Below are 72,089 nucleotides of genomic sequence, written 5' to 3' on the forward strand. Positions count from 1 at the left end.
TCACTCTTCTCAATGATTAATCTGTTGTATTACACAACCTTGGAGTATTTAGCTTTATCAATGACATGTCCTTGAAAAATGTTTTAGAGATCCTACCAGTCTTTGAAAACATCCTTGTGCCTTGTTTCAGTTCCAGTTTTATGTATATTTTCTGCCTTGCACCCGATTATTCCTTCATCTGATGGATGGCCTTGGGAATCTAATTCTGGTATTGATGGTTTTGGCTGATTGTCTCCCCTTGTAGCTGCTTTCTTCATTATTGTGTAAATTTAGATCATGAGCTCATGTTTAGCTAAACAGCTGACCTTGTAAGAGGCTTAGGTGTGAACGCTCGTAAGTTTCAGCAGAAAGTCGGCAAAGATTTATTTGTGTCCCTCCAATGAGTGGCCCGCAAGGACCCCGTATTCTACAAGTGTTGGTCCAATCCTCCCTCTAGAGGCAGGGGACTCAGACAGGGCTGCTTTGCGGCCCCCGATCTGGGGCAGGGGCAGTGGGCGGCCTGTGACCCGGGCAGGAGCCCCTCCACGTGTGTCCCAGGGACCCATCTGCCTGCGAACTTCGGTCACCTGGCAGGAAGCTACGATGCCCAGAACTATGCTTAGCTGTGCAGCGCGGTGTACTGTGCGGACACGTTCCACACACACTTCAAGTAAGAGGGCGGCCTGAGTGGAAAGGTGAGAGTTTGGGCAGCTGTGCAGACAAAGAAGGCGCCCTTTGGCCTCGGCCTAAAAACCTGTGACACTCCACTGGGCCTGCCGGTCTCTGAGGGCCCTGCCCTGGGCCCCCTGCTCCCCTGCCCTTTGTTCAGTCACAGCAGAGATGGCCACACCCACTCCCTAAGTGAGGGCAGTGTTCCAAACTCCCTCAGCCCCGCCCCCTCTCCGCAGGTTACCATGGACTACAGAGGCTGCATTCTGAGGCCAGGGCGTTCCGAGAATGCCAAGGGCAGACATGATGACCTTAAATGATTTCCTCTTGTGTCACTGTTGGTAAACTTTAGGAGCTAGGAAATGGTCCACTTTACAGAAATGTTCAAATTTACTGGCATTTCATATATTCTCTGCTCTATCATTGTCCTAACTCTTTCTGTATATTCTTTACTTATGTTTTGGTTTTCCTTAATCAAAGTGTGTCTTTTAAATCTTTTCAAAGAAAATTCTTTGGACTTACTAAATCACCTCAATTTTATCCGTTTTCTGTTGTATTAAGTTCTGCTCATATCTTTATTTATCTTTTCTCTATGTTCTCAGGGTTTATTGTTTTCATCTTCTGATGTCAATTAAAACACTTGGTTATTCATTTTAATAAATCTTTTTACTTACAAAGATTTGAACTTTTGAAGATTCCAGCTTACTTGTACGTGTCTAAGGGTCAGGTCCTCTCCATTGTTGCTGGCCTAAGGCTTAGTTCACCATAGAGCAATGTATATATTGACCTATTTTCCCTTCGACTTTCTGTGATTCCCTACATCTCACCTTTCTTTGCAGACAAGCCATTTGAAATACTGTTAACTTTTTTCACAGCCAATAAGTCTTTGAAATAATGTGTATTTTTTGAGAAATCTTCTTATATAATTAGGCAGAAATTCTGGCCTGCCATAGTTTTCAAAACAGCATAATTTCACTCTTCTCAATGATTAATCTGTTGTATTACACAACCTTGGAGTATTTAGCTTTATCAATGATATGTCCTTGAAAAATGTTTTAGAGATCCTACCAGTCTTTGAAAACATCCTTGTGCCTTGTTTCAGTTCCAGTTTTATGTATATTTTCTGCCTTGCACCCGATTATTCCTTCATCTAATGGATGGCCTTGGGAATCTAATTCTGGTATTGATGGTTTTGGCTGATTGTCTCCCCTTGTAGCTGCTTTCTTCATTATTGTGTAAATTTAGATCATGAGCTCATGCTTAGCTAAACAGGTGACCTTGTAAGAGGCTTAGGTGTGAACGCTCGTAAGTTTCAGCAGAAAGTCGGCAAAGATTTATTTGTGTCCCTCCAATGAGTGGCCCGCAAGGACCCCGTTTTCTACAAGTGTTGGTCCAATACTCCCTCTAGAGGCAGGGGACTCAGACAGGGCTGCTTTGCGGCCCCCGATCTGGGGCAGGGGCAGTGGGCGGCCTGTGGCCCGGGCAGGAGCCTCTCCACGTGTGTCCCAGAGACCCATCTGCCTGCGAACTTCGGTCACCTGGCAGGAAGCTACGATGCCCAGACCTATGCTTAGCTGTGCAGCGCGGTATACTGCACGGACACGTTCCACACACACTTCAAGTAAGAGGGCGGCCTGAGTGGAAAGGTGAGAGTTTGGGCAGCTGTGCAGACAAAGAAGGCGACCTTTGGCCTGGGCCTAAAAGCTTGTGACACTCCACTGGGCCTGCCGGTCTCTGAGGGCCCTGCCCTGGGCCCCCTGCTCCCCTGCCCTTTATTCAGTCACAACAGAGATGGCTACACCCACTCCCTCAGTGAGGGCAGTGTTCCAACCTCCCTCAGCCCCGCCCCCTCTCCGCAGGTTACCATGGACAACAGAGGCTGCATTCTGAGGCCAGGGCGTTCCGAGAATGCCAAGGGCAGACATGATGACCTTAAATGATTTCCTCTTGTGTCAGTGTTGGTAAACTTTAGGAGCTAGGAAATGGTCCACTTTACAGAAATGTTCAAATTTACTGGCATTTCATATATTCTCTGCTCTATCATTGTCCTGACTCTTTCTGTATATTCTTTACTTATGTTTTGGTTTTCCTTAATCAAAGTGTGTCTTTTAAATCTTTTCAAAGAAAATTCTTTGGAGTTACTAAATCACCTGAATTTTATACGTTTTCTGTTGTATTAAGTTCTGCTCATATCTTTATTTATCTTTTCTCTATGTTCTCAGGGTTTATTGTTTTCATCTTCTGATGTCAATTAAAACACTTGGTTATTCATTTTAATAAATCTTTTTACTTACAAAGATTTGAACTTTTGAAGATTCCAGCTTACTTGTACGTGTCTAAGGGTCAGGTCCTCTCCATTGTTGCTGGCCTAAGGCTTAGTTCACCATAGAGCAATGTATATATTGACCTATTTTCCCCTCGACTTTCTGTGATTCCCTACATCTCACCTTTCTTGGCAGACAAGCCATTTGAAATACCCTTAACTTATTTCACAGCCAAGAAGTCTTTGAAATAATGTGTATTTTTTAGAGAAATCTTCTTATATAATTAGGCAGAAAATCTGACCTGCCATAGTTTTCAAAACAGCATAATTTCACTCTTCTCAATGATTAATCTGTTGTATTACACAACCTTGGAGTATTTAGCTTTATCAATGACATGTCCTTGAAAAATGTTTTAGAGATCCTACCAGTCTTTGAAAACATCCTTGTGCCTTGTTTCAGTTCCAGTATTATGTATATTTTCTGCCTTGCACCCGATTATTCCTACATCTGATGGATGGCCTTGGGAATCTAATTCTGGTATTGATGGTTTTGGCTGATTGTCTCCCCTTGTAGCTGCTTTCTTCAATATTGTGTAAATTTAGATCATGAGCTCATGTTTAGCTAAACAGCTGACCTTGTAAGAGGCTTAGGTGTGAACGCTCGTAAGTTTCAGCAGAAAGTCGGCAAAGATTTATTTGTGTCCCTCCAATGAGTGGCCCGCAAGGACCCCGTTTTCTACAAGTGTTGGTCCAATACTCCCTCTAGAGGCAGGGGACTCAGACAGGGCTGCTTTGCGGCCCGCGATCTGGGGCAGGGGCAGTGGGCGGCCTGTGGCCCGGGCAGGAGCCTCTCCACGTGTGTCCCAGAGACCCATCTGCCTGCGAACTTCGGTCACCTGGCAGGAAGCTACGATGCCCAGACCTATGCTTAGCTGTGCAGCGCGGTATACTGCACGGACACGTTCCACACACACTTCAAGTAAGAGGGCGGCCTGAGTGGAAAGGTGAGAGTTTGGGCAGCTGTGCAGACAAAGAAGGCGACCTTTGGCCTGGGCCTAAAAGCTTGTGACACTCCACTGGGCCTGCTGGTCTCTGAGGGCCCTGCCCTGGGCCCCCTGCTCCCCTGCCCTTTATTCAGTCACAACAGAGATGGCTACACCCACTCCCTCAGTGAGGGCAGTGTTCCAACCTCCCTCAGCCCCGCCCCCTCTCCGCAGGTTACCATGGACAACAGAGGCTGCATTCTGAGGCCAGGGCATTCCGAGAATGCCAAGGGCAGACATGATGACCTTAAATGATTTCCTCTTGTGTCAGTGTTGGTAAACTTTAGGAGCTAGGAAATCGTCCACTTTACAGAAATGTTCAAATTTACTGGCATTTCATATATTCTCTGCTCTAACATTGTCCTGACTCTTTCTGTATATTCTTTACTTATGTTTTGGTTTTCCTTAATCAAAGTGTGTCTTTTAAATCTTTTCAAAGAAAATTCTTTGGACTTACTAAATCACCTGAATTTTATACGTTTTCTGTTGTATTAAGTTCTGCTCATATCTTTATTTATCTTTTCTCTATGTTCTCAGGGTTTATTGTTTTCATCTTCTGATGTCAATTAAAACACTTGGTTATTCATTTTAATAAATCTTTGTACTTATAAAGATTTGAACTTTTGAAGATTCCAGCTTACTTGTACGTGTCTAAGGGTCAGGTCCTCTCCATTGTTGCTGGCCTAAGGCTTAGTTCACCATACAGCAATGTATATATTGACCTATTTTCCCCTCGACTTTCTGTGATTCCCTACATCTCACCTTTCTTTGCAGACAAGCCATTTGAAATACCCTTTACTTATTTCACAGCCAATAAGTCTTTGAAATAATGTGTATTTTTTAGAGACATCTTCTTATATAATTAGGCAGAAAATCTGACCTGCCATAGTTTTCAAAACAGCATAATTTCACTCTTCTCAATGATTAATCTGTTGTATTACACAACCTTGGAGTATTTAGCTTTATCAATGACATGTCCTTGAAAAATGTTTTAGAGATCCTACCAGTCTTTGAAAACATCCTTGTGCCTTGTTTCAGTTCCAGTTTTATGTATATTTTCTGCCTTGCACCCGATTATTCCTTCATCTGATGGATGGCCTTGGGAATCTAATTCTGGTATTGATGGTTTTGGCTGATTGTCTCCCCTTGTAGCTGCTTTCTTCAATATTGTGTAAATTTAGATCATGAGCTCATGTTTAGCTAAGCAGCTGACCTTGTAAGAGGCTTAGGTGTGAACGCTCGTAAGTTTCAGCAGAAAGTCGGCAAAGATTTATTTGTGACCCTCCAATGAGTGGCCCGCAAGGACCACGTTGTCTACAAGTGTTGGTCCAATACTCCCTCTAGAGGCAGGGGACTCAGACAGGGCTGCTTTGCGGCCCCCGATCTGGGGCAGGGGCAGTGGGCGGCCTGTGACCCGGGCAGGAGCCCCTCCGCGTGTGTCCCAGGGACCCATCTGCCTGCGAACTTCGGTCACCTGGCAGGAAGCTACGATGCCCAGACCTATGCTTAGCTGTGCAGCGCGGTATACTGCACGGACACGTTCCACACACACTTCAAGTAAGAGGGCGGCCTGAGTGGAAAGGTGAGAGTTTGGGCAGCTGTGCAGACAAAGAAGGCGACCTTTGGCCTGGGCCTAAAAGCTTGTGACACTCCACTGGGCCTGCCGGTCTCTGAGGGCCCTGCCCTGGGCCCCCTGCTCCCCTGCCCTTTGTTCAGTCACAGCAGAGATGGCCACACACACTCCCTCAGTGAGGGCAGTGTTCCAACCTCCCTCAGCCCCGCCCCCTCTCCGCAGGTTACCATGGACAACAGAGGCTGCATTCTGAGGCCAGGGCATTCCGAGAATGCCAAGGGCAGACATGATGACCTTAAATGATTTCCTCTTGTGTCAGTGTTGGTAAACTTTAGGAGCTAGGAAATCGTCCACTTGACAGAAATGTTCAAATTTACTGGCATTTCATATATTCTCTGCTCTAACATTGTCCTGACTCTTTCTGTATATTCTTTACTTATGTTTTGGTTTTCCTTAATCAAAGTGTGTCTTTTAAATCTTTTCAAAGAAGATTCTTTGGACTTACTAAATCACCTGAATTTTATACGTTTTCTGTTGTATTAAGTTCTGCTCATATCTTTATTTATCTTTTCTCTATGTTCTCAGGGTTTATTGTTTTCATCTTCTGATGTCAATTAAAACACTTGGTTATTCATTTTAATAAATCTTTGTACTTATAAAGATTTGAACTTTTGAAGATTCCAGCTTACTTGTACGTGTCTAAGGGTCAGGTCCTCTCCATTGTTGCTGGCCTAAGGCTCAGTTCACCATACAGCAATGTATATATTGACCTATTTTCCCCTCGACTTTCTGTGATTCCCTACATCTCACCTTTCTTTGCAGACAAGCCATTTGAAATACCCTTAACTTATTTCACAGCCAATAAGTCTTTGAAATAATGTGTATTTTTTAGAGACATCTTCTTATATATTTAGGCAGAAAATCTGACCTGCCATAGTTTTCAAAACAGCATAATTTCACTCTTCTCAATGATTAATCTGTTGTATTACACAACCTTGGAGTATTTAGCTTTATCAATGACATGTCCTTGAAAAATGTTTTAGAGATCCTACCAGTCTTTGAAAACATCCTTGTGCCTTGTTTCAGTTCCAGTTTTATGTATATTTTCTGCCTTGCACCCGATTATTCCTTCATCTGATGGATGGCCTTGGGAATCTAATTCTGGTATTGATGGTTTTGGCTGATTGTCTCCCCTTGTAGCTGCTTTCTTCATTATTGTGTAAATTTAGATCATGAGCTCATGTTTAGCTAAACAGCTGACCTTATAAGAGGCTTAGGTGTGAACGCTCGTAAGTTTCAGCAGAAAGTCGGCAAAGATTTATTTGTGTCCCTCCAATGAGTGGCCCGCAAGGACCCCGTATTCTACAAGTGTTGGTCCAATCCTCCCTCTAGAGGCAGGGGACTCAGACAGGGCTGCTTTGCGGCCCCCGATCTGGGGCAGGGGCAGTGGGCGGCCTGTGACCCGGGCAGGAGCCCCTCCACGTGTGTCCCAGGGACCCATCTGCCTGCGAACTTCGGTCACCTGGCAGGAAGCTACGATGCCCAGAACTATGCTTAGCTGTGCAGCGCGGTGTACTGTGCGGACACGTTCCACACACACTTCAAGTAAGAGGGCGGCCTGAGTGGAAAGGTGAGAGTTTGGGCAGCTGTGCAGACAAAGAAGGCGCCCTTTGGCCTCGGCCTAAAAACCTGTGACACTCCACTGGGCCTGCCGGGCTCTGAGGGCCCTGCCCTGGGCCCCCTGCTCCCCTGCCCTTTGTTCAGTCACAGCAGAGATGGCCACACCCACTCCCTAAGTGAGGGCAGTGTTCCAAACTCCCTCAGCCCCGCCCCCTCTCCGCAGGTTACCATGGACTACAGAGGCTGCATTCTGAGGCCAGGGCGTTCCGAGAATGCCAAGGGCAGACATGATGACCTTAAATGATTTCCTCTTGTGTCACTGTTGGTAAACTTTAGGAGCTAGGAAATGGTCCACTTTACAGAAATGTTCAAATTTACTGGCATTTCATATATTCTCTGCTCTATCATTGTCCTAACTCTTTCTGTATATTCTTTACTTATGTTTTGGTTTTCCTTAATCAAAGTGTGTCTTTTAAATCTTTTCAAAGAAAATTCTTTGGACTTACTAAATCACCTCAATTTTATCCGTTTTCTGTTGTATTAAGTTCTGCTCATATCTTTATTTATCTTTTCTCTATGTTCTCAGGGTTTATTGTTTTCATCTTCTGATGTCAATTAAAACACTTGGTTATTCATTTTAATAAATCTTTTTACTTACAAAGATTTGAACTTTTGAAGATTCCAGCTTACTTGTACGTGTCTAAGGGTCAGGTCCTCTCCATTGTTGCTGGCCTAAGGCTTAGTTCACCATAGAGCAATGTATATATTGACCTATTTTCCCTTCGACTTTCTGTGATTCCCTACATCTCACCTTTCTTTGCAGACAAGCCATTTGAAATACTGTTAACTTTTTTCACAGCCAATAAGTCTTTGAAATAATGTGTATTTTTTGAGAAATCTTCTTATATAATTAGGCAGAAATTCTGGCCTGCCATAGTTTTCAAAACAGCATAATTTCACTCTTCTCAATGATTAATCTGTTGTATTACACAACCTTGGAGTATTTAGCTTTATCAATGACATGTCCTTGAAAAATGTTTTAGAGATCCTACCAGTCTTTGAAAACATCCTTGTGCCTTGTTTCAGTTCCAGTTTTATGTATATTTTCTGCCTTGCACCCGATTATTCCTTCATCTAATGGATGGCCTTGGGAATCTAATTCTGGTATTGATGGTTTTGGCTGATTGTCTCCCCTTGTAGCTGCTTTCTTCATTATTGTGTAAATTTAGATCATGAGCTCATGCTTAGCTAAACAGGTGACCTTGTAAGAGGCTTAGGTGTGAACGCTCGTAAGTTTCAGAAGAAAGTCGGCAAAGATTTATTTGTGTCCCTCCAATGAGTGGCCCGCAAGGACCCCGTTTTCTACAAGTGTTGGTCCAATACTCCCTCTAGAGGCAGGGGACTCAGACAGGGCTGCTTTGCGGCCCCCGATCTGGGGCAGGGGCAGTGGGCGGCCTGTGGCCCGGGCAGGAGCCTCTCCACGTGTGTCCCAGAGACCCATCTGCCTGCGAACTTCGGTCACCTGGCAGGAAGCTACGATGCCCAGACCTATGCTTAGCTGTGCAGCGCGGTATACTGCACGGACACGTTCCACACACACTTCAAGTAAGAGGGCGGCCTGAGTGGAAAGGTGAGAGTTTGGGCAGCTGTGCAGACAAAGAAGGCGACCTTTGGCCTGGGCCTAAAAGCTTGTGACACTCCACTGGGCCTGCCGGTCTCTGAGGGCCCTGCCCTGGGCCCCCTGCTCCCCTGCCCTTTATTCAGTCACAACAGAGATGGCTACACCCACTCCCTCAGTGAGGGCAGTGTTCCAACCTCCCTCAGCCCCGCCCCCTCTCCGCAGGTTACCATGGACAACAGAGGCTGCATTCTGAGGCCAGGGCGTTCCGAGAATGCCAAGGGCAGACATGATGACCTTAAATGATTTCCTCTTGTGTCAGTGTTGGTAAACTTTAGGAGCTAGGAAATGGTCCACTTTACAGAAATGTTCAAATTTACTGGCATTTCATATATTCTCTGCTCTATCATTGTCCTGACTCTTTCTGTATATTCTTTACTTATGTTTTGGTTTTCCTTAATCAAAGTGTGTCTTTTAAATCTTTTCAAAGAAAATTCTTTGGAGTTACTAAATCACCTGAATTTTATACGTTTTCTGTTGTATTAAGTTCTGCTCATATCTTTATTTATCTTTTCTCTATGTTCTCAGGGTTTATTGTTTTCATCTTCTGATGTCAATTAAAACACTTGGTTATTCATTTTAATAAATCTTTTTACTTACAAAGATTTGAACTTTTGAAGATTCCAGCTTACTTGTACGTGTCTAAGGGTCAGGTCCTCTCCATTGTTGCTGGCCTAAGGCTTAGTTCACCATAGAGCAATGTATATATTGACCTATTTTCCCCTCGACTTTCTGTGATTCCCTACATCTCACCTTTCTTGGCAGACAAGCCATTTGAAATACCCTTAACTTATTTCACAGCCAAGAAGTCTTTGAAATAATGTGTATTTTTTAGAGAAATCTTCTTATATAATTAGGCAGAAAATCTGACCTGCCATAGTTTTCAAAACAGCATAATTTCACTCTTCTCAATGATTAATCTGTTGTATTACACAACCTTGGAGTATTTAGCTTTATCAATGACATGTCCTTGAAAAATGTTTTAGAGATCCTACCAGTCTTTGAAAACATCCTTGTGCCTTGTTTCAGTTCCAGTATTATGTATATTTTCTGCCTTGCACCCGATTATTCCTACATCTGATGGATGGCCTTGGGAATCTAATTCTGGTATTGATGGTTTTGGCTGATTGTCTCCCCTTGTAGCTGCTTTCTTCAATATTGTGTAAATTTAGATCATGAGCTCATGTTTAGCTAAACAGCTGACCTTGTAAGAGGCTTAGGTGTGAACGCTCGTAAGTTTCAGCAGAAAGTCGGCAAAGATTTATTTGTGTCCCTCCAATGAGTGGCCCGCAAGGACCCCGTTTTCTACAAGTGTTGGTCCAATACTCCCTCTAGAGGCAGGGGACTCAGACAGGGCTGCTTTGCGGCCCGCGATCTGGGGCAGGGGCAGTGGGCGGCCTGTGGCCCGGGCAGGAGCCTCTCCACGTGTGTCCCAGAGACCCATCTGCCTGCGAACTTCGGTCACCTGGCAGGAAGCTACGATGCCCAGACCTATGCTTAGCTGTGCAGCGCGGTATACTGCACGGACACGTTCCACACACACTTCAAGTAAGAGGGCGGCCTGAGTGGAAAGGTGAGAGTTTGGGCAGCTGTGCAGACAAAGAAGGCGACCTTTGGCCTGGGCCTAAAAGCTTGTGACACTCCACTGGGCCTGCTGGTCTCTGAGGGCCCTGCCCTGGGCCCCCTGCTCCCCTGCCCTTTATTCAGTCACAACAGAGATGGCTACACCCACTCCCTCAGTGAGGGCAGTGTTCCAACCTCCCTCAGCCCCGCCCCCTCTCCGCAGGTTACCATGGACAACAGAGGCTGCATTCTGAGGCCAGGGCATTCCGAGAATGCCAAGGGCAGACATGATGACCTTAAATGATTTCCTCTTGTGTCAGTGTTGGTAAACTTTAGGAGCTAGGAAATCGTCCACTTTACAGAAATGTTCAAATTTACTGGCATTTCATATATTCTCTGCTCTAACATTGTCCTGACTCTTTCTGTATATTCTTTACTTATGTTTTGGTTTTCCTTAATCAAAGTGTGTCTTTTAAATCTTTTCAAAGAAAATTCTTTGGACTTACTAAATCACCTGAATTTTATACGTTTTCTGTTGTATTAAGTTCTGCTCATATCTTTATTTATCTTTTCTCTATGTTCTCAGGGTTTATTGTTTTCATCTTCTGATGTCAATTAAAACACTTGGTTATTCATTTTAATAAATCTTTGTACTTATAAAGATTTGAACTTTTGAAGATTCCAGCTTACTTGTACGTGTCTAAGGGTCAGGTCCTCTCCATTGTTGCTGGCCTAAGGCTTAGTTCACCATACAGCAATGTATATATTGACCTATTTTCCCCTCGACTTTCTGTGATTCCCTACATCTCACCTTTCTTTGCAGACAAGCCATTTGAAATACCCTTTACTTATTTCACAGCCAATAAGTCTTTGAAATAATGTGTATTTTTTAGAGACATCTTCTTATATAATTAGGCAGAAAATCTGACCTGCCATAGTTTTCAAAACAGCATAATTTCACTCTTCTCAATGATTAATCTGTTGTATTACACAACCTTGGAGTATTTAGCTTTATCAATGACATGTCCTTGAAAAATGTTTTAGAGATCCTACCAGTCTTTGAAAACATCCTTGTGCCTTGTTTCAGTTCCAGTTTTATGTATATTTTCTGCCTTGCACCCGATTATTCCTTCATCTGATGGATGGCCTTGGGAATCTAATTCTGGTATTGATGGTTTTGGCTGATTGTCTCCCCTTGTAGCTGCTTTCTTCAATATTGTGTAAATTTAGATCATGAGCTCATGTTTAGCTAAGCAGCTGACCTTGTAAGAGGCTTAGGTGTGAACGCTCGTAAGTTTCAGCAGAAAGTCGGCAAAGATTTATTTGTGACCCTCCAATGAGTGGCCCGCAAGGACCACGTTGTCTACAAGTGTTGGTCCAATACTCCCTCTAGAGGCAGGGGACTCAGACAGGGCTGCTTTGCGGCCCCCGATCTGGGGCAGGGGCAGTGGGCGGCCTGTGACCCGGGCAGGAGCCCCTCCGCGTGTGTCCCAGGGACCCATCTGCCTGCGAACTTCGGTCACCTGGCAGGAAGCTACGATGCCCAGACCTATGCTTAGCTGTGCAGCGCGGTATACTGCACGGACACGTTCCACACACACTTCAAGTAAGAGGGCGGCCTGAGTGGAAAGGTGAGAGTTTGGGCAGCTGTGCAGACAAAGAAGGCGACCTTTGGCCTGGGCCTAAAAGCTTGTGACACTCCACTGGGCCTGCCGGTCTCTGAGGGCCCTGCCCTGGGCCCCCTGCTCCCCTGCCCTTTGTTCAGTCACAGCAGAGATGGCCACACACACTCCCTCAGTGAGGGCAGTGTTCCAACCTCCCTCAGCCCCGCCCCCTCTCCGCAGGTTACCATGCACAACAGAGGCTGCATTCTGAGGCCAGGGCATTCCGAGAATGCCAAGGGCAGACATGATGACCTTAAATGATTTCCTCTTGTGTCAGTGTTGGTAAACTTTAGGAGCTAGGAAATCGTCCACTTGACAGAAATGTTCAAATTTACTGGCATTTCATATATTCTCTGCTCTAACATTGTCCTGACTCTTTCTGTATATTCTTTACTTATGTTTTGGTTTTCCTTAATCAAAGTGTGTCTTTTAAATCTTTTCAAAGAAGATTCTTTGGACTTACTAAATCACCTGAATTTTATACGTTTTCTGTTGTATTAAGTTCTGCTCATATCTTTATTTATCTTTTCTCTATGTTCTCAGGGTTTATTGTTTTCATCTTCTGATGTCAATTAAAACACTTGGTTATTCATTTTAATAAATCTTTGTACTTATAAAGATTTGAACTTTTGAAGATTCCAGCTTACTTGTACGTGTCTAAGGGTCAGGTCCTCTCCATTGTTGCTGGCCTAAGGCTCAGTTCACCATACAGCAATGTATATATTGACCTATTTTCCCCTCGACTTTCTGTGATTCCCTACATCTCACCTTTCTTTGCAGACAAGCCATTTGAAATACCCTTAACTTATTTCACAGCCAATAAGTCTTTGAAATAATGTGTATTTTTTAGAGACATCTTCTTATATATTTAGGCAGAAAATCTGACCTGCCATAGTTTTCAAAACAGCATAATTTCACTCTTCTCAATGATTAATCTGTTGTATTACACAACCTTGGAGTATTTAGCTTTATCAATGACATGTCCTTGAAAAATGTTTTAGAGATCCTACCAGTCTTTGAAAACATCCTTGTGCCTTGTTTCAGTTCCAGTTTTATGTATATTTTCTGCCTTGCACCCGATTATTCCTTCATCTGATGGATGGCCTTGGGAATCTAATTCTGGTATTGATGGTTTTGGCTGATTGTCTCCCCTTGTAGCTGCTTTCTTCATTATTGTGTAAATTTAGATCATGAGCTCATGTTTAGCTAAACAGCTGACCTTATAAGAGGCTTAGGTGTGAACGCTCGTAAGTTTCAGCAGAAAGTCGGCAAAGATTTATTTGTGTCCCTCCAATGAGTGGCCCGCAAGGACCCCGTATTCTACAAGTGTTGGTCCAATCCTCCCTCTAGAGGCAGGGGACTCAGACAGGGCTGCTTTGCGGCCCCCGATCTGGGGCAGGGGCAGTGGGCGGCCTGTGACCCGGGCAGGAGCCCCTCCACGTGTGTCCCAGGGACCCATCTGCCTGCGAACTTCGGTCACCTGGCAGGAAGCTACGATGCCCAGAACTATGCTTAGCTGTGCAGCGCGGTGTACTGTGCGGACACGTTCCACACACACTTCAAGTAAGAGGGCGGCCTGAGTGGAAAGGTGAGAGTTTGGGCAGCTGTGCAGACAAAGAAGGCGCCCTTTGGCCTCGGCCTAAAAACCTGTGACACTCCACTGGGCCTGTCGGGCTCTGAGGGCCCTGCCCTGGGCCCCCTGCTCCCCTGCCCTTTGTTCAGTCACAGCAGAGATGGCCACACCCACTCCCTAAGTGAGGGCAGTGTTCCAAACTCCCTCAGCCCCGCCCCCTCTCCGCAGGTTACCATGGACTACAGAGGCTGCATTCTGAGGCCAGGGCGTTCCGAGAATGCCAAGGGCAGACATGATGACCTTAAATGATTTCCTCTTGTGTCACTGTTGGTAAACTTTAGGAGCTAGGAAATGGTCCACTTTACAGAAATGTTCAAATTTACTGGCATTTCATATATTCTCTGCTCTATCATTGTCCTAACTCTTTCTGTATATTCTTTACTTATGTTTTGGTTTTCCTTAATCAAAGTGTGTCTTTTAAATCTTTTCAAAGAAAATTCTTTGGACTTACTAAATCACCTCAATTTTATCCGTTTTCTGTTGTATTAAGTTCTGCTCATATCTTTATTTATCTTTTCTCTATGTTCTCAGGGTTTATTGTTTTCATCTTCTGATGTCAATTAAAACACTTGGTTATTCATTTTAATAAATCTTTTTACTTACAAAGATTTGAACTTTTGAAGATTCCAGCTTACTTGTACGTGTCTAAGGGTCAGGTCCTCTCCATTGTTGCTGGCCTAAGGCTTAGTTCACCATAGAGCAATGTATATATTGACCTATTTTCCCTTCGACTTTCTGTGATTCCCTACATCTCACCTTTCTTTGCAGACAAGCCATTTGAAATACTGTTAACTTTTTTCACAGCCAATAAGTCTTTGAAATAATGTGTATTTTTTGAGAAATCTTCTTATATAATTAGGCAGAAATTCTGGCCTGCCATAGTTTTCAAAACAGCATAATTTCACTCTTCTCAATGATTAATCTGTTGTATTACACAACCTTGGAGTATTTAGCTTTATCAATGACATGTCCTTGAAAAATGTTTTAGAGATCCTACCAGTCTTTGAAAACATCCTTGTGCCTTGTTTCAGTTCCAGTTTTATGTATATTTTCTGCCTTGCACCCGATTATTCCTTCATCTAATGGATGGCCTTGGGAATCTAATTCTGGTATTGATGGTTTTGGCTGATTGTCTCCCCTTGTAGCTGCTTTCTTCATTATTGTGTAAATTTAGATCATGAGCTCATGCTTAGCTAAACAGGTGACCTTGTAAGAGGCTTAGGTGTGAACGCTCGTAAGTTTCAGAAGAAAGTCGGCAAAGATTTATTTGTGTCCCTCCAATGAGTGGCCCGCAAGGACCCCGTTTTCTACAAGTGTTGGTCCAATACTCCCTCTAGAGGCAGGGGACTCAGACAGGGCTGCTTTGCGGCCCCCGATCTGGGGCAGGGGCAGTGGGCGGCCTGTGGCCCGGGCAGGAGCCTCTCCACGTGTGTCCCAGAGACCCATCTGCCTGCGAACTTCGGTCACCTGGCAGGAAGCTACGATGCCCAGACCTATGCTTAGCTGTGCAGCGCGGTATACTGCACGGACACGTTCCACACACACTTCAAGTAAGAGGGCGGCCTGAGTGGAAAGGTGAGAGTTTGGGCAGCTGTGCAGACAAAGAAGGCGACCTTTGGCCTGGGCCTAAAAGCTTGTGACACTCCACTGGGCCTGCCGGTCTCTGAGGGCCCTGCCCTGGGCCCCCTGCTCCCCTGCCCTTTATTCAGTCACAACAGAGATGGCTACACCCACTCCCTCAGTGAGGGCAGTGTTCCAACCTCCCTCAGCCCCGCCCCCTCTCCGCAGTTTACCATGGACAACAGAGGCTGCATTCTGAGGCCAGGGCGTTCCGAGAATGCCAAGGGCAGACATGATGACCTTAAATGATTTCCTCTTGTGTCAGTGTTGGTAAACTTTAGGAGCTAGGAAATGGTCCACTTTACAGAAATGTTCAAATTTACTGGCATTTCATATATTCTCTGCTCTATCATTGTCCTGACTCTTTCTGTATATTCTTTACTTATGTTTTGGTTTTCCTTAATCAAAGTGTGTCTTTTAAATCTTTTCAAAGAAAATTCTTTGGAGTTACTAAATCACCTGAATTTTATACGTTTTCTGTTGTATTAAGTTCTGCTCATATCTTTATTTATCTTTTCTCTATGTTCTCAGGGTTTATTGTTTTCATCTTCTGATGTCAATTAAAACACTTGGTTATTCATTTTAATAAATCTTTTTACTTACAAAGATTTGAACTTTTGAAGATTCCAGCTTACTTGTACGTGTCTAAGGGTCAGGTCCTCTCCATTGTTGCTGGCCTAAGGCTTAGTTCACCATACAGCAATGTATATATTGACCTATTTTCCCCTCGACTTTCTGTGATTCCCTACATCTCACCTTTCTTGGCAGACAAGCCATTTGAAATACCCTTAACTTATTTCACAGCCAAGAAGTCTTTGAAATAATGTGTATTTTTTAGAGAAATCTTCTTATATAATTAGGCAGAAAATCTGACCTGCCATAGTTTTCAAAACAGCATAATTTCACTCTTCTCAATGATTAATCTGTTGTATTACACAACCTTGGAGTATTTAGCTTTATCAATGACATGTCCTTGAAAAATGTTTTAGAGATCCTACCAGTCTTTGAAAACATCCTTGTGCCTTGTTTCAGTTCCAGTATTATGTATATTTTCTGCCTTGCACCCGATTATTCCTACATCTGATGGATGGCCTTGGGAATCTAATTCTGGTATTGATGGTTTTGGCTGATTGTCTCCCCTTGTAGCTGCTTTCTTCAATATTGTGTAAATTTAGATCATGAGCTCATGTTTAGCTAAACAGCTGACCTTGTAAGAGGCTTAGGTGTGAACGCTCGTAAGTTTCAGCAGAAAGTCGGCAAAGATTTATTTGTGTCCCTCCAATGAGTGGCCCGCAAGGACCCCGTTTTCTACAAGTGTTGGTCCAATACTCCCTCTAGAGGCAGGGGACTCAGACAGGGCTGCTTTGCGGCCCGCGATCTGGGGCAGGGGCAGTGGGCGGCCTGTGGCCCGGGCAGGAGCCTCTCCACGTGTGTCCCAGAGACCCATCTGCCTGCGAACTTCGGTCACCTGGCAGGAAGCTACGATGCCCAGACCTATGCTTAGCTGTGCAGCGCGGTATACTGCACGGACACGTTCCACACACACTTCAAGTAAGAGGGCGGCCTGAGTGGAAAGGTGAGAGTTTGGGCAGCTGTGCAGACAAAGAAGGCGACCTTTGGCCTGGGCCTAAAAGCTTGTGACACTCCACTGGGCCTGCTGGTCTCTGAGGGCCCTGCCCTGGGCCCCCTGCTCCCCTGCCCTTTATTCAGTCACAACAGAGATGGCTACACCCACTCCCTCAGTGAGGGCAGTGTTCCAACCTCCCTCAGCCCCGCCCCCTCTCCGCAGGTTACCATGGACAACAGAGGCTGCATTCTGAGGCCAGGGCATTCCGAGAATGCCAAGGGCAGACATGATGACCTTAAATGATTTCCTCTTGTGTCAGTGTTGGTAAACTTTAGGAGCTAGGAAATCGTCCACTTTACAGAAATGTTCAAATTTACTGGCATTTCATATATTCTCTGCTCTAACATTGTCCTGACTCTTTCTGTATATTCTTTACTTATGTTTTGGTTTTCCTTAATCAAAGTGTGTCTTTTAAATCTTTTCAAAGAAAATTCTTTGGACTTACTAAATCACCTGAATTTTATACGTTTTCTGTTGTATTAAGTTCTGCTCATATCTTTATTTATCTTTTCTCTATGTTCTCAGGGTTTATTGTTTTCATCTTCTGATGTCAATTAAAACACTTGGTTATTCATTTTAATAAATCTTTGTACTTATAAAGATTTGAACTTTTGAAGATTCCAGCTTACTTGTACGTGTCTAAGGGTCAGGTCCTCTCCATTGTTGCTGGCCTAAGGCTTAGTTCACCATACAGCAATGTATATATTGACCTATTTTCCCCTCGACTTTCTGTGATTCCCTACATCTCACCTTTCTTTGCAGACAAGCCATTTGAAATACCCTTTACTTATTTCACAGCCAATAAGTCTTTGAAATAATGTGTATTTTTTAGAGACATCTTCTTATATAATTAGGCAGAAAATCTGACCTGCCATAGTTTTCAAAACAGCATAATTTCACTCTTCTCAATGATTAATCTGTTGTATTACACAACCTTGGAGTATTTAGCTTTATCAATGACATGTCCTTGAAAAATGTTTTAGAGATCCTACCAGTCTTTGAAAACATCCTTGTGCCTTGTTTCAGTTCCAGTTTTATGTATATTTTCTGCCTTGCACCCGATTATTCCTTCATCTGATGGATGGCCTTGGGAATCTAATTCTGGTATTGATGGTTTTGGCTGATTGTCTCCCCTTGTAGCTGCTTTCTTCAATATTGTGTAAATTTAGATCATGAGCTCATGTTTAGCTAAGCAGCTGACCTTGTAAGAGGCTTAGGTGTGAACGCTCGTAAGTTTCAGCAGAAAGTCGGCAAAGATTTATTTGTGACCCTCCAATGAGTGGCCCGCAAGGACCACGTTATCTACAAGTGTTGGTCCAATACTCCCTCTAGAGGCAGGGGACTCAGACAGGGCTGCTTTGCGGCCCCCGATCTGGGGCAGGGGCATTGGGCGGCATGTGACCCGGGCAGGAGCCCCTCCGCGTGTGTCCCAGGGACCCATCTGCCTGCGAACTTCGGTCACCTGGCAGGAAGCTACGATGCCCAGAACTATGCTTAGCTGTGCAGCGCGGTGTACTGCGCAGACACGTTCCACACACACTTCAAGTAAGAGGGCGGCCTGAGTGGAAAGGTGAGAGTTTGGGCAGCTGTGCAGACAAAGAAGGCGCCCTTTGGCCTGGGCCTAAAAACCTGTGACACTCCACTGGGCCTGCCTGGCTCTGAGGGCCCTGCCCTGGGCCCCCTGCTCCCCTGCCCTTTGTTCAGTCACAGCAGAGATGGCCACACCCACTCCCTAAGTGAGGGCAGTGTTCCAACCTCCCTCAGCCCCGCCCCCTCTCCGCAGGTTAACATGGACTACAGAGGCTGCATTCTGAGGCCAGGGCATTCCGAGAATGCCAAGGGCAGACATGATGACCTTAAATGATTTCCTCTTGTGTCAGTGTTGGTAAACTTTAGGAGCTAGGAAATGGTCCACTTTACAGAAATGTTCAAATTTACTGGCATTTCATATATTGTCTGCTCTAACATTGTCCTGACTCTTTCTGTATATTCTTTACTTATGTTTTGGTTTTCCTTAATCAAAGTGTGTCTTTTAAATCTTTTCAAAGCAGATTATTTGGACTTACTAAATCACCTGAATTTTATACGTTTTCTGTTGTATTAAGTTCTGCTCATATCTTTATTTTTCTTTTCTCTATGTTCTCAGGGTTTATTGTTTTCATCTTCTGATGTCAATTAAAACACTTGGTTATTCATTTTAATAAATCTTTTTACTTACAAAGATTTGAACTTTTGAAGATTCCAGCTTACTTGTACGTGTCTAAGGGTCAGGTCCTCTCCATTGTTGCTGGCCTAAGGCTTAGTTCACCATACAGCAATGTATATATTGACCTATTTTCCCCTCGACTTTCTGTGATTCCCTACATCTCACCTTTCTTTGCAGACAAGCCATTTGAAATACCCTTAACTTATTTCACAGCCAAGAAGTCTTTGAAATAATGTGTATTTTTTAGAGAAATCTTCTTATATAATTAGGCAGAAAAACTGACCTGCCATAGTTTTCAAAACAGCATAATTTCACTCTTCTCAATGATTAATCTGTTGTATTACACAACCTTGGAGTATTTAGCTTTATCAATGACATGTCCTTGAAAAATGTTTTAGAGATCCTACCAGTCTTTGAAAACATCCTTGTGCCTTGTTTCAGTTCCAGTTTTATGTATATTTTCTGCCTTGCACCCGATTATTCCTACATCTGATGGATGGCCTTGGGAATCTAATTCTGGTATTGATGGTTTTGGCTGATTGTCTCCCCTTGTACCTGCTTTCTTCAATATTGTGTAAATTTAGATCATGAGCTCATGTTTAGCTAAACAGCTGACCTTGTAAGGGGCTTAGGTGTGAATGCTCGTAAGTTTCAGCAGAGAGTCGGCAAAGATTTATTTGTGTCCCTCCAATGAGTGGCCCGCAAGGACCCCGTTTTCTACAAGTGTTGGTCCAATACTCCCTCTAGAGGCAGGGTACTCAGACAGGGCTGCTTTGCGGCCCCCGATCTGGGGCAGGGGCAGTGGGCGGCCTGTGACCCGGGCAGGAGGCCCTCCGCGTGTGTCCCAGGGACCCATCTGCCTGCGAACTTCGGACACCTGGCAGGAAGCTACGATGCCCAGAACTATGCTTAGCTGTGCAGCGCAGTGTATTGTGCGGACACGTTCCACACATACTTCAAGTAAGAGGGCGGCCTGAGTGGAAAGGTGAGAGTTTGGGCAGCTGTGCAGACAAAGAAGGCGCCCTTTGGCCTCGGCCTAAAAACCTGTGACACTCCACTGGGCCTGCCGGGCTCTGAGGGCCCTGCCCTGGGCCCCCTGCTCCCCTGCCCTTTGTTCAGTCACAGCAGAGATGGCCACACCCACTCCCTCAGTGAGGGCAGTGTTCCAACCTCCCTCAGCCCCGCCCCCTCTCTGCAGGTTACCATGGACTACAGAGGCTGCATTCTGAGGCCAGGGCGTTCCGAGAATGCCAAGGGCAGACATGATGACCTTAAATGATTTCCTCTTGTGTCAGTGTTGGTAAATTTTAGGAGCTAGGAAATGGTCCACTTTACAGAAATGTTCAAATTTACTGGCATTTCATATATTCTCTGCTCTATCATTGTCCTAACTCTTTCTGTATATTCTTTACTTATGTTTTGGTTTTCCTTAATCAAAGTGTGTCTTTTAAATCTTTTCAAAGAAGATTCTTTGGAGTTACTAAATCACCTGAATTTTATAGGTTTTCTGTTGTATTAAGTTCTGCTCATATCTTTATTTATCTTTTCTCTATGTTCTCAGGGTTTATTGTTTTCATCTTCTGATGTCAATTAAAACACTTGGTTATTCATTTTAATAAATCTTTGTACTTATAAAGATTTGAACTTTTGAAGATTCCAGCTTACTTGTACGTGTCTAAGGGTCAGGTCCTCTCCATTGTTGCTGGCCTAAGGCTTAGTTCACCATACAGCAATGTATATATTGACCTATTTTCCCCTCGACTTTCTGTGATTCCCTACATCTCACCTTTCTTTGCAGACAAGCCATTTGAAATACCCTTAACTTATTTCACAGCCAAGAAGTCTTTGAAATAATGTGTATTTTTTAGAGAAATCTTCTTATATAATTAGGCAGAAAATCTGACCTGCCATAGTTTTCAAAACAGCATAATTTCACTCTTCTCAATGATTAATCTGTTGTATTACACAACCTTGGAGTATTTAGCTTTATCAATGACATGTCCTTGAAAAATGTTTTAGAGATCCTACCAGTCTTTGAAAACATCCTTGTGCCTTGTTTCAGTTCCAGTTTTATGTATATTTTCTGCCTTGCACCCGATTATTCCTACATCTGATGGATGGCCTTGGGAATCTAATTCTGGTATTGTTGGTTTTGGCTGATTGTCTCCCCTTGTAGCTGCTTTCTTCAATATTGTGTAAATTTAGATCATGAGCTCATGTTTAGCTAAACAGCTGACCTTGTAAGAGGCTTAGGTGTGAACGCTCGTAAGTTTCAGCAGAAAGTCGGCAAAGATTTATTTGTGTCCCTCCAATGAGTGGCCCGCAAGGACCCCGTTTTCTACAAGTGTTGGTCCAATACTCCCTCTAGAGGCAGGGGACTCAGACAGGGCTGCTTTGCGGCCCCCGATCTGGGGCAGGGGCAGTGGGCGGCCTGTGGCCCGGGCAGGAGCCTCTCCACGTGTGTCCCAGAGACCCATCTGCCTGCGAACTTCGGTCACCTGGCAGGAAGCTACGATGCCCAGACCTATGCTTAGCTGTGCAGCGTGGTATACTGCACGGACACGTTCCACACACACTTCAAGTAAGAGGGCGGCCTGAGTGGAAAGGTGAGAGTTTGGGCAGCTGTGCAGACAAAGAAGGCGACCTTTGGCCTGGGCCTAAAAGCTTGTGACACTCCACTGGGCCTGCCGGTCTCTGAGGGCCCTGCCCTGGGCCCCCTGCTCCCCTGCCCTTTGTTCAGTCACAGCAGAGATGGCCACACACACTCCCTCAGTGAGGGCAGTGTTCCAACCTCCCTCAGCCCCGCCCCCTCTCCGCAGGTTACCATGGACAACAGAGGCTGCATTCTGAGGCCAGGGCATTCCGAGAATGCCAAGGGCAGACATGATGACCTTAAATGATTTCCTCTTGTGTCAGTGTTGGTAAACTTTAGGAGCTAGGAAATCGTCCACTTTACAGAAATGTTCAAATTTACTGGCATTTCATATATTCTCTGCTCTAACATTGTCCTGACTCTTTCTGTATATTCTTTACTTATGTTTTGGTTTTCCTTAATCAAAGTGTGTCTTTTAAATCTTTTCAAAGAAGATTCTTTGGACTTACTAAATCACCTGAATTTTATACGTTTTCTGTTGTATTAAGTTCTGCTCATATCTTTATTTATCTTTTCTCTATGTTCTCAGGGTTTATTGTTTTCATCTTCTGATGTCAATTAAAACACTTGGTTATTCATTTTAATAAATCTTTGTACTTATAAAGATTTGAACTTTTGAAGATTCCAGCTTACTTGTACGTGTCTAAGGGTCAGGTCCTCTCCATTGTTGCTGGCCTAAGGCTCAGTTCACCATACAGCAATGTATATATTGACCTATTTTCCCCTCGACTTTCTGTGATTCCCTACATCTCACCTTTCTTTGCAGACAAGCCATTTGAAATACCCTTAACTTATTTCACAGCCAATAAGTCTTTGAAATAATGTGTATTTTTTAGAGACATCTTCTTATATATTTAGGCAGAAAATCTGACCTGCCATAGTTTTCAAAACAGCATAATTTCACTCTTCTCAATGATTAATCTGTTGTATTACACAACCTTGGAGTATTTAGCTTTATCAATGACATGTCCTTGAAAAATGTTTTAGAGATCCTACCAGTCTTTGAAAACATCCTTGTGCCTTGTTTCAGTTCCAGTTTTATGTATATTTTCTGCCTTGCACCCGATTATTCCTTCATCTGATGGATGGCCTTGGGAATCTAATTCTGGTATTGATGGTTTTGGCTGATTGTCTCCCCTTGTAGCTGCTTTCTTCATTATTGTGTAAATTTAGATCATGAGCTCATGTTTAGCTAAACAGCTGACCTTGTAAGAGGCTTAGGTGTGAACGCTCGTAAGTTTCAGCAGAAAGTCGGCAAAGATTTATTTGTGTCCCTCCAATGAGTGGCCCGCAAGGACCCCGTATTCTACAAGTGTTGGTCCAATCCTCCCTCTAGAGGCAGGGGACTCAGACAGGGCTGCTTTGCGGCCCCCGATCTGGGGCAGGGGCAGTGGGCGGCCTGTGACCCGGGCAGGAGCCCCTCCACGTGTGTCCCAGGGACCCATCTGCCTGCGAACTTCGGTCACCTGGCAGGAAGCTACGATGCCCAGAACTATGCTTAGCTGTGCAGCGCGGTGTACTGTGCGGACACGTTCCACACACACTTCAAGTAAGAGGGCGGCCTGAGTGGAAAGGTGAGAGTTTGGGCAGCTGTGCAGACAAAGAAGGCGCCCTTTGGCCTCGGCCTAAAAACCTGTGACACTCCACTGGGCCTGCCGGGCTCTGAGGGCCCTGCCCTGGGCCCCCTGCTCCCCTGCCCTTTGTTCAGTCACAGCAGAGATGGCCACACCCACTCCCTAAGTGAGGGCAGTGTTCCAAACTCCCTCAGCCCCGCCCCCTCTCCGCAGGTTACCATGGACTACAGAGGCTGCATTCTGAGGCCAGGGCGTTCCGAGAATGCCAAGGGCAGACATGATGACCTTAAATGATTTCCTCTTGTGTCACTGTTGGTAAACTTTAGGAGCTAGGAAATGGTCCACTTTACAGAAATGTTCAAATTTACTGGCATTTCATATATTCTCTGCTCTATCATTGTCCTAACTCTTTCTGTATATTCTTTACTTATGTTTTGGTTTTCCTTAATCAAAGTGTGTCTTTTAAATCTTTTCAAAGAAAATTCTTTGGACTTACTAAATCACCTCAATTTTATCCGTTTTCTGTTGTATTAAGTTCTGCTCATATCTTTATTTATCTTTTCTCTATGTTCTCAGGGTTTATTGTTTTCATCTTCTGATGTCAATTAAAACACTTGGTTATTCATTTTAATAAATCTTTTTACTTACAAAGATTTGAACTTTTGAAGATTCCAGCTTACTTGTACGTGTCTAAGGGTCAGGTCCTCTCCATTGTTGCTGGCCTAAGGCTTAGTTCACCATAGAGCAATGTATATATTGACCTATTTTCCCTTCGACTTTCTGTGATTCCCTACATCTCACCTTTCTTTGCAGACAAGCCATTTGAAATACTGTTAACTTTTTTCACAGCCAATAAGTCTTTGAAATAATGTGTATTTTTTGAGAAATCTTCTTATATAATTAGGCAGAAATTCTGGCCTGCCATAGTTTTCAAAACAGCATAATTTCACTCTTCTCAATGATTAATCTGTTGTATTACACAACCTTGGAGTATTTAGCTTTATCAATGACATGTCCTTGAAAAATGTTTTAGAGATCCTACCAGTCTTTGAAAACATCCTTGTGCCTTGTTTCAGTTCCAGTTTTATGTATATTTTCTGCCTTGCACCCGATTATTCCTTCATCTGATGGATGGCCTTGGGAATCTAATTCTGGTATTGATGGTTTTGGCTGATTGTCTCCCCTTGTAGCTGCTTTCTTCATTATTGTGTAAATTTAGATCATGAGCTCATGCTTAGCTAAACAGGTGACCTTGTAAGAGGCTTAGGTGTGAACGCTCGTAAGTTTCAGCAGAAAGTCGGCAAAGATTTATTTGTGTCCCTCCAATGAGTGGCCCGCAAGGACCCCGTTTTCTACAAGTGTTGGTCCAATACTCCCTCTAGAGGCAGGGGACTCAGACAGGGCTGCTTTGCGGCCCCCGATCTGGGGCAGGGGCAGTGGGCGGCCTGTGACCCGGGCAGGAGCCCCTCCGCGTGTGTCCCAGGGACCCATCTGCCTGCGAACTTCGGTCACCTGGCAGGAAGCTACGATGCCCAGACCTATGCTTAGCTGTGCAGCGCGGTATACTGCACGGACACGTTCCACACACACTTCAAGTAAGAGGGCGGCCTGAGTGGAAAGGTGAGAGTTTGGGCAGCTGTGCAGACAAAGAAGGCGACCTTTGGCCTGGGCCTAAAAGCTTGTGACACTCCACTGGGCCTGCCGGGCTCTGAGGGCCTTGCCCTGGGCCCCCTGCTCCCCTGCCCTTTGTTCAGTCACAGCAGAGATGGCTACACCCACTCCCTCAGTGAGGGCAGTGTTCCAACCTCCCTCAGCTCCGCCCCATCTCCGCAGGTTACCATGGACTACAGAGGCTGCATTCTGAGGCCAGGGCGTTCCGAGAATGCCAAGGGCAGACATGATGACCTTAAATGATTTCCTCTTGTGTCAGTGTTGGTAAACTTTAGGAGCTAGGAAATGGTCCACTTTACCGAAATGTTCAAATTTACTGGCATTTCATATATTCTCTGCTCTAACATTGTCCTGACTCTTTCTGTATATTCTTTACTTATGTTTTGGTTTTCCTTAATCAAAGTGTGTCTTTTAAATCTTTTCAAAGAAGATTCTTTGGACTTACTAAATCACCTGAATTTTATACGTTTTCTGTTGTATTAAGTTCTGCTCATATCTTTATTTATCTTTTCTCTATGTTCTCAGGGTTTATTGTTTTCATCTTCTGATGTCAATTAAAACACTTGGTTATTCATTTTAATAAATCTTTGTACTTATAAAGATTTGAACTTTTGAAGATTCCAGCTTACTTGTACGTGTCTAAGGGTCAGGTCCTCTCCATTGTTGCTGGCCTAAGGCTTAGTTCACCATACAGCAATGTATATATTGACCTATTTTCCCCTCGACTTTCTGTGATTCCCTACATCTCACCTTTCTTTGCAGACAAGCCATTTGAAATACCCTTAACTTATTTCACAGCCAATAAGTCTTTGAAATAATGTGTATTTTTTAGAGACATCTTCTTATATATTTAGGCAGAAAATCTGACCTGCCATAGTTTTCAAAACAGCATAATTTCACTCTTCTCAATGATTAATCTGTTGTATTACACAACCTTGGAGTATTTAGCTTTATCAATGACATGTCCTTGAAAAATATTTTAGAGATCCTACCAGTCTTTGAAAACATCCTTGTGCCTTGTTTCAGTTCCAGTTTTATGTATATTTTCTGCCTTGCACCCGATTATTCCTACATCTGATGGATGGCCTTGGGAATCTAATTCTGGTATTGATGGTTTTGGCTGATTGTCTCCCCTTGTAGCTGCTTTCTTCATTATTGTGTAAATTTAGATCATGAGCTCATGTTTAGCTAAACAGCTGACCTTGTAAGAGGCTTAGGTGTGAACGCTCGTAAGTTTCAGCAGAAAGTCGGCAAAGATTTATTTGTGTCCCTCCAATGAGTGGCCCGCAAGGACCCCGTTTTCTACAAGTGTTGGTCCAATACTCCCTCTAGAGGCAGGGGACTCAGACAGGGCTGCTTTGCGGCCCCCGATCTGGGGCAGGGGCAGTGGGCGGCCTGTGGCCCGGGCAGGAGCCTCTCCACGTGTGTCCCAGAGACCCATCTGCCTGCGAACTTCGGTCACCTGGCAGGAAGCTACGATGCCCAGACCTATGCTTAGCTGTGCAGCGCGGTATACTGCACGGACACGTTCCACACACACTTCAAGTAAGAGGGCGGCCTGAGTGGAAAGGTGAGAGTTTGGGCAGCTGTGCAGACAAAGAAGGCGACCTTTGGCCTGGGCCTAAAAGCTTGTGACACTCCACTGGGCCTGCCGGTCTCTGAGGGCCCTGCCCTGTGCCCCCTGCTCCCCTGCCCTTTGTTCAGTCACAGCAGAGATGGCCACACACACTCCCTCAGTGAGGGCAGTGTTCCAACCTCCCTCAGCCCCGCCCCCTCTCCGCAGGTTACCATGGACAACAGAGGCTGCATTCTGAGGCCAGGGCGTTCCGAGAATGCCAAGGGCAGACATGATGACCTTAAATGATTTCCTCTTGTGTCAGTGTTGGTAAACTTTAGGAGCTAGGAAATCGTCCACTTTACAGAAATGTTCAAATTTACTGGCATTTCATATATTCTCTGCTCTAACATTGTCCTGACTCTTTCTGTATATTCTTTACTTATGTTTTGGTTTTCCTTAATCAAAGTGTGTCTTTTAAATCTTTTCAAAGAAGATTCTTTGGACTTACTAAATCACCTGAATTTTATACGTTTTCTGTTGTATTAAGTTCTGCTCATATCTTTATTTATCTTTTCTCTATGTTCTCAGGGTTTATTGTTTTCATCTTCTGATGTCAATTAAAACACTTGGTTATTCATTTTAATAAATCTTTGTACTTATAAAGATTTGAACTTTTGAAGATTCCAGCTTACTTGTACGTGTCTAAGGGTCAGGTCCTCTCCATTGTTGCTGGCCTAAGGCTTAGTTCAACATACAGCAATGTATATATTGAGCTATTTTCCCCTCGACTTTCTGTGATTCCCTACATCTCACCTTTCTTTGCAGACAAGCCATTTGAAATACTCTTAACTTATTTCACAGCCAATAAGTCTTTGAAATAATGTGTATTTTTTAGAGACATCTTCTTATATATTTAGGCAGAAAATCTGACCTGCCATAGTTTTCAAAACAGCATAATTTCACTCTTCTCAATGATTAATCTGTTGTATTACACAACCTTGGAGTATTTAGCTTTATCAATGACATGTCCTTGAAAAATGTTTTAGAGATCCTACCAGTCTTTGAAAACATCCTTGTGCCTTGTTTCAGTTCCAGTTTTATGTATATTTTCTGCCTTGCACCCGATTATTCCTTCATCTGATGGATGGCCTCGGGAATCTAATTCTGGTATTGATGGTTTTGGCTGATTGTCTCCCCTTGTAGCTGCTTTCTTCATTATTGTGTAAATTTAGATCATGAGCTCATGTTTAGCTAAACAGCTGACCTTGTAAGAGGCTTAGGTGTGAATGCTCATAAGTTTCAGCAGAAAGTCGGCAAAGATTTATTTGTGTCCCTCCAATGAGTGGCCCGCAAGGACCCCGTATTCTACAAGTGTTGGTCCAATCCTCCCTCTAGAGGCAGGGGACTCAGACAGGGCTGTTTGCGGCCCCCGATCTGGGGCAGGGGCAGTGGGCGGCCTGTGACCCGGGCAGGAGCCCCTCCACGTGTGTCCCAGGGACCCATCTGCCTGCGAACTTCGGTCACCTGGCAGGAAGCTACGATGCCCAGAACTATGCTTAGCTGTGCAGCGCGGTGTACTGTGCGGACACGTTCCACACACACTTCAAGTAAGAGGGCGGACTGAGTGGAAAGTTGAGAGTTTGGGCAGCTGTGCAGACAAAGAAGGCGCCCTTTGGCCACGGCCTAAAAACCTGTGACACTCCACTGGGCCTGCCGGGCTCTGAGGGCCCTGCCCTGGGCCCCCTGCTCCCCTGCCCTTTGTTCAGTCACAGCAGAGATGGCCACACCCACTCCCTAAGTGAGGGCAGTGTTCCAAACTCCCTCAGCCCCGCCCCCTCTCCGCAGGTTACCATGGACTACAGAGGCTGCATTCTGAGGCCAGGGCATTCCGAGAATGCCAAGGGCAGACATGATGACCTTAAATGATTTCCTCTTGTGTCACTGTTGGTAAACTTTAGGAGCTAGGAAATGGTCCACTTTACAGAAATGTTCAAATTTACTGGCATTTCATATATTCTCTGCTCTATCATTGTCCTAACTCTTTCTGTATATTCTTTACTTATGTTTTGGTTTTCCTTAATCAAAGTGTGTCTTTTAAATCTTTTCAAAGAAAATTCTTTGGACTTACTAAATCACCTCAATTTTATCCGTTTTCTGTTGTATTAAGTTCTGCTCATATCTTTATTTATCTTTTCTCTATGTTCTCAGGGTTTATTGTTTTCATCTTCTGATGTCAATTAAAACACTTGGTTATTCATTTTAATAAATCTTTTTACTTACAAAGATTTGAACTTTTGAAGATTCCAGCTTACTTGTAAGTGTCTAAGGGTCAGGTCCTCTCCATTGTTGCTGGCCTAAGGCTTAGTTCACCATAGAGCAATGTATATATTGACCTATTTTCCCTTCGACTTTCTGTGATTCCCTACATCTCACCTTTCTTTGCAGACAAGCCATTTGAAATACTCTTAACTTTTTTCACAGCCAATAAGTCTTTGAAATAATGTGTATTTTTTGAGAAATCTTCTTATATAATTAGGCAGAAATTCTGGCCTGCCATAGTTTTCAAAACAGCATAATTTCACTCTTCTCAATGATTAATCTGTTGTATTACACAACCTTGGAGTATTTAGCTTTATCAATGACATGTCCTTGAAAAATGTTTTAGAGATCCTACCAGTCTTTGAAAACATCCTTGTGCCTTGTTTCAGTTCCAGTTTTATGTATATTTTCTGCCTTGCACCCGATTATTCCTTCATCAAATGGATGGCCTTGGGAATCTAATTCTGGTATTGATGGTTTTGGCTGATTGTCTCCCCTTGTAGCTGCTTTCTTCATTATTGTGTAAATTTAGATCATGAGCTCATGCTTAGCTAAACAGGTGACCTTGTAAGAGGCTTAGGTGTGAACGCTCGTAAGTTTCAGCAGAAAGTCGGCAAAGATTTATTTGTGTCCCTCCAATGAGTGGCCCGCAAGGACCCCGTTTTCTACAAGTGTTGGTCCAATACTCCCTCTAGAGGCAGGGGACTCAGACAGGGCTGCTTTGCGGCCCCCGATCTGGGGCAGGGGCAGTGGGCGGCCTGTGGCCCGGGCAGGAGCCTCTCCACGTGTGTCCCAGAGACCCATCTGCCTGCGAACTTCGGTCACCTGGCAGGAAGCTACGATGCCCAGACCTATGCTTAGCTGTGCAGCGCGGTATACTGCACGGACACGTTCCACACACACTTCAAGTAAGAGGGCGGCCTGAGTGGAAAGGTGAGAGTTTGGGCAGCTGTGCAGACAAAGAAGGCGACCTTTGGCCTGGGCCTAAAAGCTTGTGACACTCCACTGGGCCTGCCGGTCTCTGAGGGCCCTGCCCTGGGCCCCCTGCTCCCCTGCCCTTTATTCAGTCACAACAGAGATGGCTACACCCACTCCCTCAGTGAGGGCAGTGTTCCAACCTCCCTCAGCCCCGCCCCCTCTCCGCAGGTTACCATGGACAACAGAGGCTGCATTCTGAGGCCAGGGCGTTCCGAGAATGCCAAGGGCAGACATGATGACCTTAAATGATTTCCTCTTGTGTCAGTGTTGGTAAACTTTAGGAGCTAGGAAATCGTCCACTTTACAGAAATGTTCAAATTTACTGGCATTTCATATATTCTCTGCTCTAACATTGTCCTGACTCTTTCTGTATATTCTTTACTTATGTTTTGGTTTTCCTTAATCAAAGTGTGTCTTTTAAATCTTTTCAAAGAAGATTCTTTGGACTTACTAAATCACCTGAATTTTATACGTTTTCTGTTGTATTAAGTTCTGCTCATATCTTTATTTATCTTTTCTCTATGTTCTCAGGGTTTATTGTTTTCATCTTCTGATGTCAATTAAAACACTTGGTTATTCATTTTAATAAATCTTTGTACTTATAAAGATTTGAACTTTTGAAGATTCCAGCTTACTTGTACGTGTCTAAGGGTCAGGTCCTCTCCATTGTTGCTGGCCTAAGGCTTAGTTCACCATACAGCAATGTATATATTGACCTATTTTCCCCTCGACTTTCTGTGATTCCCTACATCTCACCTTTCTTTGCAGACAAGCCATTTGAAATACCCTTAACTTATTTCACAGCCAATAAGTCTTTGAAATAATGTGTATTTTTTAGAGACATCTTCTTATATATTTAGGCAGAAAATCTGACCTGCCATAGTTTTCAAAACAGCATAATTTCACTCTTCTCAATGATTAATCTGTTGTATTACACAACCTTGGAGTATTTAGCTTTATCAATGACATGTCCTTGAAAAATGTTTTAGAGATCCTACCAGTCTTTGAAAACATCCTTGTGCCTTGTTTCAGTTCCAGTTTTATGTATATTTTCTGCCTTGCACCCGATTATTCCTTCATCTGATGGATGGCCTTGGGAATCTAATTCTGGTATTGATGGTTTTGGCTGATTGTCTCCCCTTGTAGCTGCTTTCTTCATTATTGTGTAAATTTAGATCATGAGCTCATGTTTAGCTAAACAGCTGACCTTGTAAGAGGCTTAGGTGTGAACGCTCGTAAGTTTCAGCAGAAAGTCGGCAAAGATTTATTTGTGTCCCTCCAATGAGTGGCCCGCAAGGACCCCGTATTCTACAAGTGTTGGTCCAATCCTCCCTCTAGAGGCAGGGGACTCAGACAGGGCTGCTTTGCGGCCCCCGATCTGGGGCAGGGGCAGTGGGCGGCCTGTAACCCGGGCAGGAGCCCCTCCACGTGTGTCCCAGGGACCCATCTGCCTGCGAACTTCGGTCACCTGGCAGGAAGCTACGATGCCCAGAACTATGCTTAGCTGTGCAGCGCGGTGTACTGTGCGGACACGTTCCACACACACTTCAAGTAAGAGGGCGGCCTGAGTGGAAAGGTGAGAGTTTGGGCAGCTGTGCAGACAAAGAAGGCGCCCTTTGGCCTCGGCCTAAAAACCTGTGACACTCCACTGGGCCTGCCGGGCTCTGAGGGCCCTGCCCTGGGCCCCCTGCTCCCCTGCCCTTTGTTCAGTCACAGCAGAGATGGCCACACCCACTCCCTAAGTGAGGGCAGTTTTCCAAACTCCCTCAGCCCCGGCCCCTCTCCGCAGGTTACCATGGACTACAGAGGCTGAATTCTGAGGCCAGGGCGTTCCGAGAATGCCAAGGGCAGACATGATGACCTTAAATGATTTCCTCTTGTGTCACTGTTGGTAAACTTTAGGAGCTAGGAAATGGTCCACTTTACAGAAATGTTCAAATTTACTGGCATTTCATATATTCTCTGCTCTATCATTGTCCTAACTCTTTCTGTATATTCTTTACTTATGTTTTGGTTTTCCTTAATCAAAGTGTGTCTTTTAAATCTTTTCAAAGAAAATTCTTTGGACTTACTAAATCATCTCAATTTTATCCGTTTTCTGTTGTATTAAGTTCTGCTCATATCTTTATTTATCTTTTCTCTATGTTCTCAGGGTTTATTGTTTTCATCTTCTGATGTCAATTAAAACACTTGGTTATTCATTTTAATAAATCTTTTTACTTACAAAGATTTGAACTTTTGAAGATTCCAGCTTACTTGTACGTGTCTAAGGGTCAGGTCCTCTCCATTGTTGCTGGCCTAAGGCTTAGTTCACCATAGAGCAATGTATATATTGACCTATTTTCCCTTCGACTTTCTGTGATTCCCTACATCTCACCTTTCTTTGCAGACAAGCCATTTGAAATACTCTTAACTTTTTTCACAGCCAATAAGTCTTTGAAATAATGTGTATTTTTTAGAGAAATCTTCTTATATAATTAGGCAGAAATTCTGGCCTGCCATAGTTTTCAAAACAGCATAATTTCACTCTTCTCAATGATTAATCTGTTGTATTACACAACCTTGGAGTATTTAGCTTTATCAATGATATGTCCTTGAAAAATATTTTAGAGATCCTACCAGTCTTTGAAAACATCCTTGTGCCTTGTTTCAGTTCCAGTTTTATGTATATTTTCTGCCTTGCACCCGATTATTCCTTCATCTGATGGATGGCCTTGGGAATCTAATTCTGGTATTGATGGTTTTGGCTGATTGTCTCCCCTTGTAGCTGCTTTCTTCATTATTGTGTAAATTTAGATCATGAGCTCATGCTTAGCTAAACAGGTGACCTTGTAAGAGGCTTACGTGTGAACGCTCGTAAGTTTCAGCAGAAAGTCGGCAAAGATTTATTTGTGTCCCTCCAATGAGTGGCCCGCAAGGACCCCGTTTTCTACAAGTGTTGGTCCAATACTCCCTCTAGAGGCAGGGGACTCAGACAGGGCTGCTTTGCGGCCCCCGTTCTGGGGCAGGGGCAGTGGGCGACCTGTGACCCGGGCAGGAGCCCCTCCGCGTGTGCCCCAGGGACCCATCTGCCTGCGAACTTCGGTCACATGGCAGGAAGCTACGATGCCCAGACCTATGCTTAGCTGTGCAGCGCGGTATACTGCACGGACACGTTCCACACACACTTCAAGTAAGAGGGCGGCCTGAGTGGAAAGGTGAGAGTTTGGGCAGCTGTGCAGACAAAGAAGGCGACCTTTGGCCTGGGCCTAAAAGCTTGTGACACTCCACTGGGCCTGCCGGGCTCTGAGGGCCCTGCCCTGGGCCCCGTGCTCCCCTGCCCTTTGTTCAGTCACAGCAGAGATGGCTACACCCACTCCCTCAGTGAGGGCAGTGTTCCAACCTCCCTCAGCCCCGCCCCATCTCCGCAGGTTACCATGGACTACAGAGGCTGCATTCTGAGGCCAGGGCGTTCCGAGAATGCCAAGGGCAGACATGATGACCTTAAATGATTTCCTCTTGTGTCAGTGTTGGTAAACTTTAGGAGCTAGGAAATGGTCCACTTTACAGAAATGTTTAAATTTACTGGCATTTCATATATTCTCTGCTCTAACATTGTCCTGACTCTTTCTGTATATTCTTTACTTATGTTTTGGTTTTCCTTAATCAAAGTGTGTCTTTTAAATCTTTTCAAAGAAGATTCTTTGGACTTACTAAATCACCTGAATTTTATACGTTTTCTGTTGTATTAAGTTCTGCTCATATCTTTATTTATCTTTTCTCTATGTTCTCAGGGTTTATTGTTTTCATCTTCTGATGTCAATTAAAACACTTGGTTATTCATTTTAATAAATCTTTGTACTTATAAAGATTTGAACTTTTGAAGATTCCAGCTTACTTGTACGTGTCTAAGGGTCAGGTCCTCTCCATTGTTGCTGGCCTAAGGCTTAGTTCACCATACAGCAATGTATATATTGACCTATTTTCCCCTCGACTTTCTGTGATTCCCTACATCTCACCTTTCTTTGCAGACAAGCCATTTGAAATACCCTTAACTTATTTCACAGCCAAGAAGTCTTTGAAATAATGTGTATTTTTTAGAGAAATCTTCTTATATAATTAGGCAGAAAATCTGACCTGCCATAGTTTTCAAAACAGCATAATTTCACTCTTCTCAATGATTAATCTGTTGTATTACACAACCTTGGAGAATTTAGCTTTATCAATGACATGTCCTTTAAAAATGTTTTAGAGATCCTACCAGTCTTTGAAAACATCCTTGTGCCTTGTTTCAGTTCCAGTTTTATGTATATTTTCTGCCTTGCACACGATTATTCCTACATCTGATGGATGGCCTTGGGAATCTAATTCTGGTATTGATGGTTTTTGGCTGATTGTCTCCCCTTGTAGCTGCTTTCTTCAATATTGTGTAAATTTAGATCATGAGCTCATGTTTAGCTAAACAGCTGACCTTGTAAGAGGCTTAGGTGTGAACGCTCGTAAGTTTCAGCAGAAAGTCGGCAAAGATTTATTTGTGTCCCTCCAATGAGTGGCCCGCAAGGACCCCGTTTTCTACAAGTGTTGGTCCAATACTCCCTCTAGAGGCAGGGGACTCAGACAGGGCTGCTTTGCGGCCCCCGATCTGGGGCAGGGGCAGTGGGCGGCCTGTGACCCGGGCAGGAGCCCCTCCACGTGTGTCCCAGGGACCCATCTGCCTGCGAACTTCGGTCACCTGGCAGGAAGCTACGATGCCCAGAACTATGCTTAGCTGTGCAGCGCGGTGTACTGTGCGGACACGTTCCACACACACTTCAATTAAGAGGGCGGCCTGAGTGGAAAGGTGAGAGTTTGGGCAGCTGTGCAGACAAAGAAGGCGCCCTTTGGCCTCGGCCTAAAAACCTGTGACACTCCACTGGGCCTGCCGGGCTCTGAGGGCCCTGCCCTGGGCCCCCTGCTCCCCTGCCCTTTGTTCAGTCACAGCAGAGATGGCCACACCCACTCCCTAAGTGAGGGCAGTGTTCCAAACTCCCTCAGCCCCGCCCCCTCTCCGCAGGTTACCATGGACTACAGAGGCTGCATTCTGAGGCCAGGGCGTTCCGAGAATGCCAAGGGCAGACATGATGACCTTAAATGATTTCCTCTTGTGTCACTGTTGGTAAACTTTAGGAGCTAGGAAATGGTCCACTTTACAGAAATGTTCAAATTTACTGGCATTTCATATATTCTCTGCTCTATCATTGTCCTAACTCTTTCTGTATATTCTTTACTTATGTTTTGGTTTTCCTTAATCAAAGTGTGTCTTTTAAATCTTTTCAAAGAAAATTCTTTGGAGTTACTAAATCACCTCAATTTTATACGTTTTCTGTTGTATTAAGTTCTGCTCATATCTTTATTTATCTTTTCTCTATGTTCTCAGGGTTTATTGTTTTCATCTTCTGATGTCAATTAAAACACTTGGTTATTCATTTTAATAAATCTTTTTACTTACAAAGATTTGAACTTTTGAAGATTCCAGCTTACTTGTACGTGTCTAAGGGTCAGGTCCTCTCCATTGTTGCTGGCCTAAGGCTTAGTTCACCATACAGCAATGTATATATTGAGCTATTTTCCCTTCGACTTTCTGTGATTCCCTACATCTCACCTTTCTTTGCAGACAAGCCATTTGAAATACTCTTAACTTTTTTCACAGCCAATAAGTCTTTGAAATAATGTGTATTTTTTAGAGAAATCTTCTTATATAATTAGGCAGAAATTCTGGCCTGCCATAGTTTTCAAAACAGCATAATTTCACTCTTCTCAATGATTAATCTGTTGTATTACACAACCTTGGAGTATTTAGCTTTATCAATGACATGTCCTTGAAAAATGTTTTAGAGATCCTACCAGTCTTTGAAAACATCCTTGTGCCTTGTTTCAGTTCCAGTTTTATGTATATTTTCTGCCTTGCACCCGATTATTCCTTCATCTGATGGATGGCCTTGGGAATCTAATTCTGGTATTGATGGTTTTGGCTGATTGTCTCCCCTTGTAGCTGCTTTCTTCATTATTGTGTAAATTTAGATCATGAGCTCATGCTTAGCTAAACAGGTGACCTTGTAAGAGGCTTAGGTGTGAACGCTCGTAAGTTTCAGCAGAAAGTCGGCAAAGATTTATTTGTGTCCCTCCAATGAGTGGCCCGCAAGGACCCCGTTTTCTACAAGTGTTGGTCCAATACTCCCTCTAGAGGCAGGGGACTCAGACAGGGCTGCTTTGCGGCACCCGGTCTGGGGCAGGGGCAGTGGGCGGCCTGTGACCCGGGCAGGAGCCCTTCCGCGTGTGTCCCAGGGACCCATCTGCCTGCGAACTTCGGTCACATGGCAGGAAGCTACGATGCCCAGACCTATGCTTAGCTGTGCAGCGCGGTATACTGCACGGACACGTTCCACACACACTTCAAGTAAGAGGGCGGCCTGAGTGGAAAGGTGAGAGTTTGGGCAGCTGTGCAGACAAAGAAGGCGACCTTTGGCCTGGGCCTAAAAGCTTGTGACACTCCACTGGGCCTGCCGGGCTCTGAGGGCCCTGCCCTGGGCCCCGTGCTCCCCTGCCCTTTGTTCAGTCACAGCAGAGATGGCTACACCCACTCCCTCAGTGAGGGCAGTGTTCCAACCTCCCTCAGCCCCGCCCCATCTCCGCAGGTTACCATGGACTACAGAGGCTGCATTCTGAGGCCAGGGCGTTCCGAGAATGCCAAGGGCAGACATGATGACCTTAAATGATTTCCTCTTGTGTCAGTGTTGGTAAACTTTAGGAGCTAGGAAATGGTCCACTTTACAGAAATGTTTAAATTTACTGGCATTTCATATATTCTCTGCTCTAACATTGTCCTGACTCTTTCTGTATATTCTTTACTTATGTTTTGGTTTTCCTTAATCAAAGTGTGTCTTTTAAATCTTTTCAAAGAAGATTCTTTGGACTTACTAAATCACCTGAATTTTATACGTTTTCTGTTGTATTAAGTTCTGCTCATATCTTTATTTATCTTTTCTCTATGTTCTCAGGGTTTATTGTTTTCATCTTCTGATGTCAATTAAAACACTTGGTTATTCATTTTAATAAATCTTTGTACTTATAAAGATTTGAACTTTTGAAGATTCCAGCTTACTTGTACGTGTCTAAGGGTCAGGTCCTCTCCATTGTTGCTGGCCTAAGGCTTAGTTCACCATACAGCAATGTATATATTGACCTATTTTCCCCTCGACTTTCTGTGATTCCCTACATCTCACCTTTCTTTGCAGACAAGCCATTTGAAATACCCTTAACTTATTTCACAGCCAAGAAGTCTTTGAAATAATGTGTATTTTTTAGAGAAATCTTCTTATATAATTAGGCAGAAAATCTGACCTGCCATAGTTTTCAAAACAGCATAATTTCACTCTTCTCAATGATTAATCTGTTGTATTACACAACCTTGGAGAATTTAGCTTTATCAATGACATGTCCTTTAAAAATGTTTTAGAGATCCTACCAGTCTTTGAAAACATCCTTGTGCCTTGTTTCAGTTCCAGTTTTATGTATATTTTCTGCCTTGCACACGATTATTCCTACATCTGATGGATGGCCTTGGGAATCTAATTCTGGTATTGATGGTTTTTGGCTGATTGTCTCCCCTTGTAGCTGCTTTCTTCAATATTGTGTAAATTTAGATCATGAGCTCATGTTTAGCTAAACAGCTGACCTTGTAAGAGGCTTAGGTGTGAACGCTCGTAAGTTTCAGCAGAAAGTCGGCAAAGATTTATTTGTGTCCCTCCAATGAGTGGCCCGCAAGGACCCCGTTTTCTACAAGTGTTGGTCCAATACTCCCTCTAGAGGCAGGGGACTCAGACAGGGCTGCTTTGCGGCCCCCGATCTGGGGCAGGGGCAGTGGGCGGCCTGTGACCCGGGCAGGAGCCCCTCCACGTGTGTCCCAGGGACCCATCTGCCTGCGAACTTCGGTCACCTGGCAGGAAGCTACGATGCCCAGAACTATGCTTAGCTGTGCAGCGCGGTGTACTGTGCGGACACGTTCCACACACACTTCAATTAAGAGGGCGGCCTGAGTGGAAAGGTGAGAGTTTGGGCAGCTGTGCAGACAAAGAAGGCGCCCTTTGGCCTCGGCCTAAAAACCTGTGACACTCCACTGGGCCTGCCGGGCTCTGAGGGCCCTGCCCTGGGCCCCCTGCTCCCCTGCCCTTTGTTCAGTCACAGCAGAGATGGCCACACCCACTCCCTAAGTGAGGGCAGTGTTCCAAACTCCCTCAGCCCCGCCCCCTCTCCGCAGGTTACCATGGACTACAGAGGCTGCATTCTGAGGCCAGGGCGTTCCGAGAATGCCAAGGGCAGACATGATGACCTTAAATGATTTCCTCTTGTGTCACTGTTGGTAAACTTTAGGAGCTAGGAAATGGTCCACTTTACAGAAATGTTCAAATTTACTGGCATTTCATATATTCTCTGCTCTATCATTGTCCTAACTCTTTCTGTATATTCTTTACTTATGTTTTGGTTTTCCTTAATCAAAGTGTGTCTTTTAAATCTTTTCAAAGAAAATTCTTTGGAGTTACTAAATCACCTCAATTTTATACGTTTTCTGTTGTATTAAGTTCTGCTCATATCTTTATTTATCTTTTCTCTATGTTCTCAGGGTTTATTGTTTTCATCTTCTGATGTCAATTAAAACACTTGGTTATTCATTTTAATAAATCTTTTTACTTACAAAGATTTGAACTTTTGAAGATTCCAGCTTACTTGTACGTGTCTAAGGGTCAGGTCCTCTCCATTGTTGCTGGCCTAAGGCTTAGTTCACCATACAGCAATGTATATATTGAGCTATTTTCCCTTCGACTTTCTGTGATTCCCTACATCTCACCTTTCTTTGCAGACAAGCCATTTGAAATACTCTTAACTTTTTTCACAGCCAATAAGTCTTTGAAATAATGTGTATTTTTTAGAGAAATCTTCTTATATAATTAGGCAGAAATTCTGGCCTGCCATAGTTTTCAAAACAGCATAATTTCACTCTTCTCAATGATTAATCTGTTGTATTACACAACCTTGGAGTATTTAGCTTTATCAATGACATGTCCTTGAAAAATGTTTTAGAGATCCTACCAGTCTTTGAAAACATCCTTGTGCCTTGTTTCAGTTCCAGTTTTATGTATATTTTCTGCCTTGCACCCGATTATTCCTTCATCTGATGGATGGCCTTGGGAATCTAATTCTGGTATTGATGGTTTTGGCTGATTGTCTCCCCTTGTAGCTGCTTTCTTCATTATTGTGTAAATTTAGATCATGAGCTCATGCTTAGCTAAACAGGTGACCTTGTAAGAGGCTTAGGTGTGAACGCTCGTAAGTTTCAGCAGAAAGTCGGCAAAGATTTATTTGTGTCCCTCCAATGAGTGGCCCGCAAGGACCCCGTTTTCTACAAGTGTTGGTCCAATACTCCCTCTAGAGGCAGGGGACTCAGACAGGGCTGCTTTGCGGCCCCCGGTCTGGGGCAGGGGCAGTGGGCGGCCTGTGACCCGGGCAGGAGCCCCTCCGCGTGTGTCCCAGGGACCCATCTGCCTGCGAACTTCGGTCACATGGCAGGAAGCTACGATGCCCAGACCTATGCTTAGCTGTGCAGCGCGGTATACTGCACGGACACGTTCCACACACACTTCAAGTAAGAGGGCGGCCTGAGTGGAAAGGTGAGAGTTTGGGCAGCTGTGCAGACAAAGAAGGCGACCTTTGGCCTGGGCCTAAAAGCTTGTGACACTCCACTGGGCCTGCCGGGCTCTGAGGGCCCTGCCCTGGGCCCCGTGCTCCCCTGCCCTTTGTTCAGTCACAGCAGAGATGGCTACACCCACTCCCTCAGTGAGGGCAGTGTTCCAACCTCCCTCAGCCCCGCCCCATCTCCGCAGGTTACCATGGACTACAGAGGCTGCATTCTGAGGCCAGGGCGTTCCGAGAATGCCAAGGGCAGACATGATGACCTTAAATGATTTCCTCTTGTGTCAGTGTTGGTAAACTTTAGGAGCTAGGAAATGGTCCACTTTACAGAAATGTTTAAATTTACTGGCATTTCATATATTCTCTGCTCTAACATTGTCCTGACTCTTTCTGTATATTCTTTACTTATGTTTTGGTTTTCCTTAATCAAAGTGTGTCTTTTAAATCTTTTCAAAGAAGATTCTTTGGACTTACTAAATCACCTGAATTTTATACGTTTTCTGTTGTATTAAGTTCTGCTCATATCTTTATTTATCTTTTCTCTATGTTCTCAGGGTTTATTGTTTTCATCTTCTGATGTCAATTAAAACACTTGGTTATTCATTTTAATAAATCTTTGTACTTATAAAGATTTGAACTTTTGAAGATTCCAGCTTACTTGTACGTGTCTAAGGGTCAGGTCCTCTCCATTGTTGCTGGCCTAAGGCTTAGTTCACCATACAGCAATGTATATATTGACCTATTTTCCCCTCGACTTTCTGTGATTCCCTACATCTCACCTTTCTTTGCAGACAAGCCATTTGAAATACCCTTAACTTATTTCACAGCCAAGAAGTCTTTGAAATAATGTGTATTTTTTAGAGAAATCTTCTTATATAATTAGGCAGAAAATCTGACCTGCCATAGTTTTCAAAACAGCATAATTTCACTCTTCTCAATGATTAATCTGTTGTATTACACAACCTTGGAGAATTTAGCTTTATCAATGACATGTCCTTTAAAAATGTTTTAGAGATCCTACCAGTCTTTGAAAACATCCTTGTGCCTTGTTTCAGTTCCAGTTTTATGTATATTTTCTGCCTTGCACACGATTATTCCTACATCTGATGGATGGCCTTGGGAATCTAATTCTGGTATTGATGGTTTTTGGCTGATTGTCTCCCCTTGTAGCTGCTTTCTTCAATATTGTGTAAATTTAGATCATGAGCTCATGTTTAGCTAAACAGCTGACCTTGTAAGAGGCTTAGGTGTGAACGCTCGTAAGTTTCAGCAGAAAGTCGGCAAAGATTTATTTGTGTCCCTCCAATGAGTGGCCCGCAAGGACCCCGTTTTCTACAAGTGTTGGTCCAATACTCCCTCTAGAGGCAGGGGACTCAGACAGGGCTGCTTTGCGGCCCCCGATCTGGGGCAGGGGCAGTGGGCGGCCTGTGACCCGGGCAGGAGCCCCTCCACGTGTGTCCCAGGGACCCATCTGCCTGCGAACTTCGGTCACCTGGCAGGAAGCTACGATGCCCAGAACTATGCTTAGCTGTGCAGCGCGGTGTACTGTGCGGACACGTTCCACACACACTTCAATTAAGAGGGCGGCCTGAGTGGAAAGGTGAGAGTTTGGGCAGCTGTGCAGACAAAGAAGGCGCCCTTTGGCCTCGGCCTAAAAACCTGTGACACTCCACTGGGCCTGCCGGGCTCTGAGGGCCCTGCCCTGGGCCCCCTGCTCCCCTGCCCTTTGTTCAGTCACAGCAGAGATGGCCACACCCACTCCCTAAGTGAGGGCAGTGTTCCAAACTCCCTCAGCCCCGCCCCCTCTCCGCAGGTTACCATGGACTACAGAGGCTGCATTCTGAAGCCAGGGCGTTCCGAGAATGCCAAGGGCAGACATGATGACCTTAAATGATTTCCTCTTGTGTCACTGTTGGTAAACTTTAGGAGCTAGGAAATGGTCCACTTTACAGAAATGTTCAAATTTACTGGCATTTCATATATTCTCTGCTCTATCATTGTCCTAACTCTTTCTGTATATTCTTTACTTATGTTTTGGTTTTCCTTAATCAAAGTGTGTCTTTTAAATCTTTTCAAAGAAAATTCTTTGGAGTTACTAAATCACCTCAATTTTATACGTTTTCTGTTGTATTAAGTTCTGCTCATATCTTTATTTATCTTTTCTCTATGTTCTCAGGGTTTATTGTTTTCATCTTCTGATGTTAATTAAAACACTTGGTTATTCATTTTAATAAAACTTTTTACTTACAAAGATTTGAACTTTTGAAGATTCCAGCTTACTTGTACGTGTCTAAGGGTCAGGTCCTCTCCATTGTTGCTGGCGTAAGGCTTAGTTCACCATACAGCAATGTATATATTGACCTATTTTCCCTTCGACTTTCTGTGATTCCCTACATCTCACCTTTCTTTGCAGACAAGCCATTTGAAATACTCTTAACTTTTTTCACAGCCAATAAGTCTTTGAAATAATGTGTATTTTTTAGAGAAATCTTCTTATATAATTAGGCAGAAATTCTGGCCTGCCATAGTTTCAAAACAGCATAATTTCACTCTTCTCAATGATTAATCTGTTGTATTACACAACCTTGGAGTATTTAGCTTTATCAATGACATGTCCTTGAAAAATGTTTTAGAGATCCTACCAGTCTTTGAAAACATCCTTGTGCCTTGTTTCAGTTCCAGTTTTATGTATATTTTCTGCCTTGCACCCGATTATTCCTTCATCTGATGGATGGCCTTGGGAATCTAATTCTGGTATTGATGGTTTTGGCTGATTGTCTCCCCTTGTAGCTGCTTTCTTCATTATTGTGTAAATTTAGATCATGAGCTCATGCTTAGCTAAACAGGTGACCTTGTAAGAGGCTTAGGTGTGAACGCTCGTAAGTTTCAGCAGAAAGTCGGCAAAGATTTATTTGTGTCCCTCCAATGAGTGGCCCGCAAGGACCCCGTATTCTACAAGTGTTGGTCCAATACTCCCTCTAGAGGCAGGGGACTCAGACAGGGCTGCTTTGCGGCCCCCGATCTGGGGCAGGGGCAGTGGGCGGCCTGTGACCCGGGCAGGAGCCCCTCCGCGTGTGTCCCAGGGACCCATCTGCCTGCGAACTTCGGTCACCTGGCAGGAAGCTACGATGCCCAGACCTATGCTTAGCTGTGCAGCGCGGTATACTGCGCAGACACGTTCCACACACACTTCAAGTAAGAGGGCGGCCTGAGTGGACAGGTGAGAGTTTGGGCAGCTGTGCAGACAAAGAAGGCGACCTTTGGCCTGGGCCTAAAAGCCTGTGACACTCCACTGGGCGTGCCGAGCTCTGAGGGCCCTGCCCTGGGCCCCGTGCTCCCCTGCCCTTTGTTCAGTCACAGCAGAGATGGCTACACCCACTCCCTCAGTGAGGGCAGTGTTCCAACCTCCCTCAGCCCCGCCCCATCTCCTCAGGTTACCATGGACTACAGAGGCTGCATTCTGAGGCCAGGGCGTTCCGAGAATGCCAAGGGCAGACATGATGACCTTAAATGATTTCCTCTTGTGTCAGTGTTGGTAAACTTTAGGAGCTAGGAAATGGTCCACTTTACCGAAATGTTCAAATTTACTGGCATTTCATATATTCTCTGCTCTAACATTGTCCTGACTCTTTCTGTATATTCTTTACTTATGTTTTGGTTTTCCTTAATCAAAGTGTGTCTTTTAAAGCTTTTCAAAGAAGATTCTTTGGACTTACTAAATCACCTGAATTTTATACGTTTTCTGTTGTATTAAGTTCTGCTCATATCTTTATTTATCTTTTCTCTATGTTCTCAGGGTTTATTGTTTTCATCTTCTGATGTTAATTAAAACACTTGGTTATTCATTTTAATAAAACTTTTTACTTACAAAGATTTGAACTTTTGAAGATTCCAGCTTACTTGTACGTGTCTAAGGGTCAGGTCCTCTCCATTGTTGCTGGCCTAAGGCTTAGTTCACCATACAGCAATGTATATATTGACCTATTTTCCCTTCGACTTTCTGTGATTCCCTACATCTCACCTTTCTTTGCAGACAAGCCATTTGAAATACTCTTAACTTTTTTCACAGCCAATAAGTCTTTGAAATAATGTGTATTTTTTAGAGAAATCTTCTTATATAATTAGGCAGAAATTCTGGCCTGCCATAGTTTCAAAACAGCATAATTTCACTCTTCTCAATGATTAATCTGTTGTATTACACAACCTTGGAGTATTTAGCTTTATCAATGACATGTCCTTGAAAAATGTTTTAGAGATCCTACCAGTCTTTGAAAACATCCTTGTGCCTTGTTTCAGTTCCAGTTTTATGTATATTTTCTGCCTTGCACCCGATTATTCCTTCATCTGATGGATGGCCTTGGGAATCTAATTCTGGTATTGATGGTTTTGGCTGATTGTCTCCCCTTGTAGCTGCTTTCTTCATTATTGTGTAAATTTAGATCATGAGCTCATGCTTAGCTAAACAGGTGACCTTGTAAGAGGCTTAGGTGTGAACGCTCGTAAGTTTCAGCAGAAAGTCGGCAAAGATTTATTTGTGTCCCTCCAATGAGTGGCCCGCAAGGACCCCGTTTTCTACAAGTGTTGGTCCAATACTCCCTCTAGAGGCAGGGGACTCAGACAGGGCTGCTTTGCGGCCCCCGATCTGGGGCAGGGGCAGTGGGCGGCCTGTGACCCGGGCAGGAGCCCCTCCGCGTGTGTCCCAGGGACCCATCTGCCTGCGAACTTCGGTCACCTGGCAGGAAGCTACGATGCCCAGACCTATGCTTAGCTGTGCAGCGCGGTATACTGCGCAGACACGTTCCACACACACTTCAAGTAAGAGGGCGGCCTGAGTGGACAGGTGAGAGTTTGGGCAGCTGTGCAGACAAAGAAGGCGACCTTTGGCCTGGGCCTAAAAGCCTGTGACACTCCACTGGGCGTGCCGAGCTCTGAGGGCCCTGCCCTGGGCCCCGTGCTCCCCTGCCCTTTGTTCAGTCACAGCAGAGATGGCTACACCCACTCCCTCAGTGAGGGCAGTGTTCCAACCTCCCTCAGCCCCGCCCCATCTCCTCAGGTTACCATGGACTACAGAGGCTGCATTCTGAGGCCAGGGCGTTCCGAGAATGCCAAGGGCAGACATGATGACCTTAAATGATTTCCTCTTGTGTCAGTGTTGGTAAACTTTAGGAGCTAGGAAATGGTCCACTTTACCGAAATGTTCAAATTTACTGGCATTTCATATATTCTCTGCTCTAACATTGTCCTGACTCTTTCTGTATATTCTTTACTTATGTTTTGGTTTTCCTTAATCAAAGTGTGTCTTTTAAAGCTTTTCAAAGAAGATTCTTTGGACTTACTAAATCACCTGAATTTTATACGTTTTCTGTTGTATTAAGTTCTGCTCATATCTTTATTTATCTTTTCTCTATGTTCTCAGGGTTTATTGTTTTCATCTTCTGATGTCAATTAAAACACTTGGTTATTCATTTTAATAAATCTTTGTACTTATAAAGATTTGAACTTTTGAAGATTCCAGCTTACTTGTACGTGTCTAAGGGTCAGGTCCTCTCCATTGTTGCTGGCCTAAGGCTTAGTTCACCATACAGCAATGTATATATTGACCTATTTTCCCCTCGACTTTCTGTGATTCCCTACATCTCACCTTTCTTTGCAGACAAGCCATTTGAAATACCCTTAACTTATTTCACAGCCAGTAAGTCTTTGAAATAATGTGTATTTTTTAGAGAAATCTTCTTATATAATTAGGCAGAAAATCTGACCTGCCATAGTTTTCAAAACAGCATAATTTCACTCTTCTCAATGATTAATCTGTTGTATTACACAACCTTGGAGTATTTAGCTTTATCAATGACATGTCCTTGAAAAATGTTTTAGAGATCCTACCAGTCTTTGAAAACATCCTTGTGCCTTGTTTCAGTTCCAGTTTTATGTATATTTTCTGCCTTGCACCCGATTATTCCTTCATCTGATGGATGGCCTTGGGAATCTAATTCTGGTATTGATGGTTTTGGCTGATTGTCTCCCCTTGTAGCTGCTTTCTTCATTATTGTGTAAATTTAGATCATGAGCTCATGCTTAGCTAAACAGGTGACCTTGTAAGAGGCTTAGGTGTGAACGCTCGTAAGTTTCAGCAGAAAGTCGGCAAAGATTTATTTGTGTCCCTCCAATGAGTGGCCCGCAAGGACCCCGTTTTCTACAAGTGTTGGTCCAATACTCCCTCTAGAGGCAGGGGACTCAGACAGGGCTGCTTTGCGGCCCCCGATCTGGGGCAGGGGCAGTGGGCGGCCTGTGGCCCGGGCAGGAGCCTCTCCACGTGTGTCCCAGAGACCCATCTGCCTGCGAACTTCGGTCACCTGGCAGGAAGCTACGATGCCCAGACCTATGCTTAGCTGTGCAGCGCGGTATACTGCACGGACACGTTCCACACACACTTCAAGTAAGAGGGCGGCCTGAGTGGAAAGGTGAGAGTTTGGGCAGCTGTGCAGACAAAGAAGGCGACCTTTGGCCTGGGCCTAAAAGCTTGTGACACTCCACTGGGCCTGCCGGTCTCTGAGGGCCCTGCCCTGGGCCCCCTGCTCCCCTGCCCTTTATTCAGTCACAACAGAGATGGCTACACCCACTCCCTCAGTGAGGGCAGTGTTCCAACCTCCCTCAGCCCCGCCCCCTCTCCGCAGGTTACCATGGACAACAGAGGCTGCATTCTGAGGCCAGGGTGTTCCGAGAATGCCAAGGGCAGACATGATGACCTTAAATGATTTCCTCTTGTGTCAGTGTTGGTAAACTTTAGGAGCTAGGAAATCGTCCACTTTACAGAAATGTTCAAATTTACTGGCATTTCATATATTCTCTGCTCTAACATTGTCCTGACTCTTTCTGTATATTCTTTACTTATGTTTTGGTTTTCCTTAATCAAAGTGTGTCTTCTAAATCTTTTCAAAGAAGATTCTTTGGACTTACTAAATCACCTGAATTTTATACGTTTTCTGTTGTATTAAGTTCTGCTCATATCTTTATTTATCTTTTCTCTATGTTCTCAGGGTTTATTGTTTTCATCTTCTGATGTCAATTAAAACACTTGGTTATTCATTTTAATAAATCTTTGTACTTATAAAGATTTGAACTTTTGAAGATTCCAGCTTACTTGTACGTGTCTAAGGGTCAGGTCCTCTCCATTGTTGCTGGCCTAAGGCTTAGTTCACCATACAGCAATGTATATATTGACCTATTTTCCCCTCGACTTTCTGTGATTCCCTACATCTCACCTTTCTTTGCAGACAAGCCATTTGAAATACCCTTAACTTATTTCACAGCCAATAAGTCTTTGAAATAATGTGTATTTTTTAGAGACATCTTCTGATATATTTAGGCAGAAAATCTGACCTGCCATAGTTTTCAAAACAGCATAATTTCACTCTTCTCAATGATTAATCTGTTGTATTACACAACCTTGGAGTATTTAGCTTTATCAATGACATGTCCTTGAAAAATGTTTTAGAGATCCTACCAGTCTTTGAAAACATCCTTGTGCCTTGTTTCAGTTCCAGTTTTATGTATATTTTCTGCCTTGCACCCGATTATTCCTTCATCTGATGGATGGCCTTGGGAATCTAATTCTGGTATTGATGGTTTTGGCTGATTGTCTCCCCTTGTAGCTGCTTTCTTCATTATTGTGTAAATTTAGATCATGAGCTCATGTTTAGCTAAACAGCTGACCTTGTAAGAGGCTTAGGTGTGAACGCTCGTAAGTTTCAGCAGAAAGTCGGCAAAGATTTATTTGTGTCCCTCCAATGAGTGGCCCGCAAGGACCCCGTATTCTACAAGTGTTGGTCCTATCCTCCCTCTAGAGGCAGGGGACTCAGACAGGGCTGCTTTGCGGCCCCCGATCTGGGGCAGGGGCAGTGGGCGGCCTGTGACCCGGGCAGGAGCCCCTCCACGTGTGTCCCAGGGACCCATCTGCCTGCGAACTTCGGTCACCTGGCAGGAAGCTACGATGCCCAGAACTATGCTTAGCTGTGCAGCGCGGTGTACTGTGCGGACACGTTCCACACACACTTCAAGTAAGAGGGCGGCCTGAGTGGAAAGGTGAGAGTTTGGGCAGCTGTGCAGACAAAGAAGGCGCCCTTTGGCCTCGGCCTAAAAACCTGTGACACTCCACTGGGCCTGCCGGGCTCTGAGGGCCCTGCCCTGGGCCCCCTGCTCCCCTGCCCTTTGTTCAGTCACAGCAGAGATGGCCACACCCACTCCCTAAGTGAGGGCAGTGTTCCAAACTCCCTCATCCCCGCCCCCTCTCCGCAGGTTACCATGGACTACAGAGGCTGCATTCTGAGGCCAGGGCGTTCCGAGAATGCCAAGGGCAGACATGATGACCTTAAATGATTTCCTCTTGTGTCAGTGTTGGTAAACTTTAGGAGCTAGGAAATGGTCCACTTAACAGAAATGTTCAAATTTACTGGCATTTCATATATTCTCTGCTCTATCATTGTCCTAACTCTTTCTGTATATTCTTTACTTATGTTTTTGTTTTCCTTAATCAAAGTGTGTCTTTTAAATCTTTTCAAAGAAAATTCTTTGGACTTACTAAATCACCTCAATTTTATACGTTTTCTGTTGTATTAAGTTCTGCTCATATCTTTATTTATCTTTTCTCTATGTTCTGAGGGTTTATTGTTTTCATCTTCTGATGTCAATTAAAACACTTGGTTATTCATTTTAATAAATCTTTTTACTTACAAAGATTTGAACTTTTGAAGATTCCAGCTTACTTGTACGTGTCTAAGGGTCAGGTCCTCTCCATTGTTGCTGGCCTAAGGCTTAGTTCACCATACAGCAATGTATATATTGACCTATTTTCCCTTCGACTTTCTGTGATTCCCTACATCTCACCTTTCTTTGCAGACAAGCCATTTGAAATACTCTTAACTTTTTTCACAGCCAATAAGTCTTTGAAATAATGTGTATTTTTTAGAGAAATCTTCTTATATAATTAGGCAGAAATTCTGGCCTGCCATAGTTTTCAAAACAGCATAATTTCACTCTTCTCAATGATTAATCTGTTGTATTACACCACCTTGGAGTATTTAGCTTTATCAATGACATGTCCTTGAAAAATGTTTTAGAGATCCTACCAGTCTTTGAAAACATCCTTGTGCCTTGTTTCAGTTCCAGTTTTATGTATATTTTCTGCCTTGCACCCGATTATTCCTTCATCTGATGGATGGCCTTGGGAATCTAATTCTGGTATTGATGGTTTTGGCTGATTGTCTCCCCTTGTAGCTGCTTTCTTCATTATTGTGTAAATTTAGATCATGAGCTCATGCTTAGCTAAACAGGTGACCTTGTAAGAGGCTTAGGTGTGAACGCTCGTAAGTTTCAGCAGAAAGTCGGCAAAGATTTATTTGTGTCCCTCCAATGAGTGGCCCGCAAGGACCCCGTTTTCTACAAGTGTTGGTCCAATACTCCCTCTAGAGGCAGGGGACTCAGACAGGGCTGCTTTGCGGCCCCCGATCTGGGGCAGGGGCAGTGGGCGGCCTGTGACCCGGGCAGGAGCCCCTCCGCGTGTGTCCCAGGGACCCATCTGCCTGCGAACTTCGGTCACCTGGCAGGAAGCTACGATGCCCAGACCTATGCTTAGCTGTGCAGCGCGGTATACTGCGCAGACACGTTCCACACACACTTCAAGTAAGAGGGCGGCCTGAGTGGAAAGGTGAGAGTTTGGGCAGCTGTGCAGACAAAGAAGGCGACCTTTGGCATGGGCCTAAAAGCTTGTGACACTCCACTGGGCCTGCCGGGCTCTGAGGGCCCTGCCCTGGGCCCCCTGCTCCCCTGCCCTTTGTTCAGTTACAGCAGAGATGGCTACACACACTCCCTCAGTGAGGGCAGTGTTCCGACCTCCCTCAGCCCCGCCCCCTCTCCGCAGGTTACCATGGACTACAGAGGCTGCATTCTGAGGCCAGGGCGTTCCGAGAATGCCAAGGGCAGACATGATGACCTTAAATGATTTCCTCTTGTGTCAGTGTTGGTAAACTTTAGGAGCTAGGAAATGGTCCACTTTACAGAAATGTTCAACTTTACTGGCATTTCATATATTCTCTGCTCTAACATTGTCCTGACTCTTTCTGTATATTCTTTACTTATGTTTTGGTTTTCCTTAATCAAAGTGTGTCTTTTAATTCTTTTCAAAGAAGATTCTTTGGACTTACTAAATCACCTGAATTTTATACGTTTTCTGTTGTATTAAGTTCTGCTCATATCTTTATTTATCTTTTCTCTATGTTCTCAGGGTTTATTGTTTTCATCTTCTGATGTCAATTAAAACACTTGGTTATTCATTTTAATAAATCTTTTTACTTATAAAGATTTGAACTTTTGAAGATTCCAGCTTACTTGTACGTGTCTAAGGGTCAGGTCCTCTCCATTGTTGCTGACCTAAGGCTTAGTTCACCATACAGCAATGTATAAATTGACCTGTTATCCCCTCGACTTTCTGTGATTCCCTACATCTCACCTTTCTTTGCAGACAAGCCATTTGAAATACCCTTAACTTATTTCACAGCCAATAAGTCTTTGAAATAATGTGTATTTTTTAGAGAAATCTTCTTATATAATTAGGCAGAAAATCTGACCTGCCATAGTTTTCAAAACATCATAATTTCACTCTTCTCAATGATTAATCTGTTGTATTACACAACCTTGGAGTATTTAGCTTTATCAATGACATGTCCTTGAAAAATGTTTTAGAGATCCTACCAGTCTTTGAAAACATCCTTGTGCCTTGTTTCAGTTCCAGTTTTATGTATATTTTCTGCCTTGCACCCGATTATTCCTACATCTGATGGATGGCCTTGGGAATCTAATTCTGGTATTGATGGTTTTGGCTGATTGTCTCCCCTTGTAGCTGCTTTCTTCAATATTGTGTAAATTTAGATCATGAGCTCATGTTTAGCTAAACAGCTGACCTTGTAAGAGGCTTAGGTGTGAACGCTCGTAAGTTTCAGCAGAAAGTCGGCGAAGATTTATTTGTGTCCCTCCAATGAGTGGCCCGCAAGGACCCCGTTTTCTACAAGTGTTGGTCCAATACTCCCTCTAGAGGCAGGGGACTCAGACAGGGCTGCTTTGCGGCCCCCGATCTGGGGCAGGGGCAGTGGGCGGCCTGTGACCCGGGCAGGAGCCCCTCCGCGTGTGTCCCAGGGACCCATCTGCCTGCGAACTTCGGTCACCTGGCAGGAAGCTACGATGCCCAGACCTATGCTTAGCTGTGCAGCGCGGTATACTGCGCAGACACGTTCCACACACACTTCAAGTAAGAGGGCGGCCTGAGTGGAAACGTGAGAGTTTGGGCAGCTGTGCAGACAAAGAAGGCGCCGTTTGGCCTGGGCCTAAAAGCTTGTGACACTCCACTGGGCCTGCCGGGCTCTGAGGGCCCTGCCCTGGGCCCCCTGCTCCCCTGCCCTTTGTTCAGTCACAGCAGAGATGGCCACACCCACTCCCTCAGTGAGGGCAGTGTTCCCACCTCCCTCAGCCACGACGCCTCTCCACAGGTTAACATGGACTACAGAGGCTGCATTCTGAGGCCAGGGCGTTCCGAGAATGCCAAGGGCAGACATCATGACCTTAAATGATTTCCTCTTGTGTCAGTGTTGGTAAACATTAGGAGCTAGGAAATGGTCCACTTTACAGAAATGTTCAAATTTACTGGCATTTCATATATTCTCTGCTCTAACATTGTCCTGACTCTTTCTGTATATTCTTTACTTATATTTTGGTTTTCCTTAATCAAAGTGTGTCTTTTAAATCTTTTCAAAGAAGATTCTTTGGACTTACTAAATCACCTGAATTTTATACGTTTTTTTTTTTTCTTTATTTTTTTTTTTCTTTTTGCGGTATGCGGGCCTCTAACTGCTGTGGCCTCCCCCGTTGCGGAGCACAGGCTCCGGACGCGCAGGCCCAGCGGCCATGGCTCACGGGCCCAGCCGCTCCGCGGCATATGGGATCCTCCCAGACCGGGGCACGAACCCGTATCCCCTGGATCAGCAGGCGGACTCTCAACCACTGCGCCACCAGGGAGGCCCTATACGTTTTTTGTTGTATTAAGTTCTGCTCATATCTTTATTTATCTTTTTTCTATGTTCTCAGGGTTTATTGTTTTCATCTTCTGATGTCAATTAAAACAATTGGTTATTCATTTTAATAAATTTTTGTACTTATAAAGATTTGAACTTTTGAAGATTCCAGCTTACTTGTACGTGTCTAAGGGTCAGGTCCTCTCCATTGTTGCTGGCCTAAGGCTTAGTTCACCATACAGCAATGTATATATTGACCTATTTTCCCCTCGACTTTCTGTGATTCCCTACATCTCACCTTTCTTTGCAGACAAGCCATTTGAAATACCCTTAACTTATTTCACAGCCAATAAGTCTTTGAAATAATGTGTATTTTTTAGAGAAATCTTCTTATATACTTAGGCAGAAAATCTGACCTGCCATAGTTTTCAAAACAGCATAATTTCACTCTTCTCAATGATTAATCTGTTGTATTACACAACCTTGGAGTATTTAGCTTTATCAATGACATGTCCTTGAAAAATGTTTTAGAGATCCTACCAGTCTTTGAAAACATCCTTGTGCCTTGTTTCAGTTCCAGTTTTATGTATATTTTCTGCCTTGCACCCGATTATTCCTACATCTGATGGATGGCCTTGGGAATCTAATTCTGGTATTGATGGTTTTGGCTGATTGTCTCCCCTTGTAGCTGCTTTCTTCAATATTGTGTAAATTTAGGTCATGAGCTCATGTTTAGCTAAACAGCTGACCTTGTAAGAGGCTTAAGTGTGAACGCTCGTAAGTTTCAGCAGAAAGTCGGCAAAGATTTATTTGTGTCCCTCCAATGAGTGGCCCGCAAGGACCCCGTTTTCTACAAGTGTTGATCCAATAATCCCTCTAGAGGCAGGGGACTCAGACAGGGCTGCTTTGCGGCCCCCGATCTGGGGCAGGGGCAGTGGGCGGCCGGTGACCCGGGCAGGATCCTCTCCGCGTGGGTCCCAGGGACCCATCTGCCGGCGAACTTCGGTCACCTGGCAGGAAGCTACGATGCCCAGAACTATGCTTAGCTCTGCAGCACGGTGTACTGCGGGGACACGTTCCACACACACTTCAAGTAAGAGGGCGGCCTGAGTGGAAAGGTGAGAGTTTGGGCAGCTGTGCAGACAAAGAAAGCGCCCTTTGGCCTGGGCCTAAAAACTTGTGACACTCCACTGGGCCTGCCGGGCTCTGAGGGCCCTGCCCTGGGCCCCCTGCTCCCCTGCCCTTTGTTCAGTCACAGCAGAGATGGCCACACTCACTCCCTCAGTGAGGGCATTGTTCCAACCTCCCTCAGCCCAGCCCCCTCTCTGCAGTTTACCATGGACTACAGAGGCTGCATTCTGAGGCCAGGGCGTTCCGAGAATGCCAAGGGCAGACATGATGACCTTAAATGATTTCCTCTTGTGTCAGTGTTGGTAAACTTTAGGAGCTAGGAAATGGTCCACTTTACAGAAATGTTCAAATTTACTGGCATTTCATATATTCTCTGCTCTAACATTGTCCTGACTCTTTCTGTATATTCTTTACTTATGTTTTGGTTTTCCTTAATCAAAGTGTGTCTTTTAATTCTTTTCAAAGAAGATTCTTTGGACTTACTAAATCACCTGAATTTTATACGTTTTCTGTTGTATTAAGTTCTGCTCATATCTTTATTTATCTTTTCTCTATGTTCTCAGGGTTTATTGTTTTCATCTTCTGATGTCAATTAAAACACTTGGTTATTCATTTTAATAAATCTTTTTACTTATAAAGATTTGAACTTTTGACGATTCCAGCTTACTTGTTCGTGTCTAAGGTTCAGGTCCTCTCCATTGTTGCTGGCCTAAGGCTTAGTTCACCATACAGCAATGTATATATTGACCTATTTTCCCCTCGACTTTCTGTGATTCCCTACATCTCACCTTTCTTTGCAGACAAGCCATTTGAAATACCCTTAACTTATTTCACAGCCAATAAGTCTTTGAAATAATGTGTATTTTTTAGAGAAATCTTCTTATATAATTGGGCAGAAAATCTGTCCTGCCATAGTTTTCAAAACAGCATAATTTCACTCTTCTCAATGATTAATCTGTTGTATTACACAACCTTGGAGTATTTAGCTTTATCAATGACATGTCCTTGAAAAATGTTTTAGAGATCCTACCAGTCTTTGAAAACATCCTTGTGCCTTGTTTCAGTTCCAGTTTTATGTATATTTTCTGCCTTGCACCCGATTATTCCTACATCTGATGGATGGCCTTGGGAATCTATTTCTGGTATTGATGGTTTTGGCTGATTGTCTCCCCTTGTAGCTGCTTTCTTCAATATTGTGTAAATTTAGATCATGAGCTCATGTTTAGCTAAACAGCTGACCTTGTAAGAGGCTTAGGTGTGAACGCTCGTAAGTTTCAGCAGAAAGTCGGCAAAGATTTATTTGTGTCCCTCCAATGAGTGGCCCGCAAGGACCCCGTTTTCTACAAGTTTTGGTCCAATACTCCCTCTAGAGGCAGGGGACTCAGACAGGGCTGCTTTGCGGCCCCCGATCTGGGGCAGGGGCAGTGGGCGGCCTGTGACCCGGGCAGGAGCCCCTCTGCGTGTGTCCCAGGGACCCATCTGCCTGCGAACTTCGGTCACCTGGCAGGAAGCTACGATGCCCAGACCTATGCTTAGCTGTGCAGCGCGGTATACTGCACGGACACGTTCCACACACACTTCAAGTAAGAGGGCGGCCTGAGTGGAAAGGTGAGAGTTTGGGCAGCTGTGCAGACAAAGAAGGCGCCCTTTGGCCTGGGCCTAAAAGCTTGTGACACTCCACTGGGCCTGCCGGGCTCTGAGGGCCCTGCCCTGGGCCCCCTGCTCCCCTGCCCTTTGTTCTGTCACAGCAGAGATGGCTACACCCACTCCCTCAGTGAGGGCAGTGTTCCCACGTCCCTCAGCCCCGCCCCCTCTCCGCAGTTTTCCATGGACTACAGAGGCTGCATTCTGAGGCCAGGGCGTTCCGAGAATGCCAAGGGCAGACATGATGACCTTAAATGATTTCCTCTTGTGTCAGTGTTGGTAAACTTTAGGAGCTAGGAAATGGTCCACTTTACAGAAATGTTCAAATTTACTGGCATTTCATATATTCTCTGCTCTAACATTGTCCTGACTCTTTCTGTATATTCTTTACTTATGTTTTGGTTTTCCTTAATCAAAGTGTGTCTTTTAATTCTTTTCAAAGAAGATTCTTTGGACTTACTAAATCACCTGAATTTTCTACGTTTTCTGTTGTATTAAGTTCTGCTCATATCTTTATTTATCTTTTCTCTATGTTCTCAGGGTTTATTGTTTTCATCTTCTGATGTCAATTAAAACACTTTGTTATTCATTTTAATAAATCTTTTTACTTATAAAGATTTGAACTTTTGACGATTCCAGCTTACTTGTTCGTGTCTAAGGGTCAGGTCCTCTCCATTGTTGCTGGCCTAAGGCTTAGTTCACCATACAGCAATGTATATATTGACCTATTTTCCCCTCGACTTTCTGTGATTCCCTACATCTCACCTTTCTTTGCAGACAAGCCATTTGAAATACCCTTAACTTATTTCACAGCCAATAAGTCTTTGAAATAATGTGTATTTTTTAGAGAAATCTTCTTATATAATTAGGCAGAAAATCTGACCTGCCATAGTTTTCAAAACAGCATAATTTCACTCTTCTCAATGATTAATCTGTTGTATTACACAACCTTGGAGTATTTAGCTTTATCAATGACATGTCCTTGAAAAATGTTTTAGAGATCCTACCAGTCTTTGAAAACATCCTTGTGCCTTGTTTCAGTTCCAGTTTTATGTATATTTTCTGCCTTGCACCCGATTATTCCTACATCTGATGGATGGCCTTGGGAATCTATTTCTGGTATTGATGGTTTTGGCTGATTGTCTCCCCTTGTAGCTGCTTTCTTCAATATTGTGTAAATTTAGATCATGAGCTCATGTTTAGCTAAACAGCTGACCTTGTAAGAGGCTTAGGTGTGAACGCTCGTAAGTTTCAGCAGAAAGTCGGCAAAGATTTATTTGTGTCCCTCCAATGAGTGGCCCGCAAGGACCCCGTTTTCTACAAGTGTTGGTCCAATACTCCCTCTAGAGGCAGGGGACTCAGACAGGGCTTCTTTGCGGCCCCCGATCTGGGGCAGGGGCAGTGGGCGGCCTGTGACCCGGGCAGGAGCCCCTCCGCGTGTGTCCCAGGGACCCATCTGCCTGCGAACTTCGGTCACCTGGCAGGAAGCTACGATGCCCAGACCTATGCTTAGCTGTGCATCGTGGTATACTGCACAGACACGTTCCACACACACTTCAAGTAAGAGGGCGGCCTGAGTGGAAAGGTGAGAGTTTGGGCAGCTGTGCAGACAAAGAAGGCGAACTTTGGCCTGGGCCTAAAAGCTTGTGACACTCCACTGTGCCTGCCGGGCTCTGAGGGCCCTGCCCAGGGACCCCTGCTCCCCTGCCGTTTGTTCAGTCACAGCAGAGATGGCCACACCCACTCCCTCAGTGAGGGCAGTGTTCCAACGTCCCTCAGCCCCGCCCCCTCTCCGCAGGTTACCGTGGACTACAGAGGCTGCATTCTGAGGCCAGGGCGTTCCGAGAATGCCAAGGGCAGACATGATGACCTTAAATGATTTCCTCTTGTGTCAGTGTTGGTAAACTTTAGGAGCTAGGAAATGGTCCACTTGACAGAAATGTTCAAATTTACTGGCATTTCATATATTCTCTGCTCTAACATTGTCCTGACTCTTTCTGTATATTCTTTACTTATGTTTTGGTTTTCCTTAATCAAAATGTGTCTTTTAAATCTTTTCAAAGAAGATTCTTTGGACTTACTAAATCACCTGAATTTTATACGTTTTCTGTTGTATTATGTTGTGCTCATATCTTTATTTATCTTTTTTCTATGTTCTCAGGGTTTATTGTTTTCATCTTCTGATGTCAATTAAAACACTTGGTTATTCATTTTAATAAATCTTTGTACTTATAAAGATTTGAACTTTTGAAGATTCCAGCTTACTTGTACGTGTCTAAGGGTCAGGTCCTCTCCATTGTTGCTGGCCTAAGGCTTAGTTCACCATACAGCAATGTATATATTGACCTATTTTCCCCTCGACTTTCTGTGATTCCCTACATCTCACCTTTCTTTGCAGACAAGCCATTTGAAATACCCTTAACTTATTTCACAGCCAAGAAGTCTTTGAAATAATGTGTATTTTTTAGAGAAATCTTCTTATATAATTAGGCAGAAAATCGGACCTGCCATAGTTTTCAAAACAGCATAATTTCACTCTTCTCAATGATTAATCTGTTGTATTACACAACCTTGGAGTATATAGCTTTATCAATGACATGTCCTTGAAAAAAGTTTTAGAGATCCTACCAGTCTTTGAAAACATCCTTGTGCCTTGTTTCAGTTCCAGTTTTATGTATATTTTCTGCCTTGCACCCGATTATTCCTACATCTGATGGATGGCCTTGGGAATCTAATTCTGGTATTGATGGTTTTGGCTGATTGTCTCCCCTTGTAGCTGCTTTCTTCATTATTGTGTAAATTTAGATCATGAGCTCATGTTTAGCTAAACAGCTGACCTTGTAAGAGGCTTAGGTGTGAACGCTCGTAAGTTTCAACAGAAAGTCGGCCAAGATCTATTTGTGTCCCTCCAATGAGTGGCCCGCAAGGACCCCGTTTTCTACAAGTGTTGGTCCAATACTGCCTCTAGAGGCAGGGGACTCAGACAGGGCTGCTTTGCGGCCCCCGATCTGGGACAGGGGCAGTGGGCGGCCTGTGACCCGGGCAGGAGCCCCTCCGCGTGTGTCCCAGGGACCCATCTGCCTGCGAACTTCGGTCACCTGGCAGGAAGCTACGATGCCCAGACCTATGCTTAGCTGTGCAGCGCGGTATACTGCACGGACAGGTTCCACACACACTTCAAGTAAGAGGGCGGCCTGAGTGGAAAGGTGAGAGTTTGGGCAGCTGTGCAGACAAAGAAGGCGACCTTTGGCATGGGCCTAAAAGCTTGTGACACTCCACTGGGCCTGCCGGGCTCTGAGGGCCCTGCCCTGGGCCCCCTGCTCCCCTGCCCTTTGTTCAGTCACAGCAGAGATGGCTACACCCACTCCCTCAGTGAGGGCAGTGTTCCAACCTCCCTCAGCCCTGCCCCCTCTCCGCAGGTTACCATGGACTACAGAGGCTGCATTCTGAGGCCAGGGCGTTCCGAGAATGCCAAGGGCAGACATGATGACCTTAAATGATTTCCTCTTGTGTCAGTGTTGGTAAACTTTAGGAGCTAGGAAATGGTCCACTTTACCGAAATGTTCAAATTTACTGGCATTTCATATATTCTCTGCTCTAACATTGTCCTGACTCTTTCTGTATATTCTTTACTTATGTTTTGGTTTTCCTTAATCAAAGTGTGTCTTTTAAATCTTTTCAAAGAAGATTCTTTGGACTTACTAAATCACCTGAATTTTATACGTTTTCTGTTGTATTAAGTTCTGCTCATATCTTTATTTATCTTTTCTCTATGTTCTCAGGGTTTATTGTTTTCATCTTCTGATGTCAATTAAAACACTTGGTTATTCATTTTAATAAATCTTTGTACTTATAAAGATTTGAACTTTTGAAGATTCCAGCTTACTTGTACGTGTCTAAGGGTCAGGTCCTCTCCATTGTTGCTGGCCTAAGGCTTAGTTCACCGTACAGCAATGTATATATTGACCTATTTTCCCCTCGACTTTCTGTGATTCCCTACATCTCACCTTTCTTTGCAGACAAGCCATTTGAAATACCCTTAACTTATTTCACAGCCAAGAAGTCTTTGAAATAATGTGTATTTTTTAGAGAAATCTTCTTATATAATTAGGCAGAAAATCTGACCTGCCATAGTTTTCAAAACAGCATAATTTCACTCTTCTCAATGATTAATCTGTTGTATTACACAACCTTGGAGTATTTAGCTTTATCAATGACATGTCCTTGAAAAATGTTTTAGAGATCCTACCAGTCTTTGAAAACATCCTTGTGCCTTGTTTCAGTTCCAGTTTTATGTATATTTTCTGCCTTGCACCCGATTATTCCTACATCTGATGGATGGCCTTGGGAATCTAATTCTGGTATTGATGGTTTTGGCTGATTGTCTCCCCTTGTAGCTGCTTTCTTCAATATTGTGTAAATTTAGATCATGAGCTCATGTTTAGCTAAACAGCTGACCTTGTAAGAGGCTTAGGTGTGAACGCTCGTACGTTTCAGCAGAAAGTCGGCCAAGATCTATTTTTGTCCCTCCAATGAGTGGCCCGCAAGGATCCCGTTTTCTACAAGTGTTGGTCCAATACTGCCTCTAGAGGCAGGGGAATCAGACAGGGCTGCTTTGCGGCCCCCGATCTGGGGCAGGGGCTGTGGGCGGCCTGTGACCCGGGCAGGAGCCCCTCCGCGTGTGTCCCAGGGACCCATCTGCCTGCGAACTTCGGTCACCTGGCAGGAAGCTACGATGCCCAGACCTATGCTTAGCTGTGCAGCGCGGTATACTGCACGGACAGGTTCCACACACACTTCAAGTAAGAGGGCGGCCTGAGTGGAAAGGTGAGAGTTTGGGCAGCTGTGCATACAAAGAAGGCGACCTTTGGCCTGGGCCTAAAAGCTTGTGACACTCCACTGGGCCTGCCGGGCTCTGAGGGCCCTGCCCTGGGCCCCCTGCTCCCCTGCCCTTTGTTCAGTCACAGCAGAGATGGCTACACCCACTCCCTCAGTGAGGGCAGTGTTCCAACCTCCCTCAGCCCTGCCCCCTCTCCGCAGGTTACCATGGACTACAGAGGCTGCATTCTGAGGCCAGGGCGTTCCGAGAATGCCAAGGGCAGACATGATGACCTTAAATGATTTCCTCTTGTGTCAGTGTTGGTAAACTTTAGGAGCTAGGAAATGGTCCACTTGACAGAAATGTTCAAATTTACTGGCATTTCATATATTCTCTGCTCTAACATTGTCCTGACTCTTTCTGTATATTCTTTACTTATGTTTTGGTTTTCCTTAATCAAAGTGTGTCTTTTAAATCTTTTCAAAGAAGATTCTTTGGACTTACTAAATCACCTGAATTTTATACGTTTTCTGTTGTATTAAGTTCTGCTCATATCTTTATTTATCTTTTCTCTATGTTCTCAGGGTTTATTGTTTTCATCTTCTGATGTCAATTAAAACACTTGGTTATTCATTTTAATAAATCTTTGTACTTATAAAGATTTGAACTTTTGAAGATTCCAGCTTACTTGTACGTGTCTAAGGGTCAGGTCCTCTCCATTGTTGCTGGCCTAAGGCTTAGTTCACCATACAGCAATGTATATATTGACCTATTTTCCCCTCGACTTTCTGTGATTCCCTACATCTCACCTTTCTTTGCAGACAAGCCATTTGAAATACCCTTAACTTATTTCACAGCCAAGAAGTCTTTGAAATAATGTGTATTTTTTAGAGAAATCTTCTTATATAATTAGGCAGAAAATCTGACCTGCCATAGTTTTCAAAACAGCATAATTTCACTCTTCTCAATGATTAATCTGTTGTATTACACAACCTTGGAGTATTTAGCTTTATCAATGACATGTCCTTGAAAAATGTTTTAGAGATCCTACCAGTCTTTGAAAACATCCTTGTGCCTTGTTTCAGTTCCAGTATTATGTATATTTTCTGCCTTGCACCCGATTATTCCTACATCTGATGGATGGCCTTGGGAATCTAATTCTGGTATTGATGGTTTTGTCTGATTGTCTCCCCTTGTAGCTGCTTTCTTCAATATTGTGTAAATTTAGATCATGAGCTCATGTTTAGCTAAACAGCTGACCTTGTAAGAGGCTTAGGTGTGAACGCTCGTAAGTTTCAGCAGAAAGTCGGCCAAGATCTATTTGTGTCCCTCCAATGAGTGGCCCGCAAGGACCCCGTTTTCTACAAGTGTTGGTCCAATACTGCCTCTAGAGGCAGGGGACTCAGACAGGGCTGCTTTGCGGCCCCCGATCTGGGGCAGGGGCTGTGGGCGGCCTGAGACCCGGGCAGGAGCCCCTCCGCGTGTGTCCCAGGGACCCATCTGCCTGCGAACTTCGGTCACCTGGCAGGAAGCTACGATGCCCAGACCTATGCTTAGCTGTGCAGCGCGGTATACTGCACGGACAGGTTCCACACACACTTCAAGTAAGAGGGCGGCCTGAGTGGAAAGGTGAGAGTTTGGGCAGCTGTGCAGACAAAGAAGGCGACCTTTGGCCTGGGCCTAAAAGCTTGTGACACTCCACTGGGCCTGCCGGGCTCTGAGGGCCCTGCCCTGGGCCCCCTGCTCCCCTGCCCTTTGTTCAGTCACAGCAGAGATGGCTACACCCACTCCCTCAGTGAGGGCAGTGTTCCAACCTCCCTCAGCCCTGCCCCCTCTCCGCAGGTTACCATGGACTACAGAGGCTGCATTCTGAGGCCAGGGCGATCCGAGAATGCCAAGGGCAGACATGATGACCTTAAATGATTTCCTCTTGTGTCAGTGTTGGTAAACTTTAGGAGCTAGGAAATGGTCCACTTTACAGAAATGTTCAAATTTACTGGCATTTCATATATTCTCTGCTCTAACATTGTCCTGACTCTTTCTGTATATTCTTTACTTATGTTTTGGTTTTCCTTAATCAAAGTGTGTCTTTTAAATCTTTTCAAAGAAGATTCTTTGGACTTACTAAATCACCTGAATTTTATACGTTTTCTGTTGTATTAAGTTCTGCTCATATCTTTATTTAACTTTTCTCTATGTTCTCAGGGTTTATTGTTTTCATCTTCTGATGTCAATTAAAACACTCGGTTATTCATTTTAATAAATCTTTTTACTTATAAAGATTTGAACTTTTGAAGATTCCAGCTTACTTGTACGTTTCTAAGGGTCAGGTCCTCTCCATTGTTGCCGGCCTAAGGCTTAGTTCACCATATAGCAATGTATATATTGACCTATTTTCCCCTCGACTTTCTGTGATTCCCTACATCTCACCTTTCTTTGCAGACAAGCCATTTGAAATACCCTTAACTTATTTCACAGCCAAGAAGTCTTTGAAATAATGTGTATTTTTTAGAGAAATCTTCTTATAGAATTAGGCAGAAAATCTGACCTGCCATAGTTTTCAAAACAGCATAATTTCACTCTTCTCAATGATTAATCTGTTGTATTACACAACCTTGGAGTATTTAGCTTTATCAATGACATGTCCTTGAAAAATGTTTTAGAGATCCTACCAGTCTTTGAAAACATCCTTGTGCCTTGTTTCAGTTCCAGTTTTATGTATATTTTCTGCCTTGCACCCGATTATTCCTACATCTGATGGATGGCCTTGGGAATCTAATTCTGGTATTGATGGTTTTGGCTGATTGTCTCCCCTTGTAGCTGCTTTCTTCAATATTGTGTAAATTTAGATCATGAGCTCATGTTTAGCTAAACAGCTGACCTTGTAAGAGGCTTAGGTGTGAACGCTCGTACGTTTCAGCAGAAAGTCGGCCAAGATCTATTTGTGTCCCTCCAATGAGTGGCCCGCAAGGATCCCGTTTTCTACAAGTGTTGGTCCAATACTGCCTCTAGAGGCAGGGGAATCAGACAGGGCTGCTTTGCGGCCCCCGATCTGGGGCAGGGGCTGTGGGCGGCCTGTGACCCGGGCAGGAGCCCCTCCGCGTGTGTCCCAGGGACCCATCTGCCTGCGAACTTCGGTCACCTGGCAGGAAGCTACGATGCCCAGACCTATGCTTTGCTGTGCAGCGCGGTATACTGCACGGACAGGTTCCACACACACTTCAAGTAAGAGGGCGGCCTGAGTGGAAAGGTGAGAGTTTGGGCAGCTGTGCATACAAAGAAGGCGACCTTTGGCCTGGGCCTAAAAGCTTGTGACACTCCACTGGGCCTGCCGGGCTCTGAGGGCCCTGCCCTGGGCCCCCTGCTCCCCTGCCCTTTGTTCAGTCACAGCAGAGATGGCTACACCCACTCCCTCAGTGAGGGCAGTGTTCCAACCTCCCTCAGCCCTGCCCCCTCTCCGCAGGTTACCATGGACTACAGAGGCTGCATTCTGAGGCCAGGGCGTTCCGAGAATGCCAAGGGCAGACATGATGACCTTAAATGATTTCCTCTTGTGTCAGTGTTGGTAAACTTTAGGAGCTAGGAAATGGTCCACTTTACAGAAATGTTCAAATTTACTGGCATTTCATATATTCTCTGCTCTAACATTGTCTTGACTCTTTCTGTATATTCTTTACTTATGTTTTGGTTTTCCTTAATCAAAGTGTGTCTTTTAAATCTTTTCAAAGAAGATTCTTTGGACTTACTAAATCACCTGAATTTTATACGTTTTCTGTTGTATTAAGTTCTGCTCATATCTTTATTTATCTTTTCTCTATGTTCTCAGGGTTTATTGTTTTCATCTTCTGATGTCAATTAAAACACTTGGTTATTCATTTTAATAAATCTTTGTACTTATAAAGATTTGAACTTTTGAAGATTCCAGCTTACTTGTACGTGTCTAAGGGTCAGGTCCTCTCCATTGTTGCTGGCCTAAGGCTTAGTTCACCATACAGCAATGTATATATTGACCTATTTTCCCCTCGACTTTCTGTGATTCCCTACATCTCACCTTTCTTTGCAGACAAGCCATTTGAAATACCCTTAACTTATTTCACAGCCAAGAAGTCTTTGAAATAATGTGTATTTTTTAGAGAAATCTTCTTATATAATTAGGCAGAAAATCTGACCTGCCATAGTTTTCAAAACAGCATAATTTCACTCTTCTCAATGATTAATCTGTTGTATTACACAACCTTGGAGTATTTAGCTTTATCAATGACATGTCCTTGAAAAATGTTTTAGAGATCCTACCAGTCTTTGAAAACATCCTTGTGCCTTGTTTCAGTTCCAGTATTATGTATATTTTCTGCCTTGCACCCGATTATTCCTACATCTGATGGATGGCCTTGGGAATCTAATTCTGGTATTGATGGTTTTGGCTGATTGTCTCCCCTTGTAGCTGCTTTCTTCAATATTGTGTAAATTTAGATCATGAGCTCATGTTTAGCTAAACAGCTGACCTTGTAAGAGGCTTAGGTGTGAACGCTCGTAAGTTTCAGCAGAAAGTCGGCCAAGATCTATTTGTGTCCCTCCAATGAGTGGCCCGCAAGGACCCCGTTTTCTACAAGTGTTGGTCCAATACTGCCTCTAGAGGCAGGGGACTCAGACAGGGCTGCTTTGCGGCCCCCGATCTGGGGCAGGGGCAGTGGGCGGCCTGAGACCCGGGCAGGAGCCCCTCCGCGTGTGTCCCAGGGACCCATCTGCCTGCGAACTTCGGTCACCTGGCAGGAAGCTACGATGCCCAGACCTATGCTTAGCTGTGCAGCGCGGTATACTGCACGGACAGGTTCCACACACACTTCAAGTAAGAGGGCGGCCTGAGTGGAAAGGTGAGAGTTTGGGCAGCTGTGCAGACAAAGAAGGCGACCTTTGGCCTGGGCCTAAAAGCTTGTGACACTCCACTGGGCCTGCCGGGCTCTGAGGGCCCTGCCCTGGGCCCCCTGCTCCCCTGCCCTTTGTTCAGTCACAGCAGAGATGGCTACACCCACTCCCTCAGTGAGGGCAGTGTTCCAACCTCCCTCAGCCCTGCCCCCTCTCCGCAGGTTACCATGGACTACAGAGGCTGCATTCTGAGGCCAGGGCGTTCCGAGAATGCCAAGGGCAGACATGATGACCTTAAATGATTTCCTCTTGTGTCAGTGTTGGTAAACTTTAGGAGCTAGGAAATGGTCCACTTTACAGAAATGTTCAAATTTACTGGCATTTCATATATTCTCTGCTCTAACATTGTCCTGACTCTTTCTGTATATTCTTTACTTATGTTTTGGTTTTCCTTAATCAAAGTGTGTCTTTTAAATCTTTTCAAAGAAGATTCTTTGGACTTACTAAATCACCTGAATTTTATACGTTTTCTGTTGTATTAAGTTCTGCTCATATCTTTATTTATCTTTTCTCTATGTTCTCAGGGTTTATTGTTTTCATCTTCTGATGTCAATTAAAACACTTGGTTATTCATTTTAATAAATCTTTGTACTTATAAAGATTTGAACTTTTGAAGATTCCAGCTTACTTGTACGTGTCTAAGGGTCAGGTCCTCTCCATTGTTGCTGGCCTAAGGCTTAGTTCACCATACAGCAATGTATATATTGACCTATTTTCCCCTCGACTTTCTGTGATTCCCTACATCTCACCTTTCTTTGCAGACAAGCCATTTGAAATACCCTTAACTTATTTCACAGCCAAGAAGTCTTTGAAATAATGTGTATTTTTTAGAGAAATCTTCTTATATAATTAGGCAGAAAATCTGACCTGCCATAGTTTTCAAAACAGCATAATTTCACTCTTCTCAATGATTAATCTGTTGTATTACACAACCTTGGAGTATTTAGCTTTATCAATGACATGTCCTTGAAAAATGTTTTAGAGATCCTACCAGTCTTTGAAAACATCCTTGTGCCTTGTTTCAGTTCCAGTATTATGTATATTTTCTGCCTTGCACCCGATTATTCCTACATCTGATGGATGGCCTTGGGAATCTAATACTGGTATTGATGGTTTTGGCTGATTGTCTCCCCTTGTAGCTGCTTTCTTCAATATTGTGTAAATTTAGATCATGAGCTCATGTTTAGCTAAACAGCTGACCTTGTAAGAGGCTTAGGTGTGAACGCTCGTAAGTTTCAGCAGAAAGTCGGCCAAGATCTATTTGTGTCCCTCCAATGAGTGGCCCGCAAGGACCCCGTTTTCTACAAGTGTTGGTCCAATACTGCCTCTAGAGGCAGGGGACTCAGACAGGGCTGCTTTGCGGCCCCCGATCTGGGGCAGGGGCAGTGGGCGGCCTGAGACCCGGGCAGGAGCCCCTCCGCGTGTGTCCCAGGGACCCATCTGCCTGCGAACTTCGGTCACCTGGCAGGAAGCTACGATGCCCAGACCTATGCTTAGCTGTGCAGCGCGGTATACTGCACGGACAGGTTCCACACACACTTCAAGTAAGAGGGCGGCCTGAGTGGAAAGGTGAGAGTTTGGGCAGCTGTGCAGACAAAGAAGGCGACCTTTGGCCTGGGCCTAAAAGCTTGTGACACTCCACTGGGCCTGCCGGGCTCTGAGGGCCCTGCCCTGGGCCCCCTGCTCCCCTGCCCTTTGTTCAGTCACAGCAGAGATGGCTACACCCACTCCCTCAGTGAGGGCAGTGTTCCAACCTCCCTCAGCCCTGCCCCCTCTCCGCAGGTTACCATGGACTACAGAGGCTGCATTCTGAGGCCAGGGCGATCCGAGAATGCCAAGGGCAGACATGATAACCTTAAATGATTTCCTCTTGTGTCAGTGTTGGTAAACTTTAGGAGCTAGGAAATGGTCCACTTTACAGAAATGTTCAAATTTACTGGCATTTCATATATTCTCTGCTCTAACATTGTCCTGACTCTTTCTGTATATTCTTTACTTATGTTTTGGTTTTCCTTAATCAAAGTGTGTCTTTTAAATCTTTTCAAAGAAGATTCTTTGGACTTACTAAATCACCTGAATTTTATACGTTTTCTGTTGTATTAAGTTCTGCTCATATCTTTATTTATCTTTTCTCTATGTTCTCAGGGTTTATTGTTTTCATCTTCTGATGTCAATTAAAACACTTGGTTATTCATTTTAATAAATCTTTGTACTTATAAAGATTTGAACTTTTGAAGATTCCAGCTTACTTGTACGTGTCTAAGGGTCAGGTCCTCTCCATTGTTGCTGGCCTAAGGCTTAGTTCACCATACAGCAATGTATATATTGACCTATTTTCCCCTCGACTTTCTGTGATTCCCTACATCTCACCTTTCTTTGCAGACAAGCCATTTGAAATACCCTTAACTTATTTCACAGCCAAGAAGTCTTTGAAATAATGTGTATTTTTTAGAGAAATCTTCTTATATAATTAGGCAGAAAATCTGACCTGCCATAGTTTTCAAAACAGCATAATTTCACTCTTCTCAATGATTAATCTGTTGTATTACACAACCTTGGAGTATTTAGCTTTATCAATGACATGCCCTTGAAAAATGTTTTAGAGATCCTACCAGTCTTTGAAAACATCCTTGTGCCTTGTTTCAGTTCCAGTTTTATGTATATTTTCTGCCTTGCACCCGATTATTCCTACATCTGATGGATGGCCTTGGGAATCTAATTCTGGTATTGATGGTTTTGGCTGATTGTCTCCCCTTGTAGCTGCTTTCTTCAATATTGTGTAAATTTAGATCATGAGCTCATGTTTAGCTAAACAGCTGACCTTGTAAGAGGCTTAGGTGTGAACGCTCGTAAGTTTCAGCAGAAAGTCAGCAAAGATTTATTTGTGTCCCTCCAATGAGTGGCCCGCAAGGACCCCGTTTTCTACAAGTGTTGGTCCAATACTCCCTCTAGAGGCAGGGGACTCAGACAGGGCTGTTTGCGGCCCCCGATCTGGGGCAGGGGCAGTGGGCGGCCTGTGACCCGGGCAGGAGCCCCTCCGCGTGTGTCCCAGGGACCCATCTGCCTGCGAACTTCGGTCACCTGGCAGGAAGCTACGATGCCCAGACCTATGCTTAGCTGTGCAGCGCGGTATACTGTACTGACACGTTCCACACACACTTCAAGTAAGAGGGCGGCCTGTGTGGAAAGGTGAGAGTTTGGGCAGCTGTGCAGACAAAGAAGGCGAAATTTGGCCTGGGCCTAAAAGCTTGTGACACTCCACTGTGCCTGCCGGGCTCTGAGGGCCCTGCCCTGGGACCCCTGCTCCCCTGCCGTTTGTTCAGTCACAACAGATATGGCCACACCCACTCCCTCAGTGAGGGCAGTGTTCCAACGTCCCTCAGCCCCGCCCCCTCTCCGCAGGTTACCGTGGACTACAGAGGCTGCATTCTGAGGCCAGGGCGTTCCGAGAATGCCAAGGGCAGACATGATGACCTTAAATGATTTCCTCTTGTGTCAGTGTTGGTAAACTTTAGGAGCTAGGAAATGGTCCACTTTACAGAAATGTTCAAATTTACTGGCATTTCATATATTCTCTGCTCTAACATTGTCCTGACTCTTTCTGTATATTCTTTACTTATGTTTTGGTTTTCCTTAATCAAAGTGTGTCTTTTAAATCTTTTCAAAGAAGATTCTTTGGACTTACTAAATCACCTGAATTTTATACGTTTTCTGTTGTATTATGTTGTGCTCATATCTTTATTTATCTTTTTTCTATGTTCTCAGGGTTTATTGTTTTCATCTTCTGATGTCAATTAAAACACTTGGTTATTCATTTTAATAAATCTTTGTACTTATAAAGATTTGAACTTTTGAAGATTCCAGCTTACTTGTACGTGTCTAAGGGTCAGGTCCTCTCCATTGTTGCTGGCCTAAGGCTTAGTTCACCATACAGCAATGTATATATTGACCTATTTTCCCCTCGACTTTCTGTGATTCCCTACATCTCACCTTTCTTTGCAGACAAGCCATTTGAAATACCCTTAACTTATTTCACAGCCAATAAGTCTTTGAAATAATGTGTATTTTTTAGAGAAATCTTCTTATATAATTAGGCAGAAAATCTGACCTGCCATAGTTTTCAAAACAGCATAATTTCACTCTTCTCAATGATTAATCTGTTGTATTACACAACCTTGGAGTATATAGCTTTATCAATGACATGTCCTTGAAAAATGTTTTAGAGATCCTACCAGTCGTTGAAAACATCCTTGTGCCTTGTTTCAGTTCCAGTTTTATGTATATTTTCTGCCTTGCACCCGATTATTCCTACATCTGATGGATGGCCTTGGGAATCTAATTCTGGTATTGATGGTTTTGGCTGATTGTCTGCCCTTGTAGCTGCTTTCTTCAATATTGTGTAAATTTAGATCATGAGCTCATGTTTAGCTAAACAGCTGACCTTGTAAGAGGCTTAGGTGTGAACGCTCGTAAGTTTCAGCAGAAAGTCGGCCAAGATCTATTTGTGTCCCTCCAATGAGTGGCCCGCAAGGAACCCGTTTTCTACAAGTGTTGGTCCAATACTGCTTCTAGAGGCAGGGGACTCAGACAGGGCTGCTTTGCGGCCCCGGATCTGGGGCAGGGGCAGTGGGCGGCCTGTGACTCGGGCAGGAGCCCCTCCGCGTGTGTCCCAGGGACCCATCTGCCTGCGAACATCGGTCATCTGGCAGGAAGCTACGATGCCCAGACCTATGCTTAGCTGTGCAGCGCGGTATACTGCACGGACAGGTTCCACACACACTTCAAGTAAGAGGGCGGCCTGAGTGGAAAGGTGAGAGTTTGGGCAGCTGTGCAGACAAAGAAGGCGACCTTTGGCCTGGGCCTAAAAGCTTGTGACACTCCACTGGGCCTGCCGGGCTCTGAGGGCCCTGCCCTGGGCCCCCTGCTCCCCTGCCCTTTGTTCCGTCACAGCAGAGATGGCTACACCCACTCCCTCAGTGAGGGCAGTGTTCCAACCTCCCTCAGCCCTGCCCCCTCTCCGCAGGTTACCATGGACTACAGAGGCTGCATTCTGAGGCCAGGGCGTTCCGAGAATGCCAAGGGCAGACATGATGACCTTAAATGATTTCCTCTTGTGTCAGTGTTGGTAAACTTTAGGAGCTAGGAAATGGTCCACTTTACAGAAATGTTCAAATTTACTGGCATTTCATATATTCTCTGCTCTAACATTGTCCTGACTCTTTCTGTATATTCTTTACTTATGTTTTGGTTTTCCTTAATCAAAGTGTGTCTTTTAAATCTTTTCAAAGAAGATTCTTTGGACTTACTAAATCACCTGAATTTTATACGTTTTCTGTTGTATTAAGTTCTGCTCATATCTTTATTTATCTTTTCTCTATGTTCTCAGGGTTTATTGTTTTCATCTTCTGATGTCAATTAAAACACTTGGTTATTCATTTTAATAAATCTTTGTACTTATAAAGATTTGAACTTTTGAAGATTCCAGCTTACTTGTACGTGTCTAAGGGTCAGGTCCTCTCCATTGTTGCTGGCCTAAGGCTTAGTTCACCATACAGCAATGTATATATTGACCTATTTTCCCCTCGACTTTCTGTGATTCCCTACATCTCACCTTTCTTTGCAGCCAAGCCATTTGAAATACCCTTAACTTATTTCACAGCCAAGAAGTCTTTGAAATAATGTGTATTTTTTAGAGAAATCTTCTTATATAATTAGGCAGAAAATCTGACCTGCCATAGTTTTCAAAACAGCATAATTTCACTCTTCTCAATGATTAATCTGTTGTATTACACAACCTTGGAGTATATAGCTTTATCAATGACATGTCCTTGAAAAATGTTTTAGAGATCCTACCAGTCGTTGAAAACATCCTTGTGCCTTGTTTCAGTTCCAGTTTTATGTATATTTTCTGCCTTGCACCCGATTATTCCTACATCTGATGGATGGCCTTGGGAATCTAATTCTGGTATTGATGGTTTTGGCTGATTGTCTGCCCTTGTAGCTGCTTTCTTCAATATTGTGTAAATTTAGATCATGAGCTCATGTTTAGCTAAACAGCTGACCTTGTAAGAGGCTTAGGTGTGAACGCTCGTAAGTTTCAGCAGAAAGTCGGCCAAGATCTATTTGTGTCCCTCCAATGAGTGGCCCGCAAGGAACCCGTTTTCTACAAGTGTTGGTCCAATACTGCTTCTAGAGGCAGGGGACTCAGACAGGGCTGCTTTGCGGCCCCGGATCTGGGGCAGGGGCAGTGGGCGGCCTGTGACTCGGGCAGGAGCCCCTCCGCGTGTGTCCCAGGGACCCATCTGCCTGCGAACATCGGTCATCTGGCAGGAAGCTACGATGCCCAGACCTATGCTTAGCTGTGCAGCGCGGTATACTGCACGGACAGGTTCCACACACACTTCAAGTAAGAGGGCGGCCTGAGTGGAAAGGTGAGAGTTTGGGCAGCTGTGCAGACAAAGAAGGCGACCTTTGGCCTGGGCCTAAAAGCTTGTGACACTCCACTGGGCCTGCCGGGCTCTGAGGGCCCTGCCCTGGGCCCCCTGCTCCCCTGCCCTTTGTTCCGTCACAGCAGAGATGGCTACACCCACTCCCTCAGTGAGGGCAGTGTTCCAACCTCCCTCAGCCCTGCCCCCTCTCCGCAGGTTACCATGGACTACAGAGGCTGCATTCTGAGGCCAGGGCGTTCCGAGAATGCCAAGGGCAGACATGATGACCTTAAATGATTTCCTCTTGTGTCAGTGTTGGTAAACTTTAGGAGCTAGGAAATGGTCCACTTTACAGAAATGTTCAAATTTACTGGCATTTCATATATTCTCTGCTCTAACATTGTCCTGACTCTTTCTGTATATTCTTTACTTATGTTTTGGTTTTCCTTAATCAAAGTGTGTCTTTTAAATCTTTTCAAAGAAGATTCTTTGGACTTACTAAATCACCTGAATTTTATACGTTTTCTGTTGTATTAAGTTCTGCTCATATCTTTATTTATCTTTTCTCTATGTTCTCAGGGTTTATTGTTTTCATCTTCTGATGTCAATTAAAACACTTGGTTATTCATTTTAATAAATCTTTGTACTTATAAAGATTTGAACTTTTGAAGATTCCAGCTTACTTGTACGTGTCTAAGGGTCAGGTCCTCTCCATTGTTGCTGGCCTAAGGCTTAGTTCACCATACAGCAATGTATATATTGACCTATTTTCCCCTCGACTTTCTGTGATTCCCTACATCTCACCTTTCTTTGCAGCCAAGCCATTTGAAATACCCTTAACTTATTTCACAGCCAAGAAGTCTTTGAAATAATGTGTATTTTTTAGAGAAATCTTCTTATATAATTAGGCAGAAAATCTGACCTGCCATAGTTTTCAAAACAGCATAATTTCACTCTTCTCAATGATTAATCTGTTGTATTACACAACCTTGGAGTATTTAGCTTTATCAATGACATGTCCTTGAAAAATGTTTTAGAGATCCTACCAGTCTTTGAAAACATCCTTGTGCCTTGTTTCAGTTCCAGTTTTATGTATATTTTCTGCCTTGCACCCGATTATTCCTACATCTGATGGATGGCCTTGGGAATCTAATTCTGGTATTGATGGTTTTGGCTGATTGTCTCCCCTTGTAGCTGCTTTCTTCAATATTGTGTAAATTTAGATCATGAGCTCATGTTTAGCTAAACAGCTGACCTTGTAAGAGGCTTAGGTGTGAACGCTCGTACGTTTCAGCAGAAAGTCGGCCAAGATCTATTTGTGTCCCTCCAATGAGTGGCCCGCAAGGATCCCGTTTTCTACAAGTGTTGGTCCAATACTGCCTCTAGAGGCAGGGGAATCAGACAGGGCTGCTTTGCGGCCCCCGATCTGGGGCAGGGGCAGTGGGCGGCCTGTGACTCGGGCAGGAGCCCCTCCGCGTGTGTCCCAGGG

This window comes from Mesoplodon mirus, assembly GCF_964341445.2.
Source record: "Mesoplodon mirus genome assembly, chromosome: 1".
NCBI classification, from domain to species: domain Eukaryota; kingdom Metazoa; phylum Chordata; class Mammalia; order Artiodactyla; family Ziphiidae; genus Mesoplodon; species Mesoplodon mirus.